The sequence below is a fragment of the Rutidosis leptorrhynchoides genome, chromosome 1, assembly GCF_046630445.1.
Source record: "Rutidosis leptorrhynchoides isolate AG116_Rl617_1_P2 chromosome 1, CSIRO_AGI_Rlap_v1, whole genome shotgun sequence".
Lineage (NCBI taxonomy): Eukaryota > Viridiplantae > Streptophyta > Magnoliopsida > Asterales > Asteraceae > Rutidosis > Rutidosis leptorrhynchoides.
Window position 1 is genome coordinate 66,457,147 of NC_092333.1, and position 72,089 is coordinate 66,529,235.

At 33.9% G+C, this 72,089-nt stretch overlaps 1 protein-coding gene, 1 long non-coding RNA gene and 1 other non-coding gene across 4 annotated transcripts; 2 read left to right on the plus strand and 1 right to left on the minus strand.

The window, feature by feature from the left end:
* Positions 1-32,564: 32,564 nt before the first annotated feature.
* LOC139861202 (uncharacterized) lies at positions 32,565-34,709 on the minus strand. Its single transcript, XR_011763683.1, has 3 exons — positions 34,578-34,709; positions 34,397-34,494; positions 32,565-33,761 (listed from the first exon to the last, which is right to left on the minus strand). It is a non-coding gene; the product is annotated as an uncharacterized lncRNA (long non-coding RNA).
* Positions 34,710-35,793: 1,084 nt separating this feature from the next.
* On the plus strand, positions 35,794-40,707 carry LOC139861206 (uncharacterized). Of its 2 annotated transcripts, none has more exons than XM_071849527.1 (11): positions 35,794-36,191; positions 36,742-37,028; positions 37,168-37,362; positions 37,444-37,790; positions 37,959-38,250; positions 38,433-38,591; positions 38,824-39,189; positions 39,684-39,749; positions 39,878-39,926; positions 40,138-40,261; positions 40,372-40,707. In XM_071849527.1, exons 1-11 carry the CDS (start codon positions 35,975-35,977, stop codon positions 40,448-40,450), a joined length of 2,181 nt encoding a protein of 726 aa, XP_071705628.1. In that variant the 5' UTR covers positions 35,794-35,974; the 3' UTR covers positions 40,451-40,707. The 2 variants fall into 2 exon arrangements, with proteins under 2 accessions (XP_071705628.1, XP_071705634.1); XM_071849533.1 differs by having other exon boundaries at positions 35,794-36,186.
* Positions 40,708-67,034: 26,327 nt separating this feature from the next.
* On the plus strand, positions 67,035-67,141 carry LOC139887099 (small nucleolar RNA R71). The gene has a single exon (XR_011772945.1). It is a non-coding gene; the product is annotated as a small nucleolar RNA R71 (small nucleolar RNA).
* The last annotated feature ends 4,948 nt before the right edge of the window (positions 67,142-72,089 follow it).

A 72,089-nucleotide genomic window follows, 5' to 3' on the forward strand; every position in this document is an offset into this window, starting at 1 on the left:
GGTGAGACGAATATTCATGTTCGGGTCACCTAAATCCGAGCCACGGTTCACCCGTTTTGCCCGAATTACTGTTTTGAGTAAAATGATTTCCCAATTGAAGTCATGGCTGATATGCACGACTTAGGGACTGTTCTTGGAGTGTTCTTGAGTTCATAAATGTGTCGGGTGGTTTGAGTAGGTGAAGTTACATATGTGGCTTGCCCGAAACCGACACCCGGGGCTCAAGATACGACCCGGCGAACTTTTAAACTTAAAACTTATGGTTAATGATTAAACTTATGATAAAATTTATGGAATTTATTATTAATTAATTACTTAAGATAAAAGAAGTAATTATTATTATTTAAAACATATGATATAAATATTTATTATATCATTTAATTATTAGTTATAATTTAATTAACATTTTAATTAAACTTATGATTAGTAATACTTTTATTATTAAAGGAAAATACTTATGATAAGTATTAATTTTGTTTTTGAGAAATTATTAAAAGACTTATAATAAATATTAAATAATTATTTAATTATTATAAGACTTAATTACTATTTAATTATGACTTAATTATTAAATACTTATGATTTAATAATTTTAATTAGAAACTTATGATATGATTCATAATTCATTATTAATTAATAATACTTATGATATGATTTAAAATTTATTATAAATTAATAATATTTATATTATGATTGACATTTAATTAATTAATTAAATACTTATGTTATACTAATTATAACATTTCAACTTATATTAACTTTAACAATTCATTTTATTTAATTAAACTTATGTTAAGACATTATTATACACTTTTGACTTTAAATAACATTATAACCTATGTTATTATTATAACTTACACTTTTAAAATTAATGTTGACTAGGTTTGACCAAGGTTGACTTTTGAGTTGACTTTCGGTTGACTTTGACTTTCAGTTGACTTCTGTTGACTTTCTAAATAAGGAAACTTTCCTAACTTCAAAACTTTCTAAAAATAGAACTTTCTAAATTTGGAAACTTTCCAAAAATAGAAACTTTCCAAAAATAGAAACTTTCCAAAAATAGAAACTTTCCAAAAATAGAAACTTTCCTAAAATAGAAAACTTTCCAAAAATGGAAACCTGCTAAAAATAGAAACTTTCTAAAAATAGAAAGTGTGTGTCCTTATGCTGTTCCAATCAAACCGATGCTTGTTGAGTAATGTTCTATGCCTACTTGCAACATGTACAATAGCTATCATACTAAGACTTGGCCTAAGTTAGTTATTTATTTCGACCTGCTTTATTTATAGGTCGGCGTTGTGATCTTTCTTGATCACATTACTTTACTTGCTGTTCGCGTGTTTGTGAGATTTCTTCAGTTGCTATTTAAGGTGAGTTATAGTCCCGTTTTTACATACTTTTCAAAGTATATTTTTGGGATGTGATTACATGCAGATTTTTATTTACGTTTAGACACAAGTAACAGTTAAATTTAATTATTCATTGTGAGTTGGACAAAAATATTCCCTAGTCTGGTAACTGTAATCATTGGTTTCTACCGGTGAACGCGAATCCTACGGATAGATCTATCGGGTTTGACAACCCCATTTCGAGCTAGTCGCGCTAGCAATTTATAATCGGAATGTTTAGTACTTCGTAATTTGTTGTAGATACACTGTCCAAGTGTATATTTTTATTGTGTTTGGCAAGGGTAAATAAAGGGTTAAGTGGTTACCAGGTGGCTCATTGATAATGGAATAATGTTTAATGTTTTCTAACATTTTTAAATCTTGTGGTCTAAAGTTTACTTATTTATTTAAACCTATAATTCACTCAACCTTTGTGTTGACAGTTTACTTGCATGTTTTCACAGGTACTTGAGTTATTTGATGCTTCCGCTGTCGTTAGAAGAGTCTGCATGCATTTGGGCAGATTTTATGAAACAATTTATGAAACTTAAGTTTGCATTCTATTTTGGATAATTTAAATTGTGGGATTGTTGGCAATGTTTTGTGTCAACTTTTGGTTTAATATTATGGTTGGTTGGTTTTCAAACTACATAATTTGGTTTGTTTCCTTTTTGGGGAATATTTTGAAATAAAAGAATGCAACTTTGTTTATTTAATTCATTTAAGTCCGATCAAGCTGTGGGACCAACTGACGGATCCGTTAAGTGTTTTGACGGGGTCGTCACATGTGGTATCAGAGCTCTGGTTGTAGGGAACTAGGCGGTCTTAATGTGGTCAACCCGTGGTTATTAGGGTGCATTAGAGTCTAGTCTACAGCCCGACCATTTTGCTATAGCATTATTATGCATTTCATTTCGTATAAGTTATATTATTAGCTTTCATATCTTTTGGTATATGGTTTGCGGTTTTGCTGTTTGCAGATGTCGACTTCGAGCGATAACTCTGTTGCTGCTCCTGCTCCTCCGTCTCCTGCTAGACGTCGTGCTAATCAACCGGAGATCGATGATCCTGTTCATTACTATTTTTCTACCATTACTCATATGAACCGGGCTTATAATGAGGTGACACGTATTAACGCCCTTAGTGATTGTTTGCGCACCTTGCCACATAATGAAGTTATGGACGAGATCCGTGCCGACATGCGTAACTTTATCACTTTCAAGCATAGGGTTGAGGATGCGAGCCGCAAGCGTGATCGAGAAGTTAATGCTAAGTTCGAGGCTCTCGAGAGCACTGTTCGTGTGTTGAAGGAAGAGTTGGATGTTGTGAAAGGGAAGTTGCGTAAGTATGAGGATCCTGCTGAGACTCATGCTGGACCAGCTTATCACACCCGCTCTAAGCGAATGTGATGTGATTATTCATATTGATTATCTATTTCATCAGACTTAATGTCCTTTTTATACATACATTTTGGGTTATGTACGGCGTTTTGCCGAGGATTTTATTAAGATTTTGTTATGGGATATTTTTCATTATGTATGGATGGTTATTTTTATGACATCTATTATCATTATCACGTTTTATTACTGATGTTGTGGCTCTTGGCATGTTATATTATGCGTAATATATGTTCATGTATGTTAGGTGCTATGTATGTTGTATGATGTTATCATAAAATATGTATGCATGTGATGGTTATTTCTATAACAATCATAACTGTCATGTTATTACTCATAGTGTTAGTTGACTAATATCTTAATGGTTAGTCTTTTCGTGTTTTGATCTATTCCTTTATGACACTAGTATTATTCTTGGTACTAACGGATGTGTTATTCTATTTTGAAGATCATGCCTCCAAGAGAGTCCACTGAAGCGCGTATGCAACGCCTGATCAATGAAGGAATTGCTGCTGCTATGGCAGCAAATGCTGATGTTAACGCCAATGTGAACAACAACGTGGGATGCTCCCACAAAACTTTTATGGCTGGTCGACCTCAAGAATTCAGTGGTACGGAAGGACCAATAGGGCTTACTCGTTGGTTCGAGAAAATCGAATCTATTTTCAGGGTCAGTCGGGTCCGTGAAGAGGACAAAGTTAGTTTCGCTAGTTGCACTCTCAAGGATAGTGCCTTGACATGGTGGAACAATCTGGTTAGTAGTTTGGGAAGCGATGTAGCTTATGGTTTGGCCTGGAATGATTTTAAGGAAAGATTGATCACCCGCTATAGACCTCGGGGTGAGCTTAAGAAGCTAGAGGTTGAGCTCAAGAATTTGAAAATGCATGGCACCGAGTTAGATGCCTATGAACGAAGGTTTTTCGAGTTAACTTTGCTGTGTCCTAGGGTTTATGCGGATGAGGACCGCAAAATTGAGGCTTACATTGATGGTTTGTCCGAGAAGATTGAACACGGGGTTGAGTCCAGTGAACCCCAGACTATTGAGGCAGCTATGACTATGGCCCACAAACTTAATGACAAGGTGTTGAGAAGAAGCAAGACTACAGTTGTTGAAAGTAGTGAGGAGGTTGTCAAGAAAGCTGATAATGGGAAACGAAAGTGGGATAACAACCGCAATCAAAACCAAAATCAGCAGAAGAAACAGGATACCTCAGGTGCTAACAACAGAAATCAGCGTGTGTGTCCTCGTTGCTATAAAGTTCATGATGGTTACTGCACAGTTACTTGTAAGAGGTGCTCTAAGCAAGGGCACATTGCTAAAGATTGTACAGTGCTTTTGCCGGGGTCTGCTACTCCCGTGACTGGTGGTAATAATAATAATGTTGGTAATAGAGGTGGTAACGGTAACGGTAATGGGAAATCGAATAATGGAAGTAATCCAAGGGTTTGTTATGAGTGTGGGAAGCCGGGGCATTTCCGAGATGCTTGTCCCAACAAGAAGACTGCAGAGACTGCACGCGGCCGAGCGTTCAACATTAATGCTAAGGATGCGGAGGAAGATCCTAAGCTTGTTACTGGTACGTTCTCAGTCGACGATTTATCAGTTTATGTGTTATTTGATTCAGGGGCTGATTTAAGTTTCGTGTCGAGTAAATTAAGTCCGAGAATCAAAACGCCGTTAGCTCTCTTAGACAATACTTATGTTGTTGAAGTAGCTAATGGTAAGGAACTTACTGCTAAGACTGTACATCGTAAGTGTAACATTAATCTGGGTGGTAGGGATTTCGAGATAGATTTGATACCGATTGAACTTGGTAGTTTTGATATTGTTATTGGTATGGATTGGTTGTCCGCGAACCGTGCCGAGATCGTCTGTTTTGATAAGGCTATTCGTATTACTGATGTGATTGGAGAGCCACTGATGGTCTTTGGAGATAAGAAATGCACACAGTTAAACCTTATTAGCTGTATGAAAGTTCGTAAACATCTTCGCAAAGGCTGTCATGCTATCCTTGCTCATGTTGTTGATCCTAGTAAGGAAGTAATGAACGTTGATGACGTTCATATTGTTAGGGATTTTCCCGAGGTGTTTCCCGATGACTTACCTGGCCTTCCGCCGCAACGCGCGGTAGAATTTCAAATTGATCTTGTTCCCGGCGCTGCTCCTGTAGCACGTGCTCCTTATCGTCTTGCGCCTTCTGAACTTCAAGAATTGTCAAGTCAACTCCGTGAGTTGATAGACAAAGGTTTTATTCGTCCTAGTTCGTCCCCTTGGGGAGCTCCTGTTCTGTTTGTTAAGAAGAAGGATGGTTCTTTTCGTTTATGCATTGATTATCGTGAACTGAATAAGCTCACTGTTAAAAATCGTTATCCTCTTCCGAGAATTGATGATCTGTTCGATCAGCTTCAGGGTTCTTCTGTTTATTCAAAAATTGATCTTCGTTCTGGCTATCATCAGTTGCGTGTTAAAGAATCTGATGTTTCAAAAACTGCTTTTCGCACCCGTTACGGTCACTTTGAATTTCTTGTTATGCCGTTCGGATTGACAAATGCACCTGCTGTGTTCATGGACCTCATGAACCGTGTGTGTAGACCCTATCTGGACAAGTTCGTTATTGTTTTCATCGACGACATTCTTATCTATTCTAAGAGTGATGAAGAGCACGAAGAACACTTGAGGTTAGTGCTTGATTTGTTAAAGAAAGAAGAGTTGTACGCTAAGTTCTCTAAGTGCGCTTTTTGGTTAAGAGAAGTTCAGTTCCTTGGTCACATTGTTAGCAAACAAGGAATACAAGTTGATCCTGCTAAAATTGAGGCGATTGAAAAGTGGGAAACCCCGAAAACTCCTACTCAAATTCGTCAGTTCTTAGGATTGGCAGGTTACTATCGAAGGTTCATCCAGGATTTCTCTCGTATAGCGAAACCTCTGACTGCTTTAACGCATAAAGGGAAAAAGTATGAGTGGAAGGATGAACAGGAGAATGCTTTTCAGATTTTGAAGAAGAAACTGACTACCGCTCCGATATTGTCTTTACCGGAGGGTAATGATGATTTTGTTGTTTATTGTGACGCATCACGACAAGGCTATGGTTGCGTTTTGATGCAACGAAAGAAGGTTATTGCGTACGCATCACGTCAGTTGAAGATTCACGAGCAGAACTATACAACTCATGATTTAGAGTTGGGGGCCGTTGTTTTTGCACTTAAGATTTGGAGACATTATTTGTATGGGGTCAAGAGTACTGTGTACACAGATCACAAAAGTCTTCAACATATCCTCGATCAGAAACAGTTGAACATGAGACAACGAAGATGGATTGAGACGTTGAATGATTACGATTGTGACCTTTTGTATCACCCGGGTAAGGCCAATGTTGTGGCTGATGCATTGAGTCGTAAAGAAAGGACTGAACCTCGCAGGGTTAGGGCCTTGAATATGACAGTTAGATCAAACCTCGCAAGGCAGATTCTTGAGGCACAACAAGAAGCCTTAAAGGAAGAGAATTTTGTGAAAGAGAACGTAAGAGGTATGGCTAAGAAATTTGAGATTCGAGCAGATGGTACTAGGTACTTTGTAGGACGTCTTTGGGTTCCGAAGTTTGGTGAACTGCGACAACTTGTTTTGGATGAGGCTCATAAGTCTAGGTACTCTATTCATCCTGGTTCAGGGAAGATGTACCATGATCTTAAGGAGCTGTATTGGTGGCCAAATTTGAAAGGTGATGTGGCTACGTATGTGGCTAAGTGTTTGACCTGTTCTAAGGTCAAAGCTGAACATCAAAAACCGTCCGGATTGTTGGTACAACCAGAAATTCCCGAGTGGAAGTGGGAAGGTATCACTATGGATTTTATTACTAAGTTACCAAGAGTTTCGGGTGGCTACGATGCGATTTGGGTGATTGTAGATCGACTCACTAAGTCGGCTCACTTTTTGCCGATTAGGGAAACCGATTCCATGGAGAAACTCACCCGTTTGTATTTGAAAGAGATTGTTTCGAGGCATGGTGTTCCCGTTTCTATAATTTCTGACAGAGATAGTCGATTTGTATCGAGATTTTGGCAATCGTTGCAAGAAGCCTTGGGCACTAGATTGGATATGAGCACCGCTTATCATCCTCAAACGGATGGTCAAAGTGAGAGGACCATTCAGACATTAGAAGATATGTTGCGAGCTTGTGTGATTGATTTTGGAAATGGGTGGGATAGGTATTTGCCGTTAGCTGAGTTTTCTTATAACAACAGCTACCACGCAAGTATTAAAGCCGCACCGTTTGAAGCTTTGTACGGTAGGAAATGTAGATCTCCTATTTGTTGGAATGAGGTTGGGGATGCTCAACTTACAGGTCCAGGGATTATTCACGAGACTACTGAGAAGATTGTTCAAATTAAAGAAAGGTTGAGAACTGCTAGAAGTCGGCAAAAGAGTTATGCCGACAAAGGAAGGAAAGATGTTGAATTTCAAGTTGGTGATCGTGTTATGTTAAAAGTTTCGCCTTGGAAGGGTGTTATTCGTTTTGGTAAAAGAGGGAAGTTAAGTCCTCGTTTTGTGGGACCGTTTGAGATCATTGAAAGAGTTGGACCGGTGGCTTATCGTTTGAAGTTGCCACAAGAACTCAGTGCTGTTCACGATGTTTTCCATATTTCGAACTTAAAGAAGTGTTTGGCTGAATTTGATCAGACTATTCCTTTGGAGGAACTTCAAGTTGACAAGCAATTGCATTTTATTGAGGAGCCAGTTGAGATCATGGACCGAGAGGTTAAGACTCTTAAACAGAGCAAAATTCCTATTGTTCGGGTCCGATGGAACGCTAGACGCGGTCCCGAGTTCACTTGGGAGCGTGAAGACCAGATGAAGCAGAAGTATCCGCATTTGTTCTCAGATGCCGAGTCAACCCCTGCGCCTGCTTAAATTTCGGGACGAAATTTCCATAACGGGGAGGTACTGTCACGACCCTACTTTTTCCGTTATCTTTTTCCGTTAATTATTTAACGACCGTTAACTGTTAGTGTGCCACGTCATTTCCATGACCTATATTATTATTTTCGTAATAATATATATATAATAATTATTATGTGTTATGTGGATATATGTATTCATATTTTAAATTATACGTTTCTACGTTCCGCGGATTTCCATCCGGCGAATCTTTTCGGTTTTTAAACCAACGGTCGAGCTTTCGGGATTTTAAAATCCTAAATATTTTAAATATGATATTTTAAGGTCATATTATTAATCGGTGTATTTATATTTATTTTTCGTCGCGCGTTTGTTATCTTTCCGGATTTTTAATCGCGTAAGCGTGTTTTCGCGTTTCGGGCTTCGTTCGGGTTTTCGGGCCACAAGTATTTAGCATTTGAGTGAGATGGACCCATGGGGCCCACCCCCATGCAATTTTCGGCTGAATTAGGGAGGGGGAGCACTCCCTTGCTTTTCCATTTTTCTTATTTCATTTTTATTTCACAAAATTAGAAACCAAAACCTAAATTCTATTTTTTTCTCTCAAACTCTCTCCCCCCTCTCTCTTTGTGCTGCCACCATCACCACCATAAACCACCATCATCATCTAAAATTGTAGCTTGGATCATAAATCAATTAACACCATCGTGTTCCTCTCTCCGTTCTCTACGCGATCATATACTTTGATTCTTGATTAGGGTATAAACCCTAACCCTAGATCTTTTCATTTTTATTTATTTTTCTGTATTTTGATGTTATATGATTAGTATGATATGTATAAGTTGTTGTAATGTTGTTTGGATGCGTAGAATTACTCGTTTGTTCATGTTTTCGGTTTGTAAATTTTGGACAGCAGTTTGAATCGTATATTCTGACTATATAACTGATATGAATGTTAAAATAAAGTACATAAATGAGTTCCTCTCATCAAGACATTAATTTTAGACTCCGGATTCATGTCGTTTCGATTCCCGGAGCCCTAGATACGCTTAATTTGGTTTTTGTTAAAGATTGAAAGGTGTTCTTGGCATGAACAAGGTTGGGTCCGACTTTGTGACCATCCTTGGTGTCTTTAGGGTGTGTTATTTGGTTAGGACTGATGGTGAGACGAATATTCATGTTCGGGTCACCTAAATCCGAGCCACGGTTCACCCGTTTTGCCCGAATTACTGTTTTGAGTAAAATGATTTCCCAATTGAAGTCATGGCTGATATGCACGACTTAGGGACTGTTCTTGGAGTGTTCTTGAGTTCATAAATGTGTCGGGTGGTTTGAGTAGGTGAAGTTACATATGTGGCTTGCCCGAAACCGACACCCGGGGCTCAAGATACGACCCGGCGAACTTTTAAACTTAAAACTTATGGTTAATGATTAAACTTATGATAAAATTTATGGAATTTATTATTAATTAATTACTTAAGATAAAAGAAGTAATTATTATTATTTAAAACATATGATATAAATATTTATTATATCATTTAATTATTAGTTATAATTTAATTAACATTTTAATTAAACTTATGATTAGTAATACTTTTATTATTAAAGGAAAATACTTATGATAAGTATTAATTTTGTTTTTGAGAAATTATTAAAAGACTTATAATAAATATTAAATAATTATTTAATTATTATAAGACTTAATTACTATTTAATTATGACTTAATTATTAAATACTTATGATTTAATAATTTTAATTAGAAACTTATGATATGATTCATAATTCATTATTAATTAATAATACTTATGATATGATTTAAAATTTATTATAAATTAATAATATTTATATTATGATTGACATTTAATTAATTAATTAAATACTTATGTTATACTAATTATAACATTTCAACTTATATTAACTTTAACAATTCATTTTATTTAATTAAACTTATGTTAAGACATTATTATACACTTTTGACTTTAAATAACATTATAACCTATGTTATTATTATAACTTACACTTTTAAAATTAATGTTGACTAGGTTTGACCAAGGTTGACTTTTGAGTTGACTTTCGGTTGACTTTGACTTTCAGTTGACTTCTGTTGACTTTCTAAATAAGGAAACTTTCCTAACTTCAAAACTTTCTAAAAATAGAACTTTCTAAATTTGGAAACTTTCCAAAAATAGAAACTTTCCAAAAATAGAAACTTTCCAAAAATAGAAACTTTCCTAAAATAGAAAACTTTCCAAAAATGGAAACCTGCTAAAAATAGAAACTTTCTAAAAATAGAAAGTGTGTGTCCTTATGCTGTTCCAATCAAACCGATGCTTGTTGAGTAATGTTCTATGCCTACTTGCAACATGTACAATAGCTATCATACTAAGACTTGGCCTAAGTTAGTTATTTATTTCGACCTGCTTTATTTATAGGTCGGCGTTGTGATCTTTCTTGATCACATTACTTTACTTGCTGTTCGCGTGTTTGTGAGATTTCTTCAGTTGCTATTTAAGGTGAGTTATAGTCCCGTTTTTACATACTTTTCAAAGTATATTTTTGGGATGTGATTACATGCAGATTTTTATTTACGTTTAGACACAAGTAACAGTTAAATTTAATTATTCATTGTGAGTTGGACAAAAATATTCCCTAGTCTGGTAACTGTAATCATTGGTTTCTACCGGTGAACGCGAATCCTACGGATAGATCTATCGGGTTTGACAACCCCATTTCGAGCTAGTCGCGCTAGCAATTTATAATCGGAATGTTTAGTACTTCGTAATTTGTTGTAGATACACTGTCCAAGTGTATATTTTTATTGTGTTTGGCAAGGGTAAATAAAGGGTTAAGTGGTTACCAGGTGGCTCATTGATAATGGAATAATGTTTAATGTTTTCTAACATTTTTAAATCTTGTGGTCTAAAGTTTACTTATTTATTTAAACCTATAATTCACTCAACCTTTGTGTTGACAGTTTACTTGCATGTTTTCACAGGTACTTGAGTTATTTGATGCTTCCGCTGTCGTTAGAAGAGTCTGCATGCATTTGGGCAGATTTTATGAAACAATTTATGAAACTTAAGTTTGCATTCTATTTTGGATAATTTAAATTGTGGGATTGTTGGCAATGTTTTGTGTCAACTTTTGGTTTAATATTATGGTTGGTTGGTTTTCAAACTACATAATTTGGTTTGTTTCCTTTTTGGGGAATATTTTGAAATAAAAGAATGCAACTTTGTTTATTTAATTCATTTAAGTCCGATCAAGCTGTGGGACCAACTGACGGATCCGTTAAGTGTTTTGACGGGGTCGTCACATTGTCCACACTCATAACACTTTCTCGGCCCAGTAGGGTTTGTCTTCACATTCAGGGTGGTGATCTTGCCATCTTTGCCAATATACCCAGTCCTTTTACATTTTTCACAGACCACGTTACAGTACCCGGTGTGATGCTTGTAGCATCTCTTGCACTACGACAGACTACCCTTGTAGTTAGAGTTCGAGCTAGGGTTCGGGTTGGGGTTCCTTCCGTCATTGCGCCTCTTAGCAGGGTTTTATTCAAAGACCCTCCCCTTGTTGTTGTCCCACTTACGCTTCTCACTACTACCCGATTCGGATTTAGCCTTTTCTGGTTCTTTGCTGGTGATTTGGTTCATCAGGGTATGCGCCATGCGCATAGCTTCCGGGACATCAGCTGGTTTTGAAGAGGTGACATTTCCTTGGATGGACTTGGGAAGTCCCCACAAGTATCGTTCAATTTACTTAAATTCCGGGGTAACCATCGTGGGACACATCAGAGCTAATTCCAGGTACCTACGGTTATAACCATCAAGATCGGTTCCCACAACCTTCAAATCCCAGAACTCAGCCTCCATTTTCTGTATCTCTATTGTAGTGACCCGAACTTTTTCACGTTTATATATATATTAGATGAAATTGATATTTACATGATTAAGTGTTTCCAACATGTTAAGCAATCAAACTTGTTAAGACTTAATTAACTGAAATAGGTTTCATATAGACAATTGACCACCCAAGTTGACCGGCGATTCACGAACGTTAAAACTCGTAAAAATGACATGACGATATATATATATGGATATACATATTGTTAACATGAGATTATGATAATTAAGTATCTCCATAAGTATATTAAAAATGAGTTATATACATAAAAACAAGACTACTAACTTAAGGATTTCGAAACGAGACATATATGTAACGATTATCGTTGTAACGACATTTAAATGTATATATATCATATTAAGATATATTAATATATCATAATATCATGATAATATAATAATTTAACATCTCATTAGATATAATAAACAATGGGTTAACAATATTAAATGAGATCATTAACTTAAAGGTTTCAAAACAACACTTACATGTAATGAATAACGATGACTTAACGACTCAGTTAAAATGTATATACATGTAGTGTATTTAGATGTATCAATATACTTTTGGAAGACTTCAAGACATATATCAAAACACTCATACTTAACGAAAATGGTTACAGTTACATTCCCATTCTTTTTTCATCAAGAATTCTAGTCGTATTCATACCCGTATTATACACAGCTTCAAGACGTACTTACTATGGGTATATACCAATAGGAACTAGCATGGGATTCCACTCTTGATTATGTCATATATGACTAATCAATTTTAACTTCTACCATAAACTAGTCAACTAACTAGAACTCCTTTTAACCCAACTCACCACTCACCACTTACCACTCATCATTCACTCCATTTAACTTCCAATTCTCATTCTAATTCTCTCTCAACACACACACACACTTATGAATGAATTTTGCCAGTAGCTAATCATCATCTTCATCAAAAATTACTTCAAGAATCAAGCTATAATTATCTTAGGAAGAACACTTTAAGAACACTTCGAAAATCCTTTCAAGTTTACTAGTTTACATCCAAGCTTTCTAATCCATTCCAAGTAATCATCTAAGATCAATAAACCTTTGTTATTTACAGTAGGTTATCTTTTTTATTCAAGGTAATATTCATATTCAAACTTTGATTCAATTTCTATAACTATAAACTATCTTAATTCAAGTAAAAATCTTATTTGAACTTGTTTTTGTGTCATGATCCTACTTCAAGAACTTTCAAGCCATCCAAGATCCTTTGAAGCTAGATCATTTCTTGTCACTTCCAGTAGGTTTACCTACTAAACTTGAGGTAGTAATTATGTTCATAACATCATTCGATTCATATATATAAAACTATCTTATTCAAAGGTTTAAACTCGTAATCACTAGAACATAGTTTAGTTAATTCTAAACTTGTTCGCAAACAAAAGTTAATCCTTCTAACTTGACTTTTAAAATCAACTAAACACATGTTATATATCTATATGATATGCTAACTTAATGATTTGAAACCGGAAAACACTATATGATATGCTAACTTAATGATTTAAAACCGGAAAACACGAAAAACACCGTAAAACCGGATATACACCGTCGTAGTAACACCGCGGGCTGTTTTGGGTTAGTTAATTAAAAACTATGATAAACTTTGATTTAAAAGTTTTTCTTCTGGGAAAATGATTTTTCTTATGAACATGAAACTATATCCAAAAATCATGGTTAAACTCAAAGTGGAAGTATGTTTTCCAAAATGGTCATCTAGACGTCGTTTTTTTCGACTGAAATGACTACCTTTACAAAAATGACTTGTAACTTATGTTTCCGACTATCAACCTATACTTTTTCTGTTTAGATTCATAAAATAGAGTTCAAGATGAAACCATAGCAATTTGATTCACTCAAAACGGATTTAAAACGAAGAAGTTATGGGTAAAACAAGATTAGATTTTTTTTATTGTTGTAGCTACGGGAAATATTGTAACAATTCTATACAAATCATAACTTAACAAACTTATGGTGTATTATTCATGTATTCTAATATATATTATGTAATCTTGGGATACAATAGACATGTATACAATGTTTTGACATATCATATCGACTCATCTATATAATATATTTTGGAACAACCATAGACACTCTATATGCAGTAATGTTGGAGTTAGTTATACAGGATTGAGGTTGATTCCAAAATAATATATATAGTTTGAGTTGTGATCTATCCTGAGGCTTGTATACACTGAGTCGTGGATTGATCCAAGATAATTTATATTTATTTATTTCTGTACATCTAACTGTGGACAACTAGCTGTAGGTTACTAACGAGGACTGCTGACTTAACAAACTCAAATCATTAAAACGTAATAAAAAATGTTGTAAATATATTTTGATCATACTTTGATATATATGTACATATTTGTATAGGTTCGTGAATCGATCAGTGGCCAAGTCTTACTTCCCGACGAAGTAAAAATCTGTGAAAGTGAGTTATAGTCCCACTTTTAAAATCTAATATTTTGGGATGAGAATACATGCAACTTTATAAATGTTTTACGAAATAGACACAAGTAAATGAAATTACATTATATGGGTGAATGATCGAAGCCGAATATGCCCCTTTTTAGCTTGGTAGCCTAAGAATTTGGGAACAGACCCCCAAATTGACGCGAATCCTAAAGATAGATCTATCGGGCCCAACAAGCCCCATTCTGGAATTTGGAATGCTTTAGTACTTCAAAATTATCATGTCCGATGGGTGTCCCGGAATGATGGGGATATTCTATATGCATCTTGTTAATGTCGGCTACCAGGTGTTCACTATATGAATGATTTTTATCTCTATGTATGGGATGTATTGAAATATGAAATCTTGTGGTCTATTATTATGATTTGATAATATATAGGTTAAACCTATAAATCACCAACATTTTTGTTGAAGTTTTAAGCATGTTTATTCTCAGGTGATTATTAAGAGCTTCCGCTGTTGCATACTAAAATAAGGACAAGATTTGGAGTCCATGCTTGTATGATATTGTGTAAAAACTGCATTCAAGAAACTTATTTTTGATGTAATATATTCTTATTTTATACCATTATGTAATGGTCGTGTGTAAACAGTATATTTTAGATTATCATTATTTGATAATCTACATAATGCTTTTTAATCCTTTATCGATAAAATAAAGGTTATGTTTGTTTTAAAAATGAATGAAGTCTTTGAAAAACGTCTCATATAGAGGTCAAAACCTCGCAACGAAATCAATTAATATGGAACATTTCAGTTGGTATCCGAGCGTTGGTCTTAGAGAACCAGAAATTTACATTAATGTGTCTTATCGAGTTTGTTAGGATACATTAGTGAGTCTGGACTTCGATCGTGTTTTCTTTAAAAACGATTGCTTAACACTTTTTTTGGAAACTATATATTATTAACATGTAAATATTATGTGATATATTAACCTCTTGATGTGTTTGATATTATGTGATAGATGTCTACCACTAGTACGAATCCCATCGATTCACCTAATAATAATGAAGAGTCGAATATATTTTGGGAAGATTCACAAATTCCCGAAGAAAAACCGGAAGAGGAGGAATCGGAAGAGGAGGAACTGGAAGAAGAAGAACCGGAAGAGGAGGAACCGGAAGAGGAGGAACCAGAAGAAGAAGAGGTTCCGGAGGAAGAAATATCAATACCTACAGTAATTCGATTAAATAAAAGAAAATCCTTAGCCAACGGACCAAAGTTAATAATGGTCAATGGTGTTTCCGCCGAGGAAGCAAAATATTGGGAAGATTACCAATTTTTCGATGAATCGGATCCCGATGAGGATCCCGATGATGTTATAGAAATTACCTCGACCCAATTTAATAAAGCGAAAGAAAATAATAAGGGAAAAGGTATAAAAATAGAGAAACCCGATTCCAACCCCGATGAACTTTATATGTATCGGCAACATCCGTATTTCCTAAAATGTAACAATGACCCGGGAACCTCTAAACCACCAGGTTTTTCTAAACCATTGTGGAAAACGACGGCTCGTATTAGAGGAACACCATATATTCCTAGAAAATTAGGAAAACGAACCAAGTCCGAAGAAGAAGAAACCAGTGATTCAAATTAGAGGGTCATAATCATGTTGTGTATGTATTGTAGTGTGCTTGTACTTTTATGTTCTATGTAAAAATTGCTTGTATTGTTTGTAAATTATCTTTTACGAATCTAATCCTTGTCTATTTTACAGTATAAAAACAAAATGGACGTTAAGGGTAGACAACGGAATATTTTAGAAGACCTACCAGAGGATATGATTGAGGAAATCTTGTCTAGAGTCGGTCAGTGTTCATCAGCACATTTAGTTATGGCGAAATTAACTTGTCAAACATTTGAAAGACTTTCCGGAAATGCCTTAGTTTATAAAAGGCTTTCCTTTGATAGGTGGGGTATATCACATTGGGGAGACCGTAAGCTACGCCGTGTTTTCTTTAAAGCGTTAAATGCGGGGAACCCAAATGCAATTTTACGCTACGGGTTACGAACCTATTTTGACTCAACATATCCCAATATAGGATTTTGTGAGTTAGAAAGAGCTTCTAACATGCAACATAAAGAAGCATGTTATACTTATGGGTTAGTGATGTTCGCTTCTTATCAAAGTGAGAAAAAGAATATCGGGTTACAACTTTTGAATAAAACATTCCCACAGGTGACGGACTCAGTAGTTGGGGTAAGAAACAAGGTTTTTAGATTGCTACGAGGCTGTTGGGTATTACAAAACCCTCGTCCTTTTGACGACATTACAACATGCTACCTAGCCAATGGTCATAACGGTTACTTTCCACAAGACCAAGGATGGGAAGTCGTCTTAGTAAAACCTGAATGCATGACTTGTTCCTGGACTTATGAATTACGTGTCTTTATTTCCTTTGCTGAACAACTTGCGTATTAACTAGTTTTATCTTCAAAACTGTTCTGTATCAAAGTGTACTATATTTCATGTTATATGTAATATAGCGAAGTTGTAAGTTTGAAAAATAATTGTATGTGATATATTATTAAAATCAGTTTTTCATATGGAATTGTAGTAGTTGAATTGTATATAGCTACTAATTATGAACTTAACGGGTAGGTAGTACCCGAATTTAAACTTATACGGAGTAAAACGCTAATATGAAGAAAAAGCTTTTATAAATAAGTTCATATAAAGCTACGAGATACAATTGACTACTCTTAAATTCTATATGATTAACTCAATTCTTTTGGCTATTTTTTGAAGGAAATGGCACCGGCGACTCGTCAGAATTTGAACATGAGCGAGGAAGACTTCCGTGTTTTCCTTGCAGCAAACATAGCCGCAGTACAGGCTGCGATGCAAAATAACAATAACTCTGGATCTAGCAGTGGAACTAATTCTACAAGAAATCATGTAGGATGTACCTACAAAGAATTCACTGCCTGCAAACCTTTGGAATTTGATGGAACTGAAGGACCAATTGGATTGAAACGGTGGACCGAGAAAGTCGAATCGGTGTTTCCCATAAGTAAGTATACTGAAGAGGACAAAGTTAAGTACGCTACGCATACCTTCACAGGTACTGCGTTAACGTGGTGGAACACCTATCTTGAACAGGTAGGACAAAATGCTGCTTACGCACTACCGTGGTCGGCATTCAAGCAATTGATGAACGAGCAGTACCGTCCTAGAAACGAAGTCAATAAGCTCAAGGTAGAGCTTAGAGAGTTACGAACATAAGGGTTCGACATTACCACATATGAACGACGATTCACAGAGTTGGGCCTATTATGTCTAGGAACATTCGAAGATGAAGGAGAGAAGATCGACGCGTTTATAAAAGGGTTACCAGTAAGGATTCAAGATGATGTGAGTTCACACGAGCCCGCTTCCATACAAAAGGCAAGTCGAATGGCTCATAAACTCATAAATCAGATTGAGGGAAGAATTAAAGAGCAGGCGGTCGAAGAAACCAACACGAAACAACTCAAGAGAAAGTGGGAAGAAACCAGTGACAAGGGTCACCAATACAACAACAACAACAATTACAACCACAACCGCAACAATAACCGCAACAATAACCGCAACAATAACCGCAATCCTAACAATAACTACAACAAACGTCCCAACAACAACAACTACAACAACCGTTCCAACAACAATAACAATCCCAACAACAACCTCAATAACAACAACGGCAACAAAAACCAAAATGCCAAAGGTGTGAAGAGTACCACCAGAATGGGTTCTGCACGACATTTTGCACCAAGTGTAAAAGAACTGGCCATGGTGCGAAAAAGTGTGAGGTCTACGGACCAAAGTTTAACAGAACTAAAGGAACAAATAGTGGCGAAACAAGTAATGCCGCCTTTGTTTGTTATGGATGTGGAAAACCGGGCCACATTAGAAGTAATTGCCCGAATCAGGGGAATACTAATGGGCAGGGCCGCGGAAGAGTTTTCAATATTAATACGGCAGAAGCGCAGGAAGACCCGGAGCTTGTTACGGGTACGTTTCTTATTGATAATAAATCTGCTTATGTTTTATTTGATTCAGGTGTGGATAGAAGCTATATGAGTAGAGATTTTTGTGCTAAGTTAAGTTGCCCATTGACGCCTTTGGATAGTAAATTTTTACTCGAATTAGCAAACGGTAAATTAATTTCAGCAGATAATATATGTCGGGATAGAGAAATTAAACTGGGTGATGAAACGTTTAGGATTGATTTAATACCAGTCGATTTAGGGAGTTTTGATGTAATAATTGGCATGGACTGGTGGAAGAAGGTGAGAGCAGAGGTCGTTTGTTACAAAAATGAGATTCGCATTATGCGTGAAAAGGGAAAACCTTTAATAGTGTACGGAGAAAAGAACAATGCGAAATTAAATCTTATTAGTAGTTTGAAGGTGCAAAAACTAAAAAGAAAAGGTTGTTACGTCATTCTAGCACACATCAAGGAAGTTAAACCTCAAGAAAAGAACATCAGTGATGTTCCCGTCGCAAAAGAATTTCCCGATGTATTTCCGAAAGAATTACCGGGATTACCCCCACATCGATCCGTTGAATTTCAAATAGACCTTGTACCAGGAGCTGCACCAATAGCTCGTGCTCCATACAGACTCGCACCCAGTGAAATGAAAGAATTACAAAGTCAGTTACAGGAACTTTTAGAGCGTGGTTTCATTCGACCAAGCACATCACCATGGGGAGCTCCTGTTTTGTTTGTCAAGAAGAAGGATGGTACATTTAGGTTATGTATCGACTACCGAGAGTTGAACAAACTTACCATCAAGAACCGTTACCCACTACCGAGAATCGACGACTTATTTGATCAACTACAAGGCTCGTCGGTTTATTCAAAGATTGATTTACGTTCTGGGTATCATCAAATGCGGGTGAAGGAGGATGATATTCTAAAGACTGCTTTTAGGACGCGTTACGGTCATTACGAGTTTATGGTTATGCCATTTGGGTTGACTAACGCGCCAGCTGTGTTCATGGACCTCATGAACCGAGTGTGTGGACCATACCTTGACAAGTTTGTCATTGTTTTCATCGATGACATAATTATTTACTCAAAGAATGACCAAGAGCATGAAGAACATTTGAGAAAAGTGCTAGAGTTGTTAAGAAAGGAAAAACTGTACGCTAAGTTTTTAAAGTGTGCATTTTGGTTGGAAGAAGTTCAATTCCTCAGTCACATAGTGAACAAAGAAGGTATTCAGGTGGATCCAGCAAAGATTGAAATCGTTGAAAAGTGGGAAACCCCGAAAACTCCGAAGCACATACGCCAATTTTTAGGGCTGGCTGGTTATTACAGGAGATTCATCCAAGATTTTTCCAAAATAGCAAAACCCTTGACTGCATTAACGCATAAAGGGAATGAATTTGAATGGAAGGATGAACAAGAGAAAGCGTTTCAATTGTTGAAGAAAAAGTTAACTACGGCACCTATATTGTCATTACCTGAAGGGAATGATGATTTTGTGAGATATTGTGATGCCTCAAAGCAAGGTCTCGGTTGTGTATTAATGCAACGAATGAAGGTAATTACTTATGCGTCTAGACAATTGAAGATTCACGAGCAGAATTATACGACGCATGATTTGGAATTAGGCGCGGTTGTTTTTGCATTAAAGACTTGGAGGCACTACTTATATGGGGTCAAAAGTATTATATATACCGACCACAAAAGTCTTCAACACATATTTAATCAGAAACAACTGAATATGAGGTAGCGTAGGTGGATTGAATTATTGAATGATTACGACTTTGAGATTCGTTATCACCCGGGAAAGGCAAATGTGGTAGCCGACGCCTTGAGCAGAAAGGACAGAGAACCTATTCGAGTAAAATCTATGAATATAATGATTCACACTAACCTTACTACTCAAATAAAGGAGGCGCAACAAGGAGTTTTAAAAGAGGGAAACTTAAGGGATGAAATACCCAAAGGATCGGAGAAGCATCTTAATATTCGGGAAGACGGAACCCGGTATAGGGCTGAAAGAATTTGGGTACCAAAATTTGGAGATATGAGAGAAATGGTACTTAGAGAAGCTCATAAAACCAGATACTCAATACATCCTGGAACGGGGAAGATGTACAAGAATCTCAAGAAACATTTTTGGTAGCCGGGTATGAAAGCCGATGTTGCTAAATACGTAGGAGAATGTTTGACGTGTTCTAAGGTCAAAGCGGAGCATCAGAAACCATCAGGTCTACTTCAACAACCCAAAATCCCGGAATGGAAATGGGAAAACATTACCATGGATTTCATCACTAAATTGCCAAGGACTGCAAGTGGTTTTAATACTATTTGGGTAATAGTTGATCGTCTCACCAAATCAGCACACTTCCTGCCAATAAGAGAAGATGACAAGATGGAGAAGTTAGCACGACTGTATTTGAAGGAAGTCGTCTCCAGACATGGAATACCAATCTCTATTATCTCTGATAGGGATGGCAGATTTATTTCAAGATTCTGGCAGACATTACAGCAAGCATTAGGAACTCGTCTAGACATGAGTACTACCTATCATCCACAAACTGATGGGCAGAGCGAAAGGATGATACAAACGCTTGAAGACATGCTACGAGCCTGTGTTATTGATTTCGGAAACAGTTGGGATCGACACCTTCCGTTAGCAGAATTTTCCTACAACAACAGCTACCATTCAAGCATTAAGATGGTGCCGTTTGAAGCACTTTATGGTAGAAAGTGCAGGTCTCCGATTTGTTGGAGTGAAGTGGGGGATAGACAGATTACGGGTCAGAAGATAATACAAGAAACTACCAAGAAGATCATCCAAATTCAACAACGGTTGAAAACTGCCCAAAGTCGACAAAAGAGTTACGCTGACATTAAAAGAAAAGATATAGAATTTGAAATTGAAAAGATGGTCATGCTTAAAGTTGCACCTTGGAAAGGCGTTGTTCGATTTGGTAAACGAGGGAAATTAAATCCAAGGTATATTGGACCATTCAAGATTATTGATCGTGTCGGACCAGTAGCTTACCGACTTGAGTTACCTCAACAACTCGCGGCTGTACATAACACTTTCCACGTCTCGAATTTGAAGAAATATTTTGCTAAAGAAGATCTCACTATTCCGTTAGACGAAATTCAAATCAACGAAAAACTTCAATTCATCGAAGAACCCGTCGAAATAATGGATCGTGAGGTTAAAAGACTTAAGCAAAACAAGATAGCAATTGTTAAGGTTCAATGGAATGCTCATAGAGGACCCGAGTTCACCTGGGAACAAGAAGATCATATGAAGAAGAAATACCCGCACTTATTTCCAGAAGATACGTCAACACCTCCAACTGCTTAAAATCTTGGGACGAAATTTATTTAACGGGTAGGTACTGTAGTGACCCGAACTTTTCCACGTTTATATATATTAGATGAAATTGATATTTACATGATTAAGTGTTTCCAACATGTTATGCAATCAAACTTGTTAAGACTTGATTAACTGAAATACGTTTCATATAGACAATTGACCACCCAAGTTGACCGGCGATTCACGAACGTTAAAACTCGTAAAAACGACATGACGATATATATATGGATATACATATTGTTAACATGAGATTATTATAAGTAAGTATCTCCATAAGTATATTAACAATGAGTTATATACATAAAAACAAGACTACTAACTTAAGGATTTCGAAACGAGACATATATGTAATGATTATCGTTGTAACGATATTTAAATGTATATATATCATATTAAGATATATTAATATATCATAATATCATGATAATATAATAATTTAACATCTCATTAGATATAATAAACAATGGGTTAACAATATTAAATGAGATCATTAACTTAAAGGTTTCAAAACAACACTTACATGTAACGACTAACGATGACTTAACGACTCAGTTAAAATGTATATACATGTAGTGTATTTAGATGTTTTAATATACTTTTGGAAGACTTCAAGACATATATCAAAACACTCATACTTAACAAAAATGGTTACAGTTACATTCCCATTCTTTTTTCATCAAGAATTCTAGTCGTATTCATACCCGTATTATACACAGCTTCAAGACGTACTTACTATGGGTATATACCAATAGGAACTAGCATGGGATTCCACTCTTGATTATTTCATACATGACTAATCAATTTTAACTTCTACCATGAACTAGTCAACTAACTAAAACTCCTTTTAACCCCACTCACCACTCACCACTTACCACTCATCATTCACTCCATTTCACTTCTAATTCTCTTTCTAATTCTCTCTCAACACACACACACACACTTATGAACGAATTTTGCCAGTAGCTAATCATCATCTTCATCAAAAATTACTTCAAGAATCAAGCTATAATCATCTTAGGAAGAACACTTCAAGAACACTTCGAAAATCCTTTCAAGTTTACTAGTTTACATCCAAGCTTTCTAATCCATTCCAAGTAATCATCTAAGATCAAGAAACCTTTGTTATTTACAGTAGGTTATCTTTCTTATTCAAGGTAATATTCATATTCAAACTTTGATTCAATTTCTATAACTATAAACTATCTTAATTCAAGTAAAAATCTTACTTGAACTTGTTTTTGTGTCATGTTCCTACTTCAAGAACTTCCAACCCATCCAAGATCCTTTGAAGCTAGATCATTTCTTGTCACTTCCAGTAGGTTTACCTACTAGACTTGAGGTAGTAATGATGTTCATAACATCATTCGATTCATATATATAAAACTATCTTATTCGAAGGTTTAAACTCGTAATCACTAGAACATAGTTTAGTTAATTCTAAACTTGTTCGCAAACAAAAGTTAATCCTTCTAACTTGACTTTTAAAATCAACTAAACACATGTTATATATCTATATTATATGCTAACTTAATGATTTGAAACCGAAAAACACGAAAAACACCGTAAAACCGGATATACGCCGTCGTAGTAACACCGCGGGCTGTTTTGGGTTAGTTAATTAAAAACTATGATAAAATTTGATTTAAAAGTTTTTCTTCTGGGAAAATGATTTTTCTTATGAACATGAAACTATATCCAAAAATCATGGTTAAATTCAAAGTGGAAGTATGTTTTCCAAAATGGTCATCTAGACGTCGTTTTTTTCGACTGAAATGACTACCTTTACAAAAATGACTTGTAACTTATGTTTCCGACTATCAACCTATACTTTTTCTGTTTAGATTCATAAAATAGAGTTCAAGATGAAACCATAGCAATTTGATTCACTCAAAACGGATTTAAAACGAAGAAGTTATGGGTAAAACAAGATTGGATTTTTTTTTATTGTTGTAGCTACGGGAAATATTGTAACAATTCTATACAAATCATAACTTAACAAACTTATATTGTATTATTCATGTATTCTAATATATATTATGTAATCTTGGGATACCATAGACACGTATACAATGTTTTGACATATCATATCGACCCATCTATATAATATATTTTAGAACAACCATAGACACTCTATATGCAGTAATATTGGAGTTAGCTATACAGGGTTGAGGTTGATTCCAAAATAATATATATAGTTTGAGTTGTGATCTAGCCTGAGGCTTGTATACACTAGGTCGTGGATTGATCCAAGATAATTTATATTTATTTATTTCTGTACATCTAACTGTGAACAACTAGCTGTAGGTTACTAACGAGGACTGCTGACTACATTATATGGCTGAAAAATGTTGTAAATATATTTTGATCATACTTTGATATATATGTACATATTTGTATAGGTTCGTGAATCGATCAGTGGCCAAGTCTTACTTCCCGACGAAGTAAAAATCTGTGAAAGTGAGTTATAGTCCCACTTTTAAAATCTAATATTTTTGGATGAGAATACATGCAACTTTATAAATGTTTTACGAAATAGACACAAGTAAATGAAACTACATTATATGGGTGAATGATCGAAGCCGAATATGCCCCTTTTTAGCTTGGTAGCCTAAGAATTTGGGAACAGACCCCCAAATTGATGCGAATCCTAAAGATAGATCTATCGGGCCCAACAAGCCCCATTCTGGAATTTGGAATGCTTTAGTACTTCGAAATTATCATGTCCGATAGGTGTTCCGGAATGATGGGGATATTCTATATGCATCTTGTTAATGTCGGTTACCAGGTGTTCACTCTATGAATGATTTTTATCTCTATGTATGGGATGTATTGAAATATGAAATCTTGTGGTCTATTATTATGATTTGATAATATATAGGTTAAACCTATAACTCACCAACATTTTTGTTGACGTTTTAAGCATGTTTATTCTCAGGTGATTATTAAGAGCTTTCGCTGTTGCATACTAAAATAAGGACAAGATTTGGAGTCTATGCTTGTATGATATTGTGTAAAAACTGCATTCAAGAAACTTATTTTTGATGTAATATATTCTTATTGTAAACCATTATTTAATGGTCGTGTGTAAACAGTATATTTTAGATTATCATTATTTAATAATCTACGTAATGCTTTTTAAACCTTTATCGATAAAATAAAGGTTATGTTTGTTTTAAAAATGAATGCAGTCTTTGAAAAACGTCTCATATAGAGGTCAAAACCTCGCAACGAAATCAATTAATATGGAACGTTTATAATCAATATGAACGGGACATTTCATCTATCCTGGGGCAATACTCTTCAATCATGGCCCCCTTAAATTCCTCCCACGAAGTAGCATACGGCTCATCAATACCCTTAGCTTGAGCAAGTGTGTTCCACCAGGTTAAGGCGCCGTCCGACAGTGTACATGAGGCATACTTGGTTTTGTTCGTCTCTGAGCAGTTACTTACACGGAAAACAGCTTCCAATTTCTCAAACCACCTTGTAAGTCCAACTGGCCCCTCAGTACCACTAAAATTGTGGGGCTTGCAGCTTTGGAATTCCTTGTATGTGCACCCGTTATGATTGTGCTGGATAACCGGTGGAGCTTGGGGGTTCATTTCCGCTATAACTGCGGCCACCCGTTCGGCTATCATTTCTTCAATCTGTGCTGCTGTGGGCGTTGATCTTCCGTTGGCCATTGATCTTCTAAACAAAATTTTTGACTCAAGTCAAAATCCAGCATTCAAATAATAATAATATAGTATATGGTAACTAACATGGAATCAATACAACACATGCTAATTAAGTTATGCAACTAGATACAGATACCACAAAATCATCATACAGTAACGTAAATAGAACACCGTACAAAGATTAAACAACACTAAGTTCCACTCATTAATAAAAAGTTGCATACATTCGCATAAGATTCGTACAATACATGAGTGAAACATGAAACTACAAACGGGATTACATAAAGAAACCTAATACAAAAGCCCTATGGTGACGGTGGGTAAAGGATGTCCATTATGTGAGACATCTGGTCCTCGAGCTCAGTTACCCGAGCACAGAGGGTATCCACCTCCCTCGTCAGTTCCTCGACAGAAGGAGAGGCTGGTGGAGCAGGCGGTGCTGACGGTGCAGGTGGTGCCGGTGGTGCAGACGGTCCAGCACCAGAATTAGATGGTGCGTAACGGGGAGCCTTACGTATGAATGGATCAGCAGGATACGGCACAAGCCGCTTACGGACGGTAACTCTAACCTTCAGTCCATGTGCGTTAACGAATGACCTACCTCCGTTAACCCCTGGAATAATAGTACCGTCGAAACGATACCGCTTATTCGGCGGGGTAGAGGGTGGCTGCACGGGTGCCTCCTCAGGGTCCTCGTCGGAATCATCGTCGGAATCCTCGTCGCTGAAATCGTAGGATGACGAGTCGTCGAAATCATCTGAAGGTGGATGTGCTCGGCCGGTAGTCATCAGTCAGTATTGGCCGGGTGGAATCGGCACGACACGTCCATCAGGAAGGCGTCTGACCCAATGGTTATGCTCATTACGGAACGGACCCTCCCCATGATCCCCAGGAATCACAGCACCACCAGAATGGTGTTGTGGCTCCGAAGGCCCTGGGATAAGTGGAGCTGGAATCTCCGGTGGATCCTCGTGTCCGTCTGAGATGATCACTGGGTCGGGTGCATGGCTACTGTCTCCAGAGGACGAAGTGCCAGAGTCACTGGAGGGTAGAGAGGTCGGGATCTGTGAATCGGCAACAATGGCAGGCGATGTGGCAAATGAGTCTGAGTCGCTCTCCAAAATGATAATGGGCGGGATATCCGACATCTGAACAAGGAAAAATAACTTTTTCCATGTCAGTAAGTCATAAAGCAAGCACGTATTAGGCAAAGTAACTACGACAGTCTAGATCATCTATAACAGTAAATAGCATGGCAATAATAACGAATCCTACAGAAGTGTCATGCAATCAAAAGCAGATAGTATCATGCAGTGGTGAAGACAAGTAGCAGTATACGACATATTGCAGTAAAAGTAAGCAGCAGCATGCAGCAAGTTCTGCGGAAACAAGTAAACTAGCAAGTTGTAGATTAGTCCTATTAGTGAATCCTACTCGGTCCGGTCTAGACTCACTAATGCAACCTAATTCCCTACAACCAATGCTCTGATACCAAATGTGATGCCCCGTACAAAATTAACGTGTACGGATCATCAACAACAGGATCATTACAAGGTCAAACACTATATGTTGTTTTAAAATAAGTTTGCATTCATAAAACGGAGTGACGTCTTAACCAACATTAAAAGTTTTACAACCGATAGTGTGCTTCTATGAATAGAAGGCAATAATAATAGTACGTGACCCATAGGTCGTTACAAATTCATTGTTCAAAAGTAATAGAGTTTGAATGCAAAATAAACATTTCATCCGAAGACATCTCTAACACAAGCAGCGGGTGTCTACAGCATGACTACAACAGCGGAAGCAAAAAAACCTCTTAAGCACCTGAGAAAAACATGCTTAAAAACGTCAACACAAAGGTTGGTGAGCTATAGTTTAATGTAACAGTAATGTAAGGTAGGCCACGAGATTTCAGTGTTTCAAAACAGTATGAAAAGTATATGTTCAACCGTGAGCACTTGGTAACTAACTTAACGTAAATAACACCCCCTAAAAGTACACTTGGCGAGTGCGAAAGTTTACGAAGTATTAAACACTCGTTAAATGCTAGCGCGACTAGCCTGAGTGGGGATGTCAAACCCTATGGATCCATATCTAAGATTCGCGTTCACCGGTTCAAAGACCAATGACTAAACGTTACCGAGCTAAGGAGAAAGTTTATGCCGTTGTATAATCCACACATATATAAAGTTTAAGTACTCGTGCCTAGTATGTAAAACGTAAAATGCGCATGTATTCTCAGTTCCCAAAATAGTTAAAGTAAAAAAAAAAAAAGGATGCTATAACTCACAGTGAAAAGTAGTAAAGGTCGATACGCGGGAATAGTAAACAAGTAGTTTGTCCGAAAGGTCCTCAACCTAAGTCAAAAGTTACTAAATCAATAAATTGTTCCCAAAGGTTTAAAAGTATGTAAATTAGGTCTTAAGTATCATCATCATTCATCTTTAATCAAAAAGGGTAAAGTAAGTTTCAATCAAGAATAGAGTTTGAAATAAAGGCTGACTTCGTTCAGTCGCCACGACCTCTATACAAACTGAAATGAGGTGAGACCAGTGGCTATGGCTCCGTATATGAGTCCCCTAGAGGCTGACCAACTTCCAGAACCAAAATCATCTTCGTTTGACCGTGGCGACGGTTTAAGTGCGAGTAGTTCAGAAATTTCAGCACACCGTTAAAAGGGTATAGTGACTTTCGGATGGCCATAAATCCTAAACCGTAACTCGGATTAAGACGAGGTCTAAATGGAAAATCATCTACTCGAACCGAAATAGCTGGAAATAAACTTTTCTAGTAGCCCAGGTTAATGATCAGATCCGGAAAACAGTAGGTAAGGTGCTCCGGTGGGTTCTTGGTGCTTGATGCTCATCACGGTTCTCATCCTTGATGCTTATAGCTTCAAGTGTACAACTCGTTGATGCGTTTGCATCATCTTAACTAAGTTTTGACCATCATAACACTATTTTAAGTCTAAGATATGTAGCACAACTCAATTAAGGGTTGTAAGTAGTTTGATGAACCAAAATTACATCAAGATCTTAGATCCGACACATACATGAGTTCTAATAGTAATATTAAGCTATAAACTTGAAAGTAAACTAAATAAATAAGATCTTAAGTTGTAGGACTTAGATCTTAGTTAGATCTTAAAGATCCTAGACTAGAAATTCTAGATCTAGTGTTCTTAAGTTAGATCCTAAGTTATAGAACTTGGATCTTCACTTTAATGAAACCATAAGTTATGAAACTTAGATTTTAATCTTGTAGAATGTATGTAAGCTTATAAGCTCTTATTTATAACAAAATTAGAAGACCATAAGCTATAAAAACTTAGATCCAACATAAGTGTGTGAAGTTATACTTCCATGTTCTTGAACTTATAAAGTTAACTTTAATTTCAAGAAATATGAGATCAAGTTTAACTAGTAATACTTGATTAAATTAACAATATCACAACTTTAAAGTACTTACAAAAGAAAGAAATAAACTAAAGTTACAAGTATTATGTTCATGTTTGTTTCATACTTGAGAAGATTCAAATCAAAGTTTGGATCTTAAGGAAATAAACTTCAAGTCTACAAAACATGAACACAAGTATGATTATAAAGCTTATGAACTTTTAGATCTTTAAAACATTCAAGTGTAGAACCATAAACTAACAAGTTTAGATTCTTGTTCTTGGTCCTTCATCAAACAAAAGATGGAAGTAACCAAGATTACATGAAGATACAATTTATAGAACTTGATCTTTAACAACAACAAACAACAATAAACTACAAACCAGTAAATGATGATGATGTATAATCGGTTTTCAAGTAAGAAAAGGAAGAAGAATAAAGTTTGTTACTTACAAAGTTTTGAGAGAAAAAGATGAGAGAAAGAGAAGTGTAAAATGAAGTGTGTGTAAAAGTGAAGGAATACTAGTGAATAAGTAACAAAAAAAATTTGAAAATGAACTCCCTCTCCCCCATAGATGGCCGGCGGTTTCAAGGGCTCAAAGGGGCAAGATCAAAAGCTACTTTCAAGTATTGGAGAATGGTGTAAGCTCAAAATGGATTAAAGTTAAATGTATGGGAAAGAGTTCTAGCATGCTTGTAAGATTTGTCTCCAACTTAGCTTAATTAATCTAAGTTTAAGCCTAATGAATTACTAGTAACATGTTGGGCTCACAACTAGTCCATTAAGAGAAGTAGGGTGGGCTTCCAAGTCCATTAATACAAGCCCAAGTCCAAGTAAGCAATAAATTAAATAAAAGCCCAAGTAATTAACTACTTACACTAGTTAATTAAAAATGATTAATAATAATTAATCATGAACGTAAATAATATTCGGAATATTATTCGTGAAAAGTACGTGTATCACAAAGACAAGTCGGGACATGGAAAATCAAATACGGTAACAAGTAAATGTATAAAAAATACATTTATTAACACGCAAGTATTAATACTAAAAATTAATAAATATACGTTGGAAAATCCAGGGTCGTTACAACAATCATCACTGCTTTCTCGTTCATCATCATTACCGCACCAATTACCACCAGCACCATCATCATGTTGCTTTGCTTGTGATAATCGGTGCAGTATTGGGAACGAGATCACTACTTCATCGTTCATCACTATCATCACCACCACTTCCCCGTTCATCGCCATCACCACAACGTTCACCACCACCTTCATCTTCATCACTATCATCATCGGTGCAGTATTGGGAACGAGATCACTACTTCATCGTTCATCACTATCATCACCACCACTTCCCCGTTCATCGCCATCACCACAACGTTCACCACCACCTTCATCTTCACCTCCAAAGTTGAATTTTGTGCACCACACACTAATCACCGTAGTGATTAGTGATGTGTGGTGCGTGATGCCCAAAAAGACAGAAAAACACCACTTCCCCGTTCATCGCCATCACCACCCTCATCGCCATCACCACCCTCATCACCATCACCCTTATCACCACCACCTTCATTTTCACCTCCAAAGCTGAATTATGTACACCACGAACTAATCAACATTCACTGAAGAAGTTAGTATTCTCTAATATATGTGATAAATGGCTAATCAGAGCCTTTATGCATCCATTAAAAGAGTTGATAAAGTCAAACCGAGTGTTGTATTTAGAATACAATGCAGCAGTCTAGGTGTTAAGTTACTCTGAACAGTAGTTTTATTCAGGGTCGTCTTAACAATTTGAAGACCCTAAGCAAAAATAAAAGTGAACCCTTATACACGTTTAATTTTTTAATACATATAAAAAGATAATACTTAGAATTATTAATTTATTTACTTACAATGTTTTAACTATTTGAAGTTACATTATTACAACTATAATTGACAATTCTTTATTTAATTAAACAGAATATTTTGAGAAAAGTATATCGATATTCAAAATTTTGGGCCCTTTAAAATTTTTTGGGTCCTAGACGGCTGCATATCTTGCCTATGCTCAAAGACGCCCCTGGTTTTATTAATAGTTATGATCTCACATGCTTAATTTTATACATCAAGATGAACTGTTTTGTATCCTGTTATCCGCTTAAGCATCAATTAGTCAATTAAGTGTCACTGATTAACTGCAAAGAGGCTGAATTGTTTTTTAATTTATGTTTCGTAATAATATTTTTTTGTCAAATATGTATCGAGATTTGATCACCTTTATTTTTCATGCATAGACTATGTTTGCTCACGATCTCTGTGTGTACTGAAAGTGGTTTTAAAACACATCTTCAGTATGGATAAAAGCTTGTGCTGGAGGTATACCTCCTCAACCCCTACGTCCATTGCAATTCATAAGATAATGATGGTTTTTTCACTTTTTGTATGCTATATGTTTCTTATTGTTATCTCCTTACCTTTATGTGCTGCATGTTTTGAACTCTTATGATACTTTTTGTATGAAATTTTATATACCCTTTATCTCTAATAAGTGCCACAGTTTTCTTTGTGACTTGCTACCAAAAAGTAAGTGTTCAAGCTGTCTCGTCAAGTTAAAATTACCATTCTTTTTTTTTTGATAACAGTGTTTATTGGTTAAACACATTATTTATGGATTGTAAGAAATTTTGGAGTGTGCTGAATAAAAGATAGTTACGTATGTATCAACCACTGAAATAAGCAGAACATGTTCTATATCTTTGTCAATAGGGGGTGTTTGAATGTGCGTTTTGAAAGTGCTTGTGTGATTTGAATATTCATAATCATCTGTTGTAGATAGATGAGGATATAGTTTTGTGTTTGAATTTGCTTTAACAATCGGCTGCCTATGTATTGAACAATATCCTATCCGATACCTCAGATATTAATGTATTACTCTACTTGATAAGTCGCATCTAGTACGACCAATTATCCAATCTGTTTATTAAATCTTGAAAAATTAACTTGCGACTCGTAACAAAAGCTTAGAAATGAAAAAGGGCATATAGACACTCACTTTACAATTAACTTTCCTATCTATTGGTTTGTTGTTTTATCAAGTTTATTCTTATACTGAGTCATAATGCTCCGCCTTATGAACTTTGATATGATCTCTCCAAGTGTACTGTGCTCAGGGACAATTTCATTTTTAATGACCCATCCAGTGTGAATAATAGAAGCTTTGGAAAACATTTTGAAACGGGACATCTGCTGTATGAGACTATCAAGTAGGGGTGTGCGTGGTACTGTTCCGGACCAAACTTGTTCAGTTCGGTTCCGTCCCGAATCCCAATTTGAAGCAAAAACATGGACCGAGGACCGGACCAAATATTATCGGTTAGGTTCGGTACGGTTCGGGTATTTTTAGTTTTCTTTCGGTTTTGGTCCGGTTCGGTCCGTACCGAAGATCGAAAATCCGTAAAATTATGGACCAAGGACCGGACCGAAAAAGCTCGGTTCGGTTCAAAATCGGTTCAGTTCGATATGGTCTTCGGTTCTTCCTGTACCATGCACACCCATTCAAGTTTTTAATTACTCAGTATATTTTTACACTAGTGAAATGACCCGTGAAACCACGGGTTTGTTTAAACAAAACAGTTTAATGATATGTTTTAGGTATTAAATAAATATAAATGCTAAATTCATTTAGTCCGTCTTCGGTTGTTGTGAGATTGTCGATTGTTGTGAGATTGTTCGTTAGATAGTTCTTTTCTTCATTTCTTCACCTTAGAAGCCAATGCTACATTTTTGTTAATGAGCACAAGCTACAATTCAAGCGGAACTGCATTTTCAACTTTGAGTAAAACTGCGTTGACTCGTCAAAGTCAACAATTCATAATTTTTGCTTGACAATGATCTACAAGAGTAACTCGTGTACCAGCAATTTGATTCTTCGACTTAAAGGTGCAAATTCTCTACATCATCATGCACAATTTTACACAGAAACTTGCACAAGTTACCACAATAATTAATATTTTTGACGTTCGTAATGAATCCATAATTACGAATCCATAAACGCACCTCTTCATGATCATGTACCTGCAAGGTAGTTAATGTGTTTGTCATTTCCTCTTTAAAAAATGAAATCATGATTTATAGCAAACATCCTTGACGCGCCCATTTCCACCCCTAATATGTCAATAAGTATAAACGCACAAATGTGATTCAAGTTCATCTATATGAATATATCAATGTTCAAATTAGGAACGTAATGCATCACCAAACATGTGGCTTATCAAGTCAATGAGCATAGATATGAAATAAGAACAATTCTCTGCAGCATGCATGCCCAATCTGAAATAATAACCAGTTTTATGAAAATAAGCGAGTACACAAGAAAAAATTACTTGAGAAGAGAACCTCATCCAGTTTTAGTATATTAGTGCCCCCTCTCAATCCTCAAACTCCTCATACCAAACGTAGATATGAACCAAAACTTCAAAAAATGAGCTCATTTTGTCAATTATATCAACCTGTCACAAGCTCCAAATATTTACTTATTTATCTAAAGTCATCAGGTCTCCCGTTCTTAATTAACATCAGTTTATTAGCGTAAATTCGAGAGTTTCAATAAGCTACAAATTCACAAGGCATATATTATCTATATAATATAATAGATACAAATATACTATATATACATGTAAACTGATTAGAAAATTTATGTTACACATATGTCTATAATTTATATATAGGTAGGTTTAAAATGTTAAATGGAATGGTTTCAAAAATATCAAATAGAATTGTGTAGTTACTGAACAAAAATAGTGAAATGGATTCCCGTGATACTCCTTGACCCATGCTAAATGTTACCAATTTTGACATGTTGTTCAACACGCTTATTTGCATCCATTCCCAAGCTAAAATACTAAATGGAAATCTTACAATAATGAAAAAAAAAAAAAGGTTAGTGCACCTGTAATATCTCTCTGAATAGCAGTGGATCCTGATGGACTCCTGTTTTAAACATATTGAAATAGAGACGACATTTTTGATAGCTAAGTTAATCACAACAAATCCTACTTTCTGGAACCATTTTCTAAATTTGTTAGAACATAAAAAGTCGAGTACCTCATTTCACTACTTCTTGTACAAATCTAAAAATTGTTAGATGATTGCTGTTCTAAGACACCATCAGGCCAGGTTGTAGTTCTGCATGTTGCTCATCAGGACCCACATATGTACAGGGAACTCATTCTTCACAACATAGTGATCTGAATTGCTGAAAATATAACATGATTAAATTCCGATTGACATTAATTACAATAAAAGTTTAAACATCCTCTCTATTATTTAAAACAAAGCCGTTGCATAAAATGCTATTGCAGAATGAATTAGATGTTATACGTTGATTCGGATCATCAATCTTCTTCAATACCAATGTATAAAACCAATCCAGAACTCAATACTATAGAAAATATATTCAGCAAGAACATAAAAAGTGAATAAGTAGTAGGTTGAGAGAGAAAACACATACTGTAATTTTCATATCTCAATCTTTAACGATTGATGATCGATTATAGGGATTGCAAGTTAATTTATGTCCTTTAACAAAGTACTCCAATTCACACCTTTGACGAGCAAAACTAATATACATTATATAGTTTATATACATTACAATATTAACCAACACACAAACTATATAATCTAAACTGAATTGAAGTTACATAAAAAAATTTTAAAAAAAAAGAACTTTTGTGTAAATCTTGAAAAAGGAAAGCTTCTTCCCTTTTCATTGAGATGGATTCAATTAGTTTAGACCAAAAAATTTAAGAGCTTAGGACAAAATATGATTTCGCTATTCCAGAAAGAAGGAGAACATAGAATCAATTGTGTATATAGAAATTACAGAATCACCTTATCCTTTGTTTGAATAGCCTCAACAGCTGCCTTCATCCGTGCAACTTAATCATCATCATCATCACCACCACCATTCCTGATCAAAATAATAGAACCTAAAAGAAGCATAACAGAATTAGATATACCTTTTTGAGAGTCGTCATGGATGAAGATGAATTGGACTGAAAATCTAGGTTACCATAATCTTTAGAGTATAATTCAATCGATCAAACACTTATAGTTGCAGTCCGGCACTTAGATTGGATCTACGTTCTCTACCTTCATCTCCTTATCTTCTTCCTTACGCCGTCTCTCTTCTTCCTTTTGTTTGTTCTTCAGTTCCTTCTATATATATATATATATATATATAGTGTATATATATATATATATATATATATATATATATATATATATATAGTAATCATTACACACTATATCTGACATCAATCAATTAAACTGAAAAAAGTAAAGATTGAGGTGTAAACCCCTAATTAAAAATTCGCACGCGGAGTATAATGACCATAACCCTTACCGATAAACCTAAACCCTAATGTGCGTGTTACGGAGTAGGGGGTGTTCATCGGTTCGGTTTTCGATTTCTTCGGTGTTTTCGGTTCGGTGTATTCGGTTTTGAAATTTTTTTGGACAAAACCGAAAACCGAACCGAAAACCGAATTCAAAGTTGAAACCGAACCGAACCGAAAACCGAATTCGAATTCGGATTCGGTTCGGTTTTCGGTTAAAACCAAATATTATGAAAAATTTGAGAACGATGATACTTTAATTTTGGCATTACTAATGTCTTAGTTATTTACAACCTAAAACAATGACATACTATTAAATTATCAAGAATTCGATGATTTAATAATATTTACAGCTTAATTTTGGCATTTACTGCTTCTATTATTAAGAAGAAGAACATAATAATTTGAGTAACATAATTATAATATGAGCTACCAAATCGTCATATTGATGAGAAACTATTTTATTGATTAGATTCCAAATTATAATGACATTAAAACATAGATATACAAATTAAATATATAAAAATTTTGAATTCGGTTTTGAATTCGGTTTTCGGTTAAACCGAATTCAGAATTTTTAAAACCGAACACCGAACCGAAAACCGAATTAAAATTCGGTTTCGGTTTTGACTCGATCTGAAAACCGTTTTTCAAATTCGGTTTGGTTTTTTCCGGTTTGGTTTCGGTTTGGTGTTCGGGTTAAACGGTTTCAAACCAAAAACTGACCACCCCTATTACGGAGTATTAATTGTATGATTTTATTTTTTTAATTTTTAATTAATTATAATAATGACATCACTTAAGGCTTTACATTTTTTCCCTTTTCCTTTTTTAATTTTTTTAATGAAAGAAAAAAGTTATTTATGATGTATCATGAATATAAGAGGAGAGGTCGCCAAGTCAAACATGGTCATCAACTAGCATCTAATCAACTCCCATAGTAGATAATCCTTAATCCTCAATACCGTCGGCCCAATTTAAATTCGGATTACTTCTCAGTTTATCAATCACTTCCGCCTCCTGTTTCCATCATTCGTCGCTGCAAAATTTCCGTACAACCCGAAAGTTAGCAATGGCTGCTGCTGCAACTGATTCGCTATCGGCTAATATCGACTGTGCACAGCAGCAACGAAATCCTCCAGTTGCTAAAAAAGTGAAGCATGAAATGGAGATGTTTGGTGACGTTCGGATTGATAATTATTACTGGCTTCGTGATGATTCTCGTTCGAATCCTGAGATGCTTTCGTATCTGGAGCAAGAGAATTCGTATACTGATTACATCATGTCTGGCATGTTAATAAATTAACTTATTTTTATGTACAATTATTAATATACCAATAATGATGTATACTTGTGTGATAAATAATCTTTCATGTGTATATGTATATTTGTATCTATGCATTTATGTTGTGTATTATAAGTTCTATATATGAATAATCATAACTGTGAAAGAGTTATTGACTTTTTGAGTACTAGGGTAAAAAACTAGTATTTGTTAAAATTATAAACCCTAATCCTAGTGACCATAGGAATTTCGAAAAGATGTTATAGTAAATTGATAGGATAAATAGGAGATTAAACACCTAAGATAATGTGTGATTTTATAAAATTTGGAGGATCACATATATTAACGTTTAATTTTAATTTTATGTTAGTTAGAAGCTAAAAAAATACCTAAATTTGAGGAAATGTAATAATGAATGCCATAAAATTCCAAAATTGGATTCTGGAGTTTGTCATGGTCTCTGCCAGTTTCAATAATAAAACAAGTTATACTTAAGGATAATGATTTATCAACATGAATTTATGCTCTAAAACATGAATTTGCTGAAATTTTAGGGACCAAACATCTGGAAGATGCGATTTATGCTGAGATAAGAGGCCGCATTAAAGAGGATGATATATCTGCACCCATACGCAAAGGGCCTTACTACTATTACGAGCGCACTTTGGAGGGGAAGGAGTATAAGACACATTGCCGACGCCTTGTAGTAAACAGTGATGATGTAATGCCATCAGTTGATGATGTCATGCCAACAGGACCAGATGCTCCTCAAGAACATGTGATATTGGATGAAAATCTTAAGGCTAAAGAGCATACGTATTATAGCATCGGTGCTTTTAAAGTGAGCAAATTTTCTTCTTGCGTAATTTATGATTAATTTTCTTCTTGTGTAATTCATGATCTCATCTTTTTTAATAATAAAAGAGTGTGCATTTCAGACTGATTTTAATCAACTGTTTGTCCAAATGAACTATCTTTAGACCAGTCCAAATCATAAATTGGTAGCGTATGCAGAAGATACTAAAGGAGATGAGATATATACTATACATGTGATGGATGCTGAAACTCGTTTACCGGTGGGTGAGCCCTTGGTTAGTGTAGTTGGTTATTTTGAATGGGTAGGTGATGAGGCTTTGATGTACATCACAATGGATGAGATTTTGAGGCCATATAAGGTAATCATTTTTAAGCTGGTCTGAATTTATCATCTTTCTGAAGTATCAAATTTCTACTATGGAGATTTTTCGTGTGTACAGGTGTGGTTTCATAAGTTGGGTACAAATCAATCAACTGATTCATGTCTATATCATGAAAAGGATGATATGTTTTCTATAGATCTTGTAGCTTCCGAAAGCAAAAAATATCTATTTGTTGGATCAGAAAGTAAAACTACTAGGTCTATATTCTATTTCGATATCTCAAAGCCCGACAACGGTCTTATGGTTTTAACACCCCGATCAGAGGGTATCGATACATCAGTCAGCCATCGTGGCAATCATTTTTTCATTAAAAAAAGGAGTGCTGAAACTTTCAATTCAGAACTATTAGCTTGTCCACTGGATGATGTAAATGCAACTGTAACCCTGATACCTCATAGAGAAAGGTAACGATGAACTTTCATATTAAAATCCTTAAAAGTTGTGTCACTCTTTATACTTTCTACTGTCATTTCATTAATTATAATTTCTCTATCTATTATTTAATCATGTTTTTTTTTACTTGGCTTATACACTTTCCCTTTGTTTTGTATATGTTAATTGTTCTGTTCCAGTGTAAAAATACAGGATGTGACGCTTTTTAGTGATCATCTTGTCGTTTACGAGCGTCAAGAAGGTCTACCTCGGGTAACTTATTATTCTCTTCCACCTTTCGGTGAACCACTTCACACTCTCCAAGGTGGCCGATCTGTTGACTTTATTGACCCCGTTTATTCAGTTGAGCCTATCGAGTCACAATTTTCTTCAAGTATATTACGGTTTGAGTATAGTTCTTTGAGAACACCCACTTCTACATACGATTACGATATGAATACGGGAGTTTCAGTTGTCAAGAAAATTGAAACGGTACGCTAATGGTCGTTATTATTAAACCTACCTTGCTTTCTCTTCTTTTTATTTGTAATATATACTTTCTCATACCTTTACTGCTATTATGTTTTGACACTTCAACATCACCTACAAACACTCGTTTATTTCATAAATTAATACAAAATATGTGTTTGATATCTATGTTTTGATATAATCAGGTACTTGGTGGTTTTAATGCCTCAAAATATGTAACCAAAAGGAAGTGGGCAGTTGCTAAAGATGGTACTCATGTTCCTATGTCAATTGTCTATCGAAAGGATCTGGTTAAGCTTGACGGAACTGATCCATTGTTTCTGTATGGCTATGGATCATATGAGGTAATACATTATACATGTACAACTTTCACTTGCTCAAATCCGTATTAAAAGGAACTAAGCATGATAAATGATTATAAGTTGTTGTCATGTATGTATGCAATTCTAAAGCAGCCAGTATTTTGATTTAGGAGTAAAAACACATTTCCTTTAAATCTTACTATAAAGATATTGTCTTTAAGCATCAGATGGCATGCTTAAAGTTGTGACTTGTGCTTTTTCATCTGTCCTGCAGCCATGCATTGATCCTATTTTTAAAACGTCACGGTTGTATTTATTAGACCGTGGTTTTATATATGTAATTGCTCACATTCGTGGTGGTGGAGAAATGGGGAGGAAGTGGTATGAAAACGGGAAATATCTTCATAAAAAGAATACTTTTACCGATTTTATCGACTGTGCAGAGTATCTGATAGAGAAGAAATACTGTACCAAAGAAAAATTGTGCATTTTTGGAGGAAGTGCAGGGGGGTTGCTTATGGGCGCTGTTTTAAACATGCGACCCGATTTATTTAAAGCCGCTGTTGCAAGGGTACCTTTTGTAGATGTTGTGACTACAATGCTCGATCCAACAATTCCTCTAACGACAGCTGAATGGGAGGTGATATATCATCATATATGTTACATTCCACTTATTAATATACGTATGCTTTTTACATTACAACAATTAGTACTAGAGTTGGCAAAACGGGTATGTCAGGCGGGTTGGGTAATGGGTCAAATGATGTAACTTTTATGTCCATTTGACAAGTCTGATCAATTCTCTTTACCAACGTTTTTTTAATTAAAATGTTACATTTTATAAATGATTGATGATATTGATATTGATATGGTGAGAGTATGCTTACATTTTATAATATAAGAATGGTTAGGTAACAATAAGATAAGATGATGATTTAGGATATTGTGAACGTTTGACTACGTATTTAGGGACTCTTGACCCATTCAACCCACACTTTACTTCTTTAATTTTGCCTCATATGAGTGTCGAAAGTGATCTTCAAAATTTGAGTATAAGAGCTTTGAGGAAAATGGTGGATTTGTAAGTTTTTCCTATAGCTAATTTCTTGTAGATGACATCATCATATATTGCAGGAATGGGGTGATCCTCGTAAAGAGGAGTACTATTTCTACATGAAATCATATTCACCTGTTGATAATGTGAGTAACACTGACCCATATCATCATCATCATCTATTAGAGTTACCTTAATGTTTTAAAAGTCATGAGAACCATGTGAAAGATTATTAAATCTTGAATTCAATCATTGATGGATTTCTTGTTAACAGGTAAAGGCACAGAATTATCCGGCCATACTTGTTACTGCCGGATTAAACGGTAGGCCGTTACAATTCAGCTTCTGTGTTAATGTGATAACTTCTCCATCCATATTCCTTTTATAATATCACACATTATCTTACGTGTTTACTTCCAAATAAGCGTTGGCTAAAATTGAGAGAGAGAGGAGAGTGTGTGTGTGTGTGTCTATACCCTTGTATTTCAGTACACTATTTGTATGCTACCGATTTGGAACATTTATATTTTGCAGATCCACGAGTACTTTATTCTGAACCTGCTAAGTTCGTTGCCAAATTGAGAGAGATGAAAACAGATGATAATGTGTTGCTGTTTAAATGTGAGATGGGAGCAGGCCACTTTTCAAAGTCAGGAAGGTAACGTTTTAGGAATTTGGTGATATGTCTGATTTAGTTATCGTTAGCAGATTATATATTTGACACTGCATCTGTTCGTGTAATTTATGCATCGTGGTAATAATTTACAGATTTGAGAAGCTTCAAGAGGATGCATTTACCTACACCTTCATTCTGAAGATGCTCAACATGGTCCCTGCTCTTGGTTAAACTTGTGTTGCATTAAGGTTGTTAATAATAAGTTGCTTTTCAAAATCCTTTTCTTATTCTATATGACGATATTACGTTATTATAGGCAATTGAAGTTTTATCCTTTTGATCCACATGACTGCTTACTTTATATGAGGGGCAGAGGGGGACTCTTGTATTACTGAATTTAATAAAATTAGGATATGGAAATAATTGTTACTTCGAATATTAACGTTCAGACGTAACTTAATCTATCTAAGTTACTTAATTTATAATTATTTTGATATTAAAATAATTCTCTAATTTAATTAAACAAATAACAGTCTTGATACTTTATTGAATTTATTCGAACATTTCCCCCAAAATAGAGATTTGTCTTATTAATTAACTCTTACTAAAATTCACTTAGAATATAATTTGAGTATCACATACGATAAAGATTTAATACTGTAAAATAGTATAGAGTAATGAATATATGTTTGATAAATTAATAAGTCTTTTCCTTTAAACCTTGTGTTGTAGCTCATGTGGTAGTGACTTGCTTCTCTTAGCGAGAGGTCAGGATTTCGACTCCCGTGAGGTGCCGCATTGCACACAAGATTGCCCCTTAACCCTTGAATTCCACCCAAAGGTGTCTTTCGCACATTGCGTTGCGCGGGCAGTGGGGGAGGTGGTTTTTACGGCCCATGCCCTCGGATTGGGTCGGGTTTCTTCCTGGGCAGCAGTTGGGGGCGGTTATGTAACTGCGAAAGATGAACGCGTGGGTGGTTTAGTCTCCCTGGATGATCCTGCTGTTAAAAAAAAGTATTTCCCTTGACTTTAGACTGACGATTATTAACTACATTATTACGTTAACAATGACCCTGTGAAATATTTTTATTCTTTAGATTTAAACTTTTTCGATTGAAATATTAATTAACTACATTAACAATTCTGGTTCAAGAAGCCGAGATGAAGAAATTCACGAAATTTGCAAATGACATACGAGTCGGTCGATGGGTTCATTATCCTCGGTTTTTCGTTTATTAGATGGTTTTTGATCTGCAGTTGACAGTTTTATCATGCACCCTCTTTTAGTCTTGTTTGTAGCTCGTTTTATGTCGTTTTAATCCTTTATGCTTTTTATATGGTTTGACCTTCGCAATTAAGTTGTGAGTTCAAGTTGGGTTTTTTTATAGTTGAGTTCGAAAGTTCTTTTCGGTTATCTTATTTATTTGAGGCTTCATTGTTTTAATGAAGTTTTCCCTAGTGGTTATTTAGTATTTTGTTTAGGTGCACAAAACATATTTTTATCTTCTTTATTTTACTTACATTTTACTTACCAAATGTAGTGACCCGAACTTTTTCATGTTTATATATATTAAATGAAATTGTTATTTACATGATTAAGTGTTTCCAACATGTTAAGCAATCAAACTTGTTAAGATTTGATTAATTGAAATAGGTTTCATATAGACAATTGACCACCCAAGTTGACCGGTGATTCACGAACGTTAAAACTTGTAAAAACTATATGATGACATATATATGATTATATATATCGTTAACATGATATTATGATAAGTATCTCATTAGGTATTTTAACAATGAGTTATATACATAAAATTGAGTTTATTGAATTAAGAAACTCGAAACGATATATATAACGATTATCGTTATAACGTCTTACTAAATACATATGAATCATATTAAGATATTGATACACTATGTTTAATCATGATAAATGATAAGTAAACATGTCATTAAGTGTATTAACAATAAACTACATATGTAAAAACAAGATTACTAACTTAATGATTTCGAAACGAGACATATATGTAACGATTATCGTTGTAACAACATTCAACTGTATATATATCATACTAAAATAAAATATATTAATATATCATAATATCATGATAATGTAATAATTTAACATCTCTTTAGATATAATAAACAATGGGTTAACAACATTTAACAAGATCGTTAACCTAAAGGTTTCAAAACAACATTTACATGTAACGACTAACGATGACTTAACGACTCAGTTAAAATGTATATACATGTAGTGTTTTAATATGTATTCATACACTTTTGAAAGACTTCAAGACACTTATCAAAATACTTCTACTTAACAAAAATGCTTACAATTACATCCTCGTTCAGTTTCATCAACAATTCTACTCGTATACACTCGTATTCGTACTCGTACAATACACAGCTTTTAGATGTATGTACTATTGGTATATACACTCCAATGATCAGCTCTTAGCCGCCCATGTGAGTCACCTAACACATGTGGGAACCATCATTTGACAACTAGCATGAAATAAAATTACAAAAATATTAGTAATCATTCATGACTTATTTACATGTAAACAAAATTACACATCCTTTATATCTAATCTATATACCAACGACCAAAAACACCTACAAACACTTTCATTCTTCAATTTTCTTCATCTAATTGATCTCTCTCAAGTTCTATCTTCAAGTTCTAAGTGTTCTTCAAAAATTCTATAAGTTCTAGTTTCATAAAATCAAGAATACTTCCAAGTTTGCTAGCTTACTTCCAATCTTGTAAATTGATCATCCAACCTCAAGAAATATTTCTTATTTACAGTAAAATATCTTTCTAATACAAGGTAATACTCATATTCAAACTTTGTTTCAATTTCTATAACTATAACAATCTTATTTCGAGTGGAAATCTTACTTGAATTTGTTTTCGTGTCATGAATCTACTTCAAGAACTTTCAAGCCATCCAAGGATCTTTTGAAGCTAGATCTATTTTTTCTCATTTCCAGTAGGTTTATCCACATAACCTGAGGTATTAATGATGTTCATAACATCATTCGATTCATATATATAAAACTACCTTATTCGAATGTTTAAACTTGAAATTACTAGAACATAGTTTAGTTAATTCTAAACTTGTTCGCAAACAAAAGTTAATCCTTCTAACTTGACTTTTAAAATCAACTAGACACATGTTCTATATCTATATGATATGCTAACTTAATGATTTAAAACCTAAAAACACGAAAAACACCGTAAAACCGGATATACGCCGTCGTAGTAACCCCGCGGGCTGTTTTGGGTTAGTTAATTAAAAACTATGATAAACTTTGATATAAAAGTTGTTCTTATGGGAAAATGATTTTTCTTATGAACATGAAACTATATCCAAAAATCATGGTTAAACTCAAAGTGGAAGTATGTTTTCCAAAATGGTCATCTAGACGTCGTTCTTTCGACTGAAATGACTACCTTTACAAAAATGACTTGTAACCTGTATTTCCGACTATAAAATTATACTTTTTCTGTTTAGATTCATAAACTTAAGTTCAATATGAAACCATAGCAACTTGAAACACTCAAAACGGATTTAAAACGAAGAAGTTATGGGTAAAACAAGATTGGATATTTTTGCTTGTTGTAGCTACATGAAAATTGGTAACAAATCTATATTAATCATATCCTAGCTAACTTATATTGTATTATACATGTATTCTAATATATTATGTAATCTTGGGATACCATAGACACGTATGCAAATGTTTTGACATATCATATCGACCCATCTATATATATTATTTGGAACAACCATAGACACTCTATATGCAGTAATGTTGGAGTTAGCTATACAGGGTTGAGGTTGATTCCAAAAATATATATACTTTGAGTTGTGATCTAGCCTGAGACGTGTATACACTGGGTCGTGGATTGATTCAAGATAATATATATCAATTTATTTCTGTACATCTAACTATGGACAACTAATTGTAGGTTACTAACGAGGACAGCTGACTTAATAAACTTAAAACATCAAAATGTATTAAAAGTGTTGTAAATATATTTTGAACATACTTTGATATATATGTCATATTTGTTATAGGTTCGTGAATCGACCAGTGGCCAAATCTTACTTCCCGACGAAGTAAAAATCTGTGAAAGTGAGTTATAGTCTCACTTTTAAAATCTAATATTTTGGGATGAGAATACATGCAGTTTTATAAATGTTTTACGAAATAGACACAAGTAAATGAAACTACATTATATGGGTGAATGATCGAAGCCGAATATGCCCCTTTTGCTTGGTAGCCTAAGAATTAGTAAACCGATCTACTAATTGACGCGAATCCTAAAGATAGATCTATTGGGCCTAACGAACCCCATCCAAAGTACCGGATGCTTTATTACTTCGAATTCGTTTTTATCATGTCCGAAGGATTTCCCGGAATGATAGGGGATATTCTTATATGCATCTTGTTAATGTCAGTTACCAGGTGTTCACCATATGAATGATTTTTTATCTCTATGTATGGGATGTATATTGAAATATGAAATCTTGTGGTCTATTATTATGATTTGATAATATATAGGTTAAACGTATAACTCACCAACATTTTTGTTGACGTTTTAAGCATGTTTATTCTCAGGTGATTATTAAGAGCTTCCGCTGTTGCATACTAAAATAAGGACAAGATTTGGACTCCATGCTTTTATGATATTATGTAAAAACTGCATTCAAGAAACTTATTTTTGATGTAATATATTCTTATTGTAAACCATTATGTAATGGTCATGTGTAAACGGTATATTTTAGATTATCATTATTTGATAATCTACGTAATGCTTTTTAAACCTTTATAGATAAAATAAAGGTTATGGTTGTTTTAAAAATGAATGCAGCCTTTGAAAAACGTCTCATATAGAGGTCAAAACCTCGCGACGAAATCAATTAATATGGAACGTTTATAATCAATATGAACGAGACATTTCAGTTGGTAACCGAGAGTTGGTCTTAGAGAACCAGAAAGTTGCATTAGTGTGTCTTATCGAGTTTGTTAGGATACATTAGTGAGTCTGGACTTCGACCGTGTTTTCTTTAAAAACGATTGCTTAACACTTTTGTTGGAAACTATATATTATTAACATGTAAATATTATGTGATATATAAACCTCTTAATGTGTTTAATATTGTGTGATAGATGTCTACCACTAGTACAAATCCCATCGATTCACCTAATAATAATGAAGAGTCGAATATATTTTGGGAAGATTCACAAATTCCCGAAGAGGAACCGGAAGAAGAGGAACCGGAAGAGGAAGAACCGGAAGAGGTGGTGAACGTTTTGCTCGGTGCATTCACTGAATATCCTATTAGTTTTTAAAAAGGAAGAAAAATTATATAAGTTATCAAATTAATAGACTTTTCTGATTTTGCCCACGTTTTGAATAGCCAAAAGATGCAGCAGAGGGGCAGGATTCGTTTGGTCTCAATATAATTGAGTACTGTTTGGCTCCAATAACCCGGTCCATGAACAAATCCAACTATTACTACGAACCAGAAAATTTTGATGTCTATCAATTTAACCGCTTAAAATAAATTTTCGTAATTTAAAGAAATTTAGAGAAGAAGTAGAAAATAAAATCTAAGTCCTAAAACTAGAATGGCGAGAAATAAGAAAGAAAAAGAGCACGTCAAAAAACATCGAAAAATAAAAGATTGAAAAATAATAGGCGTCGAAAAATAAAAATAAGAAAGTAGCGCGTCGAAACTTAAAAAGGAACTAAAAACTAAAAATTAAAAGTTGAGTCTAAAAATATTAAAGCTTAAAAGAAATACTATATCCCAAATGGCAATAACTTAAAAAGGTACTAAAACTTAAAAAGGCGTCGCAAAATTCTAAAGCACCTAAATCTTAGTCTAAAGAAAAGCACTTAAGGGATTTTACGGCAAAGCCTAAAAATCTAGAAATAAAAATACTATAGTAAAAACTATGACTTAAAACTAAATATGAGCGAAAAATACAAAAATTACGCTAAAACAATTAAAAGGGTACAAAATATAAAAATATACTTAAAGTTGCAAAAAGTACAATTTTTATAAAAATATTATTTTATATTATTTATTTTATAAAACTATTAATTTTATATATTTAAAACTAATTAAAACTAAAAATACAGATTAAATCTAAAAACTAAACTAAATAATAAATAATTAAAAACCTAATTAGGGTTTTATAATAATAATAATAAATAATACTCCGTAATTAATGCGAAACTAGGTCAAATGTGGCGTGTCTGTCAGGGCCATGCGATTGCATGGTTCTCACCTTAAAAATCCATGCGATCGCATGGAGTAGGTTTTCGGGCCAGCTGGGTTGGGCTGCTACAGTGTAGCCCGTAAACTTTTATATTAATTTTTTTTTATGTTTTAATTTTCTGATTTATATAAATAAAATTTATATTTTTACAAACTATTAAAAATATATAATTTTTGTTTTTCTTTTTATATTTTTGGAAACTAAAACGTATTTTTACAAAAACTTATTTTTATAAAAGTAAACCAAAAATTAATAAAAATCTTTTTTTTTAAAGCGTTGCTCTTCCGGCGTTTAAGCAGAAATGTTCCCCGGCAGCGGCGCCAAAAATGCTTGATGTTATGCGAGGTGTATATGAAATAGCTTATATTTTACTAGAAAAAACTATTAAATACGATACAATTTTACACAAGATATTTATTTATTTATAGAATGGATATACCTAAACCTTGCTACAACACTTATAGGCAGTGTACCTAATCGTACAGTAGTGTAGTTTTTAGTAAGTCCGGTTCGTTCTACAGGGAAATCTTTTAAACAAAGCTTAACGCTATATTAGTTTTAATTTATAAAAATACAAATATATATAAGTAATATTATTATTATAAAATGGGGTTTTTTACCGTTTAATGACCGGTTTATCGATTTTTAAAACTTTTAGTCGCAGTTAAAACCTAATGTAAAATATTAAATAAATAAAAGACTTAATTTAAAGCGTAAAGTAAATAACGATAATGAAATTGCGATAAATAAAAGTGCGATAAAATAAACTTGCGATAATTAAAAAGTACGATAATTAAAAGTGCAATTAAATACAATGACAATAAATAAAAGTGCGATAATTAGAAGTGCAATTAAATATGAAAATAAAGGAATTATGCTTATTTAAACTTCCATAATCATGATGTTTGATGTGTTGATTTTAGTTTATTCCCATGGGTTAATTGTCCTTTGTCCTGGATTATTTAATATGTCCGTCTGGTTGTTGTCCATAACAGTCCATCAGTCATAAATATAAAGTGCGAGTGTCCTCGTCAAATTATCCTTATATCCGAAGTCAAATATTCCAACTAATTGGGGACTTAAACTGTAACAAGGTCTTAATACTTTGTTTAATAATTACACCAGGATATCGACTGCGTGTAACCCAAGGTTTTAATACTTTGTTATCAATTATGCCAAGTGTCCTTGTACATAATTTCGCCCCTGTTTTAATAATTCCATTGACTATTAATCCATTCCCGTGTCCGGTTAAATGAACGATTATTCGTACATATAAATATCCCGCCCATCGTGTCCGATCGAGTGTATATGGTTATTTATAGGGACGTCCAATTGTAAATCTTTATATTAAAATTAACAAACTATCATTTAGTTAAACAAATATAAAGCCCATTAATAGTCCATAGTCTAATTTCCACAAGTGTCGTTCTTTTGTCCAAACCCCAATTATGGTACAAAGCCCAATTACCCAAATTTAAATATTTAGCCCAACATCATGATTACTTCGTTTTAAATAAGCATAATAATAACTTATCTACGAGACATTAATGTAAAAAGGTTGAACATAACTTACAATGATTAAAAATAGCGTAGCGTTACACGGACAGAATTTCGACTTACACCCTTACAACATTCGCTAGCATACCCTTATTATTAGAAATTAAAATTAAAATTAAAATTAAAATATAATATATATATATATATATATATATATATATATATATATATATATATATATATATATATATATATATATATATATATATCGTATGATAGAGAGAAAGAAAAAGATGTGTGATGATCAACCAAAAACGCGAAATTTATAGGCATGTCAGCTGCTACTGGGGCTCATGCGATCGCACGGGCTTTACTCCTCTAGGCCATGCAGTCGCATGGCCAGCTGGGGAGGCTCACATGTCTTTGTTTTTTAGTTTGTCGACGATTTTTATAATATAATAATATAATATATATATTAATTTTAAGAATTAATTATATATTATATTATATTCATGTGCATAGTTGACTTGTAATTTTTAGTCCGTTGCGTCGAGCGTTGAGAGTTGACTCTGGTCCCGGTTCCGGATTTTCGAACGTCCTTGCGTATAAATTAATATCTTGTACTTTGCGTTTTGCTTCTTGTACTCTTGTAATTTTGAGACGTTTCTTATCACTAATTGGAACCACTTTGATTGTATTTTGTACTTTTGAGCCTTTTGGTCTTTTGCATCTTCAATTCATCGAATCTGTCTTTTGTCTTCATCTTTTATTATTTAAACGAATATCACTTGTAAATAGAACAATTGCAACTAAAAGCTTGTCTTTCTTGAGGGATAATGCTATGAAATATATGTTCGTTTTTAGCATTATCAAATATTCCCACACTTGAGCGTTGCTTGTCCTCAAGCAATATAGTCTTGAAATATACTAGAATCACTTCTTTATTCTTCACACTTTGTACATCAGTGATTTCTATACGGCGGTATAAACAATGGTAGTAACGATGTGGTTTACAGCCCCACATGACTATATGTAACAACCCGTCCTTATCCCCCTGGACGAAATCATCAACATCTGGTTCCATTGCGATGATCGACTCCAAGTAATGTCCTTAAAATGAGCAAATGCACAGCGGAAGACTTAATTCGTACCTGAGAATAACATGCTTTAAAATGTCAACGTAAAGTTGGTGAGATATATAGGTTTGATGCTAGCAGCGTTATAACTATGGACCACAAGATTTCATATATTTAAACATAATACACTCCTCGTGTATGAAAAGTCGTTGAGCACTTGGTAACCATACTTAACATTTAAATCACAGCAGCATATTCTTAAATAAACCCTACACCGTACCAAGTGTAGTAACGAAACGAAGTACTGTGCAACCGTTAAAAACTGGTCGTCCAGCCCGGTTGGGGTTGTCAGGCCCGATAGATCTATCAACAGGATTCGCGTTTACGCTCCTCACGTAAATATTAGCTACCAAGTATAAAGAAATATGCCATGGTACAACTCAACGTAAGATTTATTTTTGATCACTTGTGTCCATAACGTAAATCATTTATAAAAAAAACAGCGCATGTATTCTCATCCCAAAAATATTTAAAGTTCAAAAAGGGACTATATACTCACCATACTGTATTTTGTAGTAAAAATACATATAACATCATTTAACATGTGCAAGGTTGACCTCGGATTCACGAACCTATAACATTTATATTTATATTAACACATATAATCACATAATTCCTTCCATATAATATTTATATATATATTAAGTGTTGTAGTGAAATAAATATATGTACTAAAAAAATCAATAATTTATTATATGTAATTTTTATATAATTGATGTTAATATGTTTAATATAATTTTATGTAATATTAATATAAGTATATAGTATCTATTTGTTATATAAAAAAAAATACTAATAATATTAATAATAATGATTCTAGTAATAATAAAAATGATAAAATTGATAGTTTTAGTAAAAATAATACTTTTAGTAATAATAATAATGATAATAATGATAATAATAATAATAATAGTAACTATAATCATAGTGGAAATGGAAAAAGAATGTATACCCTCCTAAAAAGAAAAGCTCCAAACGGGACTCGAACCCAAGACCTCTCGCTTAAACTCAACACCCCTCAACCACTTCACTGCCCATAACTTTCTGTTTTATTTCCCAGATTAAACCTTTATATCTAGTTAAACGTCTGGGTTTCTCATTAACACTAATCGATTGCAACCTCAGCAACCATTTGATTTGGCCCAATACAAAACTGAAACCATTGTGGTCCATATAATAGTCCGTTAAGAAAATCTCTATATCCAATCTTTCGGTCCAACATCATTAATTAAATTCACGGCCTCCTTCTGTTCTTGATTAACCCGATTATGTACACTTTATCACAAGGGAATACGGGACCCGTTAAACCAGGATAATCAAATCATCTCATCATCGTGTATCACTATCTCTCGTGTTTTTAACTCAAATAAAAAAATGGAAACAAGGACTCACAAGTAGTGGCCCATCGTTATATTGTAAATTTATTTAAATTATAATCGGCCAAAAGCATATGTATATCGTTTTCATACCAAGTCACCAATCAACAATTCCATCCTTTATCTTTTAATAGTCAAAAGGATTTATCACCTTTAATGGTTGTTGGCCACTTCCAAAAAGAATAACGTATTCCTAATTCCTAATCTTTATAAAAGAAAAACCGTAACTATATGAGCAACAAATATGTTTGGTATTGGTGGGTTCTTGTTGGCTATTAAACAGAAAAAGAATAGAAGGAGAAATAGCGTGGTAACATAGCAGGAGGATGGTATCGGCTGTTTTGGTGGTTGTTAATTGTGCAACAGAAACGCGTGGACAGCAGAAGGTGTATGCAATTTACGTTGGGTTTAGGTGACTCGATTTATGGTGATGGTTTGTTCGTTGATTGTTGCACAAACAGGAAAGAACGAAAGTGTGTTTATATGGTGGCTCATGTTTATGGTTCAAGAAAAGAGAGAGTAAAAGAGATAAGGAATAAGGGTGGCGGTTTAGGGTATTTCGGAATTAATTAGAAAAAGAATAGGGAGAGAAAAGAATGATCTCGTGGCTGTCTTTGACGAGATAAAGAAACAGAAATATGAAATGGTTAAAAGGGTGTTCGAAGGTGTTGGTTTCACGATGCTTTGGGACAGAAAAACAGGAGAGAGAGGGAGGAGAGATAGATAGTATGGCGATGGTGTAGGGATTGGGTGGTGGGTGTGTTGACCGGTGTTAGTGGTGGTGATTCTTGAAATGGTGGAGGAGATCAAATGGCGTGTAAAATGGGTCTTAGTGTTTGATGGAAAACCGAACACGAAAAGATCAAAAAGCTTGATGGCTATGGTTATGGTGGTTGATGGTTCGAATGACACATGAAGGTGTTGATGAGTTGATTAAAATGGGTCTCAAGTTGAGTTGAAGGTGGTGGGTGAAGGTGAAAGTAGAAGAAGATAAGGGTGACGGATAATGTGATGATAACTCCATAATGCAAGTATATGTATATATAAAATATAAATATATAGCACATGTAATAATTTATATATAATAAAATATAACACAGTAAGGAGATCAAAGAATAATTGAAAACAGTTGGCAGGATGTTTGTAATTACTCTGCCGACGTTTGGATATTTTCACTTCGCGGAGTGCTATATCGTGTCTATTGCTAAACAGTTGACGTATGAAAGTGTTCCTAAAAATCTCAAACTTTTAGGTTAAATAAAATTAATTATTCCACTCATTAATTGTTTGAAACCTGATCAAAAACGTTAAATAATTGTTTATTTTATGTTCCAATTTATATATACGGAGTACAAAAACTTAGTTCGAAAAGGTAAAAAAAATATTTATCAAAACTATTATCTTTTTATTAAATTTTTGGAACAACTTTTATTTTAAAACTTCATATATATATATATATATATATATATATATATATATATATATATATATATATATATATATATATATATATATATATATATATATTAGACCTATTTTAGAAATAGTTAAACGTCAACCGAAAGTTACAGACATTTATCATTTAAACTCAAAATTAATTATATTCAATATATACTATGTATATATATAAACAGTTTTAAATAACAAAATTTGCTACGCAAATAAATATATATTAAATAATTAAATTAAATATAACAATATATAAACAAGAATTATACATATTAAATAATAGTTTTTATTACATAAATGAATATATTTAATATATAATTTATACAGAATAATTTGAATTGTAACAATATATATATATATATATATATATATATATATATATATATATATATATATATATATATATATATATATATAAGATAATAGTTTTCATTACAATGCACATTATTATTTTACATATTTATAACAATATTTGTAATTCAGTTATATACACATATATTTTTATTTATGTACACATATTTATAAACAATGATTCGTGAATCGTCAGGCATGGTCATATGGTAATTGATTACCTAAATATAGATTTCAAACTTTCTAGACTCAACATTACATATTTTGCTTATCGTGTCGGAAACATATAAAGATTAAGGTTTAAATTTGGTCGGAAATTTCCGGGTCGTTACAGTACCCACCCGTTAAAGAAATTTCGTCCCCGAAATTTGAATGAGGTCGTCATGACTAACAATAAAATTGTTTTTATGACGAATAAGAGTTGATAATTAGAGTTTTATCATTATTGATTAATATGGATAAAACGATCCGATTATGTGAAGCGTACGAGTGAAGCTGTCACATAAGTGTGAACTGGAGAAACAAAGGTCCATCTTAACTTTTGACGTAGTCATGTTGAATTTTGGAATTCAAGGGATTTAAGGAAATCTTCTAATCAGAAGGAAGATATATTAGCACGAATTATTAGCAACTGTTGGAATAACGGAAGAACAGAAATATCAAGGAAATATTTCCGTGATAAGCTTAGAGATTAAGTAGAATGAAAGAGTCGTGTAACATGGCACATGATGATGGTACTGTGAATCATCACATTCCATTAGAAACTTAACATGACTTACTGTAATATAATGAAGTTGATCAAGTTTCATTATATTATACTAATTCATGCATCAGTTCCCAACACTACTTCAAAACATTCATATTTTAATTTCGAAGGTTTCAGAATTTAGAAACTAACACAGTTTCTTTTATTTAATAACGCAGATATTACGGAAAGATACATGATCGCAGATAGGAATAGTTGTGAAAATATCTCCTGAAATATGGAGAATATGTATAACAGAAGATATGAAGATATCTTATAATATCTAAGATAAGATAATGATGAAGAATATCATCCGGAAAGGTTTAGAATATCGAGTAGGGTTTTTACTAATGGTTTCAGCAGGTACTGAATCGTTTGGATTCTTTGAAAGCAGATTCAGTTCTTGTGATTTATCCACACCTTCTTTCATACTTTGCTCAATCCGTTTTTCCAGTTCCAAATCTCCTCTTTTTCTGAGCTTTACCATCACATTATACTTTATTGCCAACTTTTGACTGCTAAATTCGTTTACAGTTTTTGTTGCTTCATTAGCATTTTAAGAACTACTTCATAGTTCAGGGTGTTTTTCAGAAACTTCACATTCGGAGTATGAAATTCTTAGAGATAGACGCTATAGGTATAACTGGAGAAGTTCTACGAAATTTTCAAGATACTGATTGCGGATTTTGCCAAAGAGATGACGAACTGCTGGCACAACTGATGATGATTTCGTGGAATATAAAAGGTTCTCCGGTAACGATGGCGAAAAGACAAGGTATGAATATCAAGATTATAATAGGAGTAGTCTCACTGAGAAGTCGAAGTGAAGTGGTGACAAAATTAGCTTTTTGAAAAGGAATTGTAGGGTTGTTTTTGCTAGTGAATGATAAGGAATTCGACGCGGATAGGTTTTAACTACAACTTCGGTTTCGAAAGTTTTTCAGGTGCATATCTGTATGCATGAATCTTTCTTCCATAGACGAGGTGCGGCTGGTTCAACTTCTCGATCGAGGTGTTTTCAAGGATCATGAAAGATTTGAATGCAAATTGTAATCTTCAGGATACGAATGGGGTTTAAGATAAAATCAAGTGGCAAACTTGAAGATTAGTTTTAGTTTCATATGTTATAATCAATATTTTAATTCATTTTAATTATCCAAAGTTAGCAGTCCAATAGTCCGATTGTCCAATAGTCCAATGAATTCATATATAAATTAAATATATATAATATTCGAATTAATTAATACGTATCGTGACCCGTGTACCGGTCTCAGTGTCAATCACAACTTAAACCATATATATATTTTGGAATCAACTCCAACCCTGTATAGCCAACTCCCACCTTCACATATAGAGTGTCTGCGGTTGTTCCGAAATATATATATAGATGGGTCGATATGATAAGTCGAAACCTTGCATACGTGTCCCGTTATTTAAAGTGCGTAAAATAAATAAATATATATCATGACCCATTATACAACGTGTTGTCTCAGAATTAATCCGACGTATTGTTGTACATGTGTCCCGACGGTATGTAAAGTGCAGAAATTAAATAACAATAAATAAAATTGCGAGAATGTAAATTGCGATAAATTAAATGTTAATTAGTTAGCTGGGAACAGTTAGCTAGGAACAGTTAGCGTGGAATCTTAACAATATTTCAATTAGTTAATCCGTTTGTTTCTAACAAATTTTATTCTGTCCAATGTTTTCTTCTTTATGCCACTTGTTGGATTTTGATAGGTCAAAATCCGAATATGAAATTTGAATGAAAATGGTTATTCCGGGGTGAGCGGATATGAATATCGGTGGTTGTAAGTAGGATAATAAATGACCGTTGAACCAGATTCGAAGAATGTACAGTGTAACTTGTTAATGTGAATTTTAAATATTCCTTGGGTACTACCCACCCGTTAAAATATTTTCATCATTAACAGTTCGTACGAAAGAATTTTTAATTACGATCTTTATGAAAATATACTTGCATATATATTTTCTTCAGATGTAATTATGGATTTAATGAGTCAATAAGATTTTATACTCATTTGATTTATTGTTAGCACTTGATTACATGATCTCTAAAACTTTAGAGATTACATAATTGCCATGTCGTACGAAGGTAAAATGAGGTGGAATGATACGTAAAGCGAAGATAATCGATGTAGATCGATGTGTAGAACGAAGTTCATACTCGAAGTACAGATGGTGATATTGAGGCGTGTAATGTTGATATTCGAGGTACAGATTGTGGTGTTGAGAGTTACGGCGCGGTTGTGGTTTGGGGGTGATAAGGGTATTGTCGGCGTTGATGATGGTGATGCTGATTATGCTGCTGGTGCTGCTGCTGAGGTTTGTAACCTTCGCACCATATTCTCCAAAGCCGTCACACGAGCGCGAAGTTTGTTAACTTCTGCTAGTACACCGGAATGATTGGTGGTTGGAACGAGCGAATGAACAAGATTCGAAATATGGGATAGTATATAGTCATGACGAGATACTCTAGAAATGAGTGAGAAAATGGTTTCTCGAACAGGTTCGCCGGTAAGTGCTTCAGGTTCATCGCCAAACGAGCAATTTGGTGGATGGAGGGGATCGTAGATGTGATATGATTTTCAGGTATCGGATGATATTCTGACTATATAGAATATCTATACATGTAATCCTAAAGATTTCGTAGACTACAGAGGAATTTACGGCATGAGTCAGGCAATTCTATAGTAACAGATACGCTAAGATATGAATTTTGTCTATACACTATCAATGCAGTAAATGCAGTAAGACGTGTCTAGACTTATGAATGATAAGCAGGCAATTCTTTAAGGATGATAAGCAGATGGCTTCCGACTAGAAATGATAAGCAAAACTTTTTGACATGTAGACACGGTCAAAGTCCAGACTCACTAATGTATCCTAACAACTACTAGTCAGACACACTAATGCAAGGCCTGGTTCGCTAAGACCACCGCTCTGATACCACATGTAACAACCCGTCCTTATCCCCCTGGACGAAATCATCAACATCTGGTTCCATTGCGATGATCGACTCCAAGTAATGTCCTTAAAATGAGCAAATGCACAGCGGAAGACTTAATTCGTACCTGAGAATAACATGCTTTAAAATGTCAACGTAAAGTTGGTGAGATATACAGGTTTGATGCTAGCAGCGTTATAACTATGGACCACAATATTTCATATATTTAAACATAATACACTCCTCGTGTATGAAAAGTCGTTGAGCACTTGGTAACCATACTTAACATTTAAATCACAGCAGCATATTCTTAAATAAACCCTACACCGTACCAAGTGTAGTAACGAAACGAAGTACTGTGCAACCGTTAAAAACTGGTCGTCCAGCCCGGTTGGGGTTGTCAGGCCCGATAGATCTATCAACAGGATTCGCGTTTACGCTCCTTACGTAAATATTAGCTACCAAGTATAAAGAAATATGCCATGGTACAACTCAACGTAAGATTTATTTTTGATCACTTGTGTCCATAACGTAAATCATTTATAAAAAAAACAGCGCATGTATTCTCATCCCAAAAATATTTAAAGTTCAAAAAGGGACTATATACTCACCATACTGTATTTTGTAGTAAAAATACATATAACATCATTTAACATGTGCAAGGTTGACCTCGGATTCACGAACCTATAACATTTATATTTATATTAACACATATAATCACATAATTCCTTCCATATAATATTTATATATATATTAAGTGTTGTAGTGAAATAAATATATGTACTAAAAAAATCAATAATTTATTATATGTAATTTTTATATAATTGATGTTAATATGTTTAATATAATTTTATGTAATATTAATATAAGTATATAGTATCTATTTGTTATATAAAAAAAATACTAATAATATTAATAATAATGATTCTAGTAATAATAAAAATGATAAAATTGATAGTTTTAGTAAAAATAATACTTTTAGTAATAATAATAATGATAATAATGATAATAATAATAATAATAATAGTAACTATAATCATAGTGGAAATGGAAAAAGAATGTATACCCTCCTAAAAAGAAAAGCTCCAAACGGGACTCGAACCCAAGACCTCTCGCTTAAACTCAACACCCCTCAACCACTTCACTGCCCATAACTTTCTGTTTTATTTCCCAGATTAAACCTTTATATCTAGTTAAACGTCTGGGTTTCTCATTAACACTAATCGATTGCAACCTCAGCAACCATTTGATTTGGCCCAATACAAAACTGAAACCATTGTGGTCCATATAATAGTCCGTTAAGAAAATCTCTATATCCAATCTTTCGGTCCAACATCATTAATTAAATTCACGGCCTCCTTCTGTTCTTGATTAACCCGATTATGTACACTTTATCACAAGGGAATACGGGACCCGTTAAACCAGGATAATCAAATCATCTCATCATCGTGTATCACTATCTCTCGTGTTTTTAACTCAAATAAAAAAATGGAAACAAGGACTCACAAGTAGTGGCCCATCGTTATATTGTAAATTTATTTAAATTATAATCGGCCAAAAGCATATGTATATCGTTTTCATACCAAGTCACCAATCAACAATTCCATCCTTTATCTTTTAATAGTCAAAAGGATTTATCACCTTTAATGGTTGTTGGCCACTTCCAAAAAGAATAACGTATTCCTAATTCCTAATCTTTATAAAAGAAAAACCGTAACTATATGAGCAACAAATATGTTTAGTATTGGTGGGTTCTTGTTGGCTATTAAACAGAAAAAGAATAGAAGGAGAAATAGCGTGGTAACATAGCAGGAGGATGGTATCGGCTGTTTTGGTGGTTGTTAATTGTGCAACAGAAACGCGTGGACAGTAGAAGGTGTATGCAATTTACGTTGGGTTTAGGTGACTCGATTTATGGTGATGGTTTGTTCGTTGATTGTTGCACAAACAGGAAAGAACGAAAGTGTGTTTATATGGTGGCTCATGTTTATGGTTCAAGAAAAGAGAGAGTAAAAGAGATAAGGAATAAGGGTGGCGGTTTAGGGTATTTCGGAATTAATTAGAAAAAGAATAGGGAGAGAAAAGAATGATCTCGTGGCTGTCTTTGACGAGATAAAGAAATAGAAATATGAAACGGTTAAAAGGGTGTTCGAAGGTGTTGGTTTCACGATGCTTTGGGACAGAAAAACAGGAGAGAGAGGGAGGAGAGATAGATAGTATGGAGACGGTGTAGGGATTGGGCGGTGGGTGTGTTGACCGGTGTTAGTGGTGGTGATTCTTGAAATGGTGGAGGAGATCAAATGGCGTGTAAAATGGGTCTTAGTCTTTGATGGAAAACCGAACACGAAAAGATCAAAAAGCTTGATGGCTATGGTTATGGTGGTTGATGGTTCGAATGACACATGAAGGTGTTGATGAGTTGATTAAAATGGGTCTCAAGTTGAGTTGAAGGTGGTGGGTGAAGGTGAAAGTAGAAGAAGAGAAGGGTGACGGATAATGTGATGATAACTCCATAATGCAAGTATATGTATATATAAAATATAAATATATAGCACATGTAATAATTTATATATAATAAAATATAACACAGTAAGGTTTAAATTTGGTCGGAAATTTCCGGGTCGTTACACTATAAAAGTTTAGATCCATTAAGGAAATTGGATCTTTATGAAAACATTTGATCTTTTGAAAATTAAATCTAGCTTTTACCCTAGATAAGTTTTCCGGGATAACCCTTCACCGGTGTTTGCAAATTCTTTTTGTGGGTTTGGTGGGTTTCATATTTGAAATTTTTAGCTCAAAACTTAAGGTTTTGTGTCACCCACTTGCTTACCTTGTATTGGGAAAGCAACACGTCCAGTATACTTGCTCCGTATATTACCTTTCAATAAACTACCGTCCGGTTGTAAAGGAAAGCGTTGAACAAACAACTGTTAAGGCAATGTCCCCTGACATGCGGTTAAGTTTTTGGTCTATAACGTGTCGAATGCAATTACTATCCTTGGTAGGAGCAATAGTAAAGCTCACCCTTATAATTTTTCTTCGGTCTGGAACAAGGTCCTGTCTTTGACCATGCTATGCAACCACCGTTCTTACGGTTGACACCCGATTTGGTTCAGGTGACCTAATGAATTTCAGGTGAATTCCTAGGATTTTACGTTCAATGGTAATGAACGCATTGAAAATGGGTTTTCAGAAAACAAATCGGTTTGCAATTTTGATCAAAATATTTTCTCGTTCAAGCTCGAGTTTAGATATCATCGAATTCCATGAGTTTGTAATTCTCATTCTTTAAGGTCAATCTCTAGGATTGAGTAATATCAGGCTTAAAAGCTGATTTTTGATCTTTAAAGGAGATTATCCTTTCTGGGGTCTGATTCATTAGTCTTATCAAGCTAATTTGCACGACGTCCTTCCCATTTTACGAGACAGATCCTCTCATGGTTAGGATAAGTCTGACCACTTGGCAACCCTGTTTGATACTGAGGTCCGTGGATTTCCTGATGATTTTAGAGATGACTTTTCTAGATTTTTCGTCAACCTACAGCTGGTCTGGACGACTTCATGACCTAAATCAAGAAGCGCGTTTTTTTTCGGAAGACTTTACTTCCTTTTAATGATGGAATTGATTCATCGTGTAGATCCATCTTTCTTTCAAATATATACAGTAAATCGGGTAAAACTGATTAAAATCGTCCAAAACAAAAGTATCTTCAGTTATTTGTTACAAAAATATGTGACTTATGTTTTAAATAACTTGGTAAATTTTCCCACAATTGGCTTTTATTTTCTTTTATTTGCCTTTTTATTGTCCTCTATTCCTTTTTAAATGAATTCTAACATTTTGGTTTATTTCTCAATTTATGTCCTTTCCGAGGTAACAATAATTTCAGTGTTAACACCTAGTTTTATCGTTCATAAATATGTATAAACATGATTTTGAATTCATTTAATTGAAAATTTTGAAAATTTTACTAGAATTGGGTAGTCAGTATATAAGACTAGGGCTGTTCTTTATTATCAGAGAGCACTAGATTCTAATACAACTACTGCGTTACTAGTATTTTTAATGGTAACCAAATGTATAAGTTAAAAATTTTAGAAATCCGAAAGAATTTAACCCCTTCCCATACTTAAGATCTTGCAATGCCCTCATTTGCAAGAAATCAGTAACAATTTAAATTATTGAGGGTGATTAGCGTAGAAAAATAATTAAATTTTACCAAAGTTTCCAAATATATTGGCGTTTGTTTGCTGAATGATAAATGGTGCACATCATTTGTTCATTCCGTCTTGTTGTTACATCACATTTATTTTTCATCTTGTCGTCAAAATTAGTAGCTTTTGCTGAACTTAATGCCCGTCTTTGAAAATGCGCTGTTTTACCTTGTTTTGTACAATTGACAATATACATACAATACAAATATAAACATGCATGGTAATTTAAAATGGGACTTAAAATCCCACTTTCAAACTTTCAAATCCTAAATAGGAAATATTAGTACACAATATTAATAAAAATGATAAAAATTACACAAATATATCCAATAGCATAAGTTTAAACATGAATAAGTAAAAAGATAAAAACATAAAAATCATAAAAATAACCAATGGAACCAAATCAGTCTGGATAGGGGTTCCAGTTCATCTCGTCAGGTGGGTTCCATTGTAGGGTCCGGGTACAGTGTTTTGGCCTTTTTTTTTTTTTTTTATAAAAACCTTATAACTTCTAAAACATAAATTAATAAAATTAAAATTTTGCTTCTTTTTAGGATGAGGGCATTTCGGATCGTTGTCCTAGTCCGTCCCTCGACAAAATTTTAAAATTTGTCAATTTTTAAGCGCGATTTTACAAGTAAAGATTTTTGGGTTTTTTAAATGTTTTTGGCATACTTTAGTTCAATAAGATTAAAAATAATGATAATAAAAGTTCTCGTCCCTCCCTTGGGTAGAGCAATTTCGGTTCAACGACCTAGTCTTCAACTCGCGACGAATTTTAAAAATCAAATTTTTAACTTAACGAAATAAAGTAAATTTTTGTTTTTAAATTCACACCAAACTTAAATTTAAAATGCATAAAATTAAAAATTCATATTAAAAATTCACACCAAACTTAAATTTATATTTTTGTTTTTATACATACAAACTTATATTAAAAATATTAATTTTTCAAATATTTATAATTTTAAATATATTGATTTAAAAAGTTTACAATATTATTTTAATATTAATTTTAAAAATAAAGTAAAAATAAAATTAAAAATCTTTTTGGTTTTTTATCCCACTTTAATCAATCAAATATTATCAAAAACATACGCCCCTCTTTTCGGTAAAGTAATTTTGGTTCAACGGCCTAATTTAACTCATGACGAATTTTTGAAATATTTTGGGTGATTGATTAAATATATTTATACCTTAAGAATAAACGGTAAATTTCGCAGTGATGTAATAAATTTTTGTATGATATCAATAATTTCGGTTACGCATACCTAATTTTATCGAATACCAATTTAATACTTTATAGCGAACAAATTAGCGTTTATTATCAAAAGGTTAAAAATAAAAATAAAAATAAAAACTGTACATACTTACCTGTGAAATAGATTTCTTAGTGATATGCTCTAGCCCACTCATAAGATAGTCGGACTAATTGGTTTTCCATGGCTACATAGGCGTAACCTCAAGCATTCAACGTTTTTTCTTCTAAACATATGAACGGTCCGTCTCTGCATAGAGTAACAAATTCGGTATTTGAATAGGTTTGATTATTTGAGCATTTACCTTCGTGTGACCATTTTCCGCATTTGTGACATCTTTCAAGGTGTCGTGCTCTCCTTTTTGCTGCGGATTTTGATTTTCCTTTACCAAATTGTAACTTATTATTTTCGTTTCTGGATTCTTTTCTTACTCCGTCCAATTTGCCTCTGATTAATGATACTATTTCACTTGGAAGGGTGTCATTATTACGTTTAGTGATCAAAGCGTGTAGCATTAGACCATGGTTTAATTCACAGGAAGTCTTCATCTCGTAAAACCTAAAAAAATAAAAATTCAGAATGGGGGGAGAAGACTAGTTCTTTAGGGTCTGCTAGGGAAAGACCATTCGGGTTCCATTCTCGAGAACTACACGAAAACAGAAAATCTAACTCTAACAGAAATACATATTATCCTTTAAAGACTTGATTCTCCCCACACTTAGTTAGCTGTGGTGTCAAAATTGTGATTAACTTCGTTGTCGACTTCCATTGGACTATCTATGTAATGTTTAACTCTGTGACCATTAACCTTAAATTCAATCCCATTTGAATTTATTAATTCTATTGTTTCGTATGGGAAAACTCTTTTGACTATAAATGGTCCAGACCATCTTGATTTCAATTTTCCAGGAAATAGCTTGAATCGTGAATTGAAAAGAAGAACTCTGTCTCCTTCTTTAAATTCTTTTGAACTTCTGATTCTTTTATCATGCCATTTCTTCGTTCTTTCCTTATAGATCAACGAATTTTCGTATGCTTCATGTCTTAATTCTTCTAATTTGTTTAGTTGACTTAACCGTAGACGTCCAGCTTCATGTAAATCAAGATTACATGTCTTCAAAGCCCAAAATGCTTTGTGTTCAATTTCTACTGGCAGATGACATGCTTTTCCATAAACGAGTCTAAAAGGTGTGGTTCTAATTGGAGTTTTGTAGGCTGTTCTAAAAGCCCAGAGTGCATCCTCCAATTTAATGGACCATTCCTTCGGATTTGATCCTACGGTTTTCTCTAGAATACGTGTTAATGCTCGGTTGGTATTTTCAACTTGTCCACTTGTTTGTGGATGATAAGCAGTGGAGATTTTATGAGTTACTCCATATCTTTTGAGAACTTTCTCGAGTTGATTATTACAGAAATGAGTACCCCGATCACTTATTAAAGCTTTCGGTATTCCGAACCTTGCAAAAAGACGTTTTAAAAAGTTGACTACAACTCGTGCATCGTTAGTCGGGAGAGCTTGTGCTTCCTCCCATTTAGATACATAATCAATGGCTACGAGAATATATAGATTATTATGAGATTTTGGAAATGGACCCATAAAGTCAATACCCCAAATGTCAAATACTTCACATACTTGAATGACATTTTGTGACATTTCATCACGTTGACTTATTTTTCCGGCCCTTTGACAACCATCACAGGATTTGCAAAGAAGGTGTGCGTCTTTGAAAATTGTAGGCCAATAGAATCCAGCATCGTAAACTTTTCTTGCTATTAGTTGAGGCCCATAATGCCCTCCTGTTGGTCCTGTGTGACAATGGTTTAAAATTTTACTAGCTTCATCTTCGAATACACATCGGTGTATTATTCCATCGGGGCAACTTTTAAACAAATGTGGATCTTCCCAGAAATAGTATTTTATATCACTAAAGAATTTCTTTCGTTTTTGGTACGATAATCCTTTTTCAAGGAATCCATATGCTAAGTAGTTTGCATAGTCTGCAAACCATGGAATTTCATTATAATCTATCTTCAATAGATATTCATCGGGAAAGTTGTCTTGTATGGCCGATTCATTTAGAACTTCTAATTCGGGATTTTCAAGACGAGAAAGATGATCAGCGGCGAGATTTTCTGCTCCCTTTTTATCTCGAATTTCAATATCGAACTCTTGTAAGAGTAAGATCCAACGGATTAATCTTGGTTTGGCATCTTGTTTTGAAAATAGGTATCTAAGAGCAGAATGGTCAGTATAGACCACTGTTTTTGCTAGAACGAGATATGAATGAAATTTGTCAAAAGCAAAGACAATAGCAAGGAGTTCTTTTTCAGTAATTGTATAATTTGTTTATGCTCCTTGTAACGTCTTACTAGCATAATATATAGGTTGAAATCGTTTTTCAATCCTTTGTCCTAAAACGGCTCCCATTGCAAAATCACTTGCATCGCACATAAGTTCAAACGGTAGATTCCAATTTGGAGTTATCATGATTGGCGCATTAGTGAGTTTTTCTTTAAGTATATTAAAAGATTTGATACATTCATCTTAAAAGATGAATGGAGCATCCTTTTCTATGAGTTTATTCATAGGAGTGGCAATTTTAGAAAAATCTTTTATGAAACGTCGGTAAAAACCGGCATGCCCTAGAAAACTCCTAACTCCTCTAACATTGGTGGGATGTGGAAGTTTAACAATTACATCTACTTTAGCTCTATCCACTTCAATTCCTTCCTTTGAGATTTTATGTCCAAGAACGATGCCTTCTTTAACCATGAAATGGCATTTCTCCCAATTAAGAACTAGATTTGATTGTTCGCATCTAATAAGCATTCGTTCAAGATTAACTAAACATGATTCAAATGTATCACCGAAGACTAAAAAGTCATCCATGAAGACTTCCATGCATTCTTCTATCATGTCGTGAAATATCGCCATCATGCACCTTTGAAAGGTTGCAGGGGCATTGCAAAGTCCAATTGGCATGCGTTTGTAAGCAAAAGTACCATAAGGGCACGTGAATGTGGTTTTCTCTTGATCCTCGGGTGCTATTGGAATTTGAAAATATCCGGAAAAACCATCAAGAAAACAATAGTAACTATTTCCGGCTAATCTTTTCAACATTTGATCAATGAAAGGTAAGGGAAAGTGATCTTTTCTGGTGGCGTCATTTAATTTTCTATAATCAATACAAACACGCCATCCTGTTACAGTCCTAGTAGGAATAAGCTCATCTTTCTCATTTGTAATGACAGTCATGCCACCCTTCTTAGGCACGCATTGAACTGGGCTTACCCATGAACTATCAGAAATTGGATAAATTAAACCTGCATCTAGCAGTTTAATAATTTCTTTCTTAACAACATCTTGCATATTAGGATTTAGTCTTCGTTGGCGTTGCACATACGTTTTATGACCTTCTTCCATAAGGATTTTATGTGTGCAATACGAAGGACTTATTCCTTTAATATCATGAATTTTCCATGCAATGGCTGGTTTATGAGCTTTTAGCACATAAATGGGCTGAGATTTTTCATTTTCAGTAAGAGAAGACGATATTATTACAGGTAATTTAGATTCACCATGTAAATAAGCATATTCCAAATGGTTTGGAAGTGGCTTTAACTCTAATGTCGGTGGTTCTTCTATCGATGATTTATATCGATATCTGTCTTCTTCTTTTAGCATTTGAATTTCTTCTGTTGTTGGTTCATATCCATTAGCCATAAGTGTAGCTAACATTTCAGTTTCATCAATTGGTTCAGTTCCTTCTCCTAAAGAACATTCTCCTGTTCCTTGTAATTCTGGAAATTCTTCTAACAGTTCTGCATGTGAATCTATAGTTTGAATATAATAACATGTATCATCTACAGATTGCGGTTGTTGCATTACTCTATCAACTGAAAAGGTAACACTTTCGTCCTCTATACTTAAGGTCAGTTTCTTACCAAACATGTCTATCATTGCTTTAGCCGTGTTTAAGAATGGTCTTCCTAATATGAGAGGAACTTGAGAATCTTCTTCCATGTCTAGAACAAAAAAATCTACTGAAAATACTAAAGTACCAACTTTAACTAGCATGTTTTCCATTATCCCTCTAGGATATTTTATTGATCGATCGGCTAGTTGTATGCTTATTCTTGTTGGTTTCAATTCTCCAAGGTCTAGTTTAGCGTATAGTGAATACGGCATTAAATTTATACTAGCACCTAAGTCTGCCAATGCTTCTATTGAACTAAGACTACCCAGAAAACATGGAATTGTGAAACTTCCTGGATCTGATAATTTTTCTGGTATCTTATTCAACAGCACTGCAGAACAATTAGCATTCATAGTAACAGCCGAGAGTTCTTCCATTTTCTTTCTATTTGTGATTAGATCTTTCAGAAATTTAGCATATCTAGGCATTCCTGAAATTACATCAATGAAAGGAAGATTTACATTTATCTGTTTAAACATATCCAAGAATTTGGATTGCTCGACTTCAAGTCTCTCTTTTCTCATTTTACTCGGGTAAGGAAGTGGTGGTTGATATGGTTTAACATAAGTTTTAGCCTTAACTGTGTTATCTTCATTAACCTTTTCAACTACCAGTTCTTTTTCCTTATCTTGATCAGGTTGTGGTTCTTGTGGAGTAGGAATAGCTTCATCAGAAATTACAGGTATTTCAGGTGGTTTAAGTGTAATACCACTTCTTGTGGTAATAGCTTTAGCTGTTTCATTCCGGAGGTTAGCATTTGTATCACTAGGTAGACTTCCCGGTTTTCTTTCACCTATTAACCTTGCTAGGTTACTTACTTCTTATTCCAAATTTTGAATAGAAGCTTGTTGATTTCTAAATGCTTGAGCATTTTGTTCATTGGTTTGTTTTTGAGATGTGAAAAACTGTGTTTGAGATTCAACTAGCTTCGTCATTATATCTTCTAAATTTGGCTTTTTATCATCGGTTTGTGGTGGTTTGTTTTGAAAATTAGGTCTTTACTGATTGTAAGTATTATTGGATACTTGTTGATTACTAGGACCTTGTTGGTTGTTGTATGGAACATTTCGGTTATAATTCTGGCTTTGATTGTAGATCGGTCTTGGCGGTTGATAATTATTCTGATAATTATTTCCAGGCCTTTGGTTTAGATATGAAACATTCTCTCTTTGTTCCATTGTTAGTTCAATACTGAGACAATCTTTTGTCAAATGTGGTCCTCCATACTGCTCACAACTAATTCGTATTGAGTGGATATCTTTAGTCATCTTTTCCATTCGACTCTCGACAGCATCTATCTTTGCAGAAATGGAATCTAAGTCATGGCTAAAATCGACTCTAGCTGCTTTAGATGATCTAACGATATCTTTTTCTTGGTGCCACTCATGTGAGTGGGAAGCAGTGTTATCAATAATTTTGTAAGCATCAGTTTCTGTTTTCTTCATAATGGAACCACCAGCTGCTATATCTATGTCTTTTCTTGTAGTGATGTCGCATCCTTGGTAGAATATTTGTACTATTTGACAGGTGTCTAAACCATGTTGCGGACATCCTCTCAACAACTTTCCAAATCTTGTCCATGCCTCATATAAAGTTTCATTTGACTTCTGTGTGAACGTAACAATTTCTCCTTGAAGTCTTACGGCTTTAGATGCCGGAAAGAATTGTTTAGGAAATTTTTCAACTAAAACGTCCCATGTATCAATCGCCTCTTCAGGTAACGATTCTAACCAATCTTTGGTTTCTCCCTTTAAAGTTCAGGGAAATAACATGAGATATATCTGTTTATCCTCCACTTCTCTTATTTTAAATAAAGTGCAGATCCTATTAAAGGTACGAAGATGTTCATTTGGATCTTCCTTCGGTGCACCACTAAATTGGCATTGATTAGTTACCATGTGTAGAATTTGTCCTTTGATTTCATAATCTGGCGCATTAATGTCTGGTTGAGTAATTGCGTGACCTTGACCAGTGCGTTTAGCTCTCATTCGGTCTTCCATACTTAAAGGTTCCAGATTTTTCATGATTGAATTTGTTGAATCTGAATTAATAGAGGATTCTGATTTAATGGTTGGTTCCTCGACAATCTCCGTTTGAATGATTGGTGGTTCCGGAGGAAAGATTAATGGTTCAGGATCTATGAACTGTCCCTGAATATTCTCCGAATTCTCAATTGTGAGGTCGGGTTCAAAAAATGGATTATCGGAAATTTGAATTGGAGTACTTGGTCGACTGGATGACGATTCTAAAGAAAAATCAACTGCGACAATATTTGCTAGATGTCTTGATCTGGTTACAGGTGGTGAACGTACAAAAGGTGGTGAACGTTTTGCTCAGTGCATTCACTGAATATCCTATTAGTTTTTAAAAAGGAAGAAAAATTATATAAGTTATCAAATTAATAGACTTTTCTGATTTTTTCCACGTTTTGAATAGCCAAAAGATGCAGCAGAGGGGCAGGATTCGTTTGGTCTCAATATAATTGAGTACTGTTTGGCTCCAATAACCCGGTCCACATACAAATCCAACTATTACTACGAACCAGAAAATTTTGATGTCTATCAATTTAACCGCTTAAAATAAATTTTCGTAATTTAAAGGAATTTAGAGAAGAAGTAGAAAATAAAATCTAAGTCCTAAAACTAGAATGGCGAGAAATAAGAAAGAAAAAGAGCGCGTCGAAAAACGTCGAAAAATAAAAGATTGAAAAATAATAGGCATCGAAAAATAAAAATAAGAAAGTAGCGCGTCGAAACTTAAAAAGGAACTAAAAACTAAAAATTAAAAGTTGAGTCTAAAAATATTAAAGCTTAAAAGAAATACTATATCCCAAATGGCAATAACTTAAAAAGGTACTAAAACTTAAAAAGGCGTCGCAAAATTCTAAAGCACCTAAATCTTAGTCTAAAGAAAAAGCACTTAAGGGATTTTACGGCAAAGCCTAAAAATCTAGAAATAAAAATACTATGGTAAAAACTATGACTTAAAACTAAATATGAGCGAAAAATACAAAAATTACGCTAAAACAATTAAAAGGGTACAAAATATAAAAATATACTTAAAGTTGCAAAAAGTACAATTTTTATAAAAATATTATTTTATATTATTTATTTTATAAAACTATTAATTTTATATATTTAAAACTAATTAAAACTAAAAATACAAATTAAATCTAAAAACTAAACTAAATAATAAATAATTAAAAGACAAAATTTCATTCCTCGTCCCTGAAATTTACATCAAATTTGACTCCATATCCTTTTTCTTTTTTTGTGCATTCCTCGTCCCTATTGTATCAAAAATCTACATCCCTCGTCCTCCGTCTATTTTCTGTCAAAACCTGCCGTTACCTCTTATCACGTGCATATCATGTGGGGGTATTTTAGTCTTTTTGATGTTTCCTTCCCCAAGCTGCTTCCTTCTCAAATAAAATATAGACAAAACCCACAGATTCAAAAACCCAAAAACCACATATTCTGATATGTAAAATCTACAAACTCAAACTCTACAAATAAGTGTCTATATCAATTGAATCTGCATAACAATTATATAATCTGATATGTAAAATTCTACAAATAAGTATTTCAATTAACAAACAAAAACTAACCTCCATAACAAAATTCAAACTCTAAAACAATTTAATTGACATAATCACATGAAGTTCTTAAACCCCTAGTTCCAAGATCCGATTTGGTGACGAAAATCGTGACCTGAGGCCGCCGGAGTATTGGATCTACACCAAATCATGACTGAAATCGTGACCTGAGGCCGCCTGGCACCTACAAACCCTTCGGAACTCGTCGGAAGTTGGTTCGTGTTGATAAATTGATCCCTCGAAATTTGCAGATCTGGAATTAGTCAAAAACCCTTTGAGATGAACAAATGATTGTGTGTATGTGATAGTGTTAAAATAAGGTGATACGGAGTATTAGATAAACGCAGATCAATGTATTTCTATATTTAATTTATAAATATACTAATTAGTGGTTCTAAGCATATGATTAGTCAAACTGGGCTGTTAGGATGGTTGAAACAGAAATCATCTCAGGATCCGACCCATTCTATATATAATAATAATAATAATAATAATAATAATAATAATAATAATAATAATAATAATAATAATAATAATAATAATAATAATAATAATAATAATAATAATAATTATATTTTATAATATATAATAGATATATAAATATTAATATTAATATAACTAATGAAAGGATAATTTTAACAAAGACAAAAATACCCTCACATGATCTGCACATTATAGGTGTTAACAGAAAAAATTGACAGAAAGTAGACGGAAGGACGAGGGATGTAGATTTTTGATACATTAGGGACGAGGAATGTACAAAAAAAAGAAAAAGGATATGGAGTCAAATTTGATGTAAAGTTCAGGGACGAGGAATGAAATTTTGTCTAATTAAAAACCTAATTAGGGTTTTATAATAAAAATAATAATAATAATAATAAATAATACTCCGTAATTAATGCGAAACTAGGTCAAATGTGGCGTGTCTGTCAGGGCCATGCGATCACATGGTCCTCACCTTAAAAATCCATGCGATCGCATGGAGTAGGTTTTCGAGCCAGGTGGGTTGGGCTGCTACAGTGTAGCCCGTAAACTTTTATATTAAATTTTTTTTTTCTGTTTTAATTTTCTGATTTATATAAATAAAATTTATATTTTTACAAACTAAAAAAAAAAAAATTAAGGAAACTTGATAGTTTTATATATATTTATTTAACAAACTATTAAAAATATATAATTTTTGTTTTTCTTTTTATATTTTCGGAAACTAAAACGTATTTTTACAAAAACTTATTTTTATAAAAGTAAACCAAAAATTAATAAAAATCTTTTTTTTATAGCGTTGCTCTTCCGGCGTTTAAGCAGAAATGTTCCCCGGCAGCGGCGCCAAAAATACTTGATGTTATGCGAGGTGTATATGAAATAGCTTATATTTTACTAGGAAAAACTATTAAATACGATACAATTTTACACAAGATATTTATTTATTTATAGAATGGATATACCTAAACCTTGCTACAACACCTATAGGCAGTGTACCTAATCGTACAGTAGTGTAGTTTTTAGTAAGTCCGGTTCGTTCCACGGGGAAATCTTTTAAACAAAGCTTAACGCTATATTAATTTTAATTTATAAAAATACAAATATATGTAAGTAATATTATTATTATAAAATGGGGTTTTTTACCGTTTAATGACCGATTTGTCGATTTTTAAAACTTTTATTCGCAGTTAAAACCTAATGTAAAATATTAAATAAATAAAAGACTTAATTTAAAGCATAAAGTAAATAACGATAATGAAATTGCGATAAATAAAAGTGCGATAAAATAAACTTGCGATAATTAAAAAGTACGATAATTAAAAGTGCAATTAAATACAATGACAATAAATAAAAGTGCGATAATTAGAAGTGCAATTAAATATGAAAATAAAGGAATTATGCTTATTTAAACTTCCATAATCATGATGTTTGACGTGTTGATTATAGTTTATTCCCATGGGTTAATTGTTCTTTGTCCTGGATTATTTAATATGTCCGTCTGATTTTTGTCCATAACAGTCCATCAGTCATAAATATAAAGTGCGAGTGTCCTCGTCAAATTATCCTTATATCCGAAGTCAAATATTCCAATTAATTGGGGACTTAAACTGTAACAAGGTCTTAATACTTTGTTTAATAATTACACTAGGATATCGACTGCGTGTAACCCAAGGTTTTAATACTTTGTTATCAATTATGCCAAGTGTCCTTGTACATAATTTCACCCCTGTTTTAATAATTCCATAGACTATTAATCCATTCCCGTGTCCGGTTAAATGAACGATTATTCGTACATATAAATATCCCGCCCATCGTGTCCGATCGAGTGTATATGGTTATTTATAGGGACGTCTAATTGTAAATCTTTATATTAAAATTAACAAACTATCATTTAGTTAAACAAATATAAAGCCCATTAATAGCCCATAGTCTAATTTCCACAAGTGTCGTTCTTTTGTCCAAACCCCAATTATGGTACAAAGCCCAATTACCCAAATTTAAATATTTAGCCCAACATCATGATTACTTCGTTTTAAATAAGCATAATAATAACTTAGCTACGAGGCATTAATGTAAAAAGGTTGAACATAACTTACAATGATTAAAAATAGTGTAGCGTTACACGGACAGAATTTCGACTTACACCCTTACAACATTCGCTAACATACCCTTATTATTAGAAATTAAAATTAAAAGAGAGAAAGAAAAAGATGTGTGATGATCAACCAAAAACGCGAAATTTATAGGCATGTCAGCTGCTACAGGGGCTCATGCGATCGCATGAGATTTACTCCTCTAGGCCATGCGATCACATGGCTAGCTGGGGAGGCTCACATGTCTTTGTTTTTTAGTTTGCCGACGGTTTTTATAATATAATATAATATATATATTAATTTTAAGAATTAATTATATATTATATTATATTCATGTGCATAGTTGACTTGTAATTTTTAGTCCGTTGCGTCGAGCGTTGAGAGTTGACTCTGGTCCCGGTTCTGGATTTTCGAACG

Coding starts and splice junctions, on each gene's coding strand:
- LOC139861206 (XM_071849527.1), top strand. CDS start 35,975: ATGGCTGCTGCTGCAACTGATTCGCTATCGGCTAATATCGACTGTGCA. Junction 38,251..38,432: donor TTGTCAAGAAAATTGAAACG/GTACGCTAATGG, acceptor TGATATAATCAG/GTACTTGGTGGTTTTAATGC. Junction 39,750..39,877: donor CATATTCACCTGTTGATAAT/GTGAGTAACACT, acceptor TCTTGTTAACAG/GTAAAGGCACAGAATTATCC.